Here is a 56,759-nt window from a genome sequence, read left to right on the forward strand (position 1 = left end):
AGTCATGTTCATCCATCCAAAGACAGTATATAGCTATTTTCATCCTACAAAGCAAAGTTGAGTAGTTTCAACAGAGAAGAGAGGGCCTAGGGGCTGGGGTTATGGCTCAGCGGTAGAGTACTCCCTCACACTTGTGAGACCCTGGGTTCGATCCTCAGCACCACATAAAAATAAATAAAATAAAGATATTGTGCCCATTTAAAAAAAAAGGAGAGGGCCTATAAAGCTTAAGAAAATGTTTACTAGGGGTCTGGGGCAGTAGCTCAGTGGCAGAGCGCTTGCCTAGCATGTGCAAAGCACTGGGTTTGACTCTCAGCACTACATATAAATTATTAAATAAATAAAGGTTCATCAACAACCAAAAAAATTTTTAAATGTTTATTATCTGGATATTTAGGGATAAAGTCTCCAACTTCTTGTTATGACTAATGAAATGTTCTGTGTATATATTCATGACAATACTTTTCTCAGGAAGCTATAATGGAAATATCACTAATAATTAAAAGAGATCATTTTCCTCAGTGACAATTCTTTTTTTTTAAATTTTTTTTAGTTGTTGATAGACCTTTATTTATTTATACGTGGTGCTGAGAATCAAACCCAGTGCCTCACACATGCCAGGCAAATGCTCTATTGCTGAGCCCCAGCCCCAGCCCATCAATGACAATTCTTACAGGGATGGCTAGGAAGGGAAGAGATTTTTGCCTGTTGTAATTATTGCTGTATTCCCAAATCAGACTAGGAGATAAATATTTTTGAATGAATGAACATACACATGGATTGTTGTTTACTATCTGTAATGATTAATCAGATATAAGAAATCTATACTAAATTCTTATTTCCTGTGGATGTGTATATTTTATGACTATTATAGGAAGAGTACATATATTAATATTTTATACAACTATATTAATATTTTATACACAAATCTTTGAAATGTCACTTATTAAAGTGTAGTTTATTTAAAGTGAAGAACAAAAAAATACATGTACATAAAAGAATGAAGGTATGTGAATAGCTAACTCAATTCTGAAAAAAGGTAGATTTTTTACTTTATGTTTCAGGATCAAAAAGGCAGATGTTGGGACTTGGGTTATAGCTCAGTGGTAGATCACTTGCCTTGCTCCGAAACTCAGCACCACATAAAAATAAATAAATAAAGATATTGTGACCATCTACAACTAAAAAAAATATTTTTTAAAAAAGGCAGATGTTAGGAAAAGTAGAGGGAAATAAGCTGATTCCTACCTCACATAATATACAAACAACTCCAGGTCAGTTAAAGACCTTAATGTAAGCCAAGGATGGTGGCACATGCCTGTAGTCCCAGTGGCTCAGGAGATTGAGATAAGAAGATCAAGAGTTCAAAGCCAGCTTCAGCAAAGCAAGGGACAAAGCAACTCAGTGAGACCCTGTATCTAAATAAAATACAAAAACAGGGACATGGGATGTGGCTCAGTGGTTAACCATCCCTGAGTTCAATCTCAGGTATCCTCCCTCTCCCCAAAAATATACCCTTCATATAAAAGGACAAAAATACAAATCAATAGACTAAAATATACTATGTAATCTAAGAATGGGGAAGAAGTTCTCAGACAAAACTTTTTTTTCTTGGTAGTTAACCACTGAGACACATCCCCACAATGTTTTCTTTTTTCTTTTTTTTTTTTTTTTTTTGAGATAGGGTCTCAGTAAATTGCTAAGACTGGCTTTGAACTTAGAATTCTCCTGCCTTAGCCTCTGGGGCCTCTGGGATTACAGGCATGTGTCACCATGCCTGGCTCAAACAAAACTTTAAAAGCAGCAATCACAAAAAGAATGTCCGTGACAAGCCAGGTATGGTGGCACATGCCTGTAATCCCAGTGGTTCAGGAGGCTGAGGCAGGAGGATCCTGAGTTCAAAGCCAGCCTCAGCAATGGTGACGTGCTAAGCAGTGAGGCCCTGTCTCTAAATAAAATACAAAATAGGGATGGGGATGTGGCTCAGTGGTTGAGTGCCCCTGAATTCAATTCCTGGTGCCAAAAAAAAAAAAAAAAAAAAAAAAGAATGTGGGTGACAATGCATCAAAATTTATGATTTCTGGGCTGGGAACATTGATAGAGTGCTTACTTACCTAGCATACAGGAGGATCCTCTGTTCAATTAATTGCCAATATTGCAAAAAAATTATGATTTCTGTTTTTTGTTCCTATTATGCACCTAAAAACAAACAAAAAATTATGACTTCTGTTTAACGAAAAGATCTCATACAGTAAGTTCACAGACATACCAAGCTGAAAAATGACATGTGCTTATGTCTGAAATGACAAGAGGTTAAAAAAACAGATCATAAAAGCTTTGTACTTTCAGAAATCAATAAGAAAAATATGGGAACCCTTTTGTATATGTTAGTTAAATTTTATTTTCCTGCAACCAAAATTTCTCCCATTTCCTTTCAGAGGGAACATAACCACCTTTCTTTCTTTTGTACAGGAGATTGAACCCAGGGGCACTTAACCACTAAACCATATCCCCATCCCCTTTTTTTAAGTGTCCCTGAGTGCAATCCTTGGTACCAAAAAAAAAAAAAAAAAAGAAAGAAAAGAAAAAAAATATCTTTCATTAGAAGCATGATGAAATAAAAAGGGAAGTCCTTAATTCTAAGGTCAAAGAAGATCTTTTCCCATGAAACTAGACTCTTTACCATTAAGTATTTTCTTGTTGTTTGTGGTACTGGGGATGGAACCCAGGGTACTCTACCAGTCCTTTTTATTTTTTTCTTTTGAGACAAAGCCTCACTAATGTGCCCAGGGCTGGCAATTTTGTAATCCTCCCACTTCAGCCTCCAGAGTCACTGGAATTACCGATGTGGGCCACCCCACTGGGCTCATGTTTTGAAAGTGTAGTCAGAACTTTTAGATTTGTTACCTATGTGTATGTTTATATTTATATGTATCACTAACTACATTTGCAATTATGTTAATAAATTCTCTACTGGGGCAGAGCTCTTGCTTGGGATGTACAAATCTCTGGTTCAATTCCCAGCACTGAAAAAAATAATCTCTATTAAAAGTTATTATGATAAATAATGTAAATAATTGTACAATGGAGTAAAGTTAGAATTTGGATTTTTTTAAAGTATATATTTTTTTAGTTGTCAATGGATTTTTAAAAATTTATTTATATGTGCTGCTGAGAATTGAACCCAGTGCTAGACACATGCTAGGTAAGCACTCTACCTACCATTGAGCCACAACCCCAGCCCAGAAATACATAATTTTAATATGTTAAAACATTAATGGATACAAAATTTCTGCAAAAAAAAATGGAGAGCTATAACATATCATGGATTATTTACATGTTATAAAATTCATTCCAACTAAAACATTTTTAAGGAGCTGATATACTTTTGAAAAAAATACACCACATATCAGTGAAAGGTTAATAGCTTTGTGGGGGGGGGGCGGGGGCTGGGGATCAAACCCAGAGCCTTGTGCATACAAGGCAAGCATTCTACCAACTGAGCTATATCCCAAGTCCTAGTAATGGCTTTTTTAGTAGACAAAGCTGAGAAAAATGGCTCATTATATGATAAAAAATAAAACTTGGTCTCACATACAAAGGTACATATCGAATAGTTTAAAGGTGATGTTCAATCTTTACCAACCAGTAGAGCCTGGCATTAACCAGTGAGAACCAGCACTTGACCACTCAGAACAGTGGCCAGCCAGTATACCAGAGTGTCCTAGCTGAACCAGGCTGAACTCAGCGGCCTCAATGTGAAAGGAAAAGAAATGAGCTAAAAGAAAATGAAAATATCTTAACTAATTTTATTTATTTATTTATTTATTTATTTTTGTGGTACTGGGGATTGAACCCAGGGTCTCATGCCTGCAAGACAAGCACTCTACCAACTGAGCTACTACTCCAGCCCCTTAAGTATTTTATTTTTTAATGTTTATTTTTAGTTATAGGTGAACACAATATCTTTATTTTATTTTTATGTGCTGCTGAGGATTGAACCCAGAGCCTCACGCATGGTAGGCGAGTGCTCTACCTCTGAGCCATAACCCCAGCCCCTTAAGTATTTTAAATAAATCAAAAAGCAGCAAACTTCATAACATAATAATTTATTTACCTTAAATTAAGAATGTCTGTTTGGTGAAGGATCTCCTAGATTCAAAAAGTGCCATTCCGAGATATTTACAATTGCCCAGAAATATATAAGGGACTCCTCAAAACAAACAAACACAACACACAAAAAGAAAGCCCTGTGGGAAAAGGAGCAATTCATAGAGCAACCAGCAAGGCCGACAGACATACGACAAAATCCCCCAAATTATTGGTGATCAAATGGGAATACATTAAACACAAATGCCCCTTGGACAGACTGGCAAAAATCAGAAAGTTGGGCAGTACCAAGTGCTGGTAAGGATGAAGAGGAAGGAAGCCTCAAGTGGGAGAGTCACTCTCCATTCTAAAGAAAAATCTGGAAAGCCAGAGAAATTAACCTGTGTGACCCGCAATCCCATCCTGGGTATGTATGCTAGAGAACTGTTCACACAAGCACAGAAGGGACACTGAAAAGGATGTATATTGTGGCCTGGAATGTGGTGCCGAGGAGTTGGGGACACCCAGGTGTCCACCACTTATGGCAACGTGTGAGAAAATGCAGTCTATGCCACTATGGGGTACCATGTGGCAGCTTAGAGCAACGACAGATCTAGAATGAGCAGAGGGCTACAGCTTCACATATATTGAGTGAAATCTATCGCACAACAATCTCACACATAAAGTAAAAGCATATTCTCTCCTAAAACACTGTATCTTATAAGGACACACTGATATTCAAAGATATACAATAAACAAACAGGGTGCCAATGGGACAGGATGGTGTGAAGAAAGGCAAAAACGCCACAAAACCAGAGAATCTTGCATGGGACCATAATCCCAACATCCCAAACAAAATGGCTGTGTTCAGTTATGCCTGCAATGTGTGCACCAGGAAGTATGTACCAGAAAGGTGGCTCTAAAGGGTCCTGGGGAGAGGTGATGCCATGGATGGGACTCTAGTACCTTCATTCTTCGAGAGTGTTCCCCTTGTGTGCCAAGGCTTAAGCTGCAGCCCAGATGCACTTGCTCATTTAGTTCCCTTCCCACCACAGAGCCATTCCAGAGAATGTGCCTCCAGCAAACTGCATTCCCAGCACCCAAATGAGGATAAGGCCACTGTTGGTCCTTGATGTGATGTAAAGCCTCATGTCCCAGGCCTGGAAACCTATAAGCCAACCCTCATTTATTTCAACTCACTTTTGAATATGAGCAAGAGTTCACAGGACATTTTGAGTAAGAGACAGGCGATGAAAGTGAGAGGGTGAGAATGGGGAGACACCTTCTCCATGTCCTGGGGGGCTGCAAAATTCAGCAGGACCTATCATTGAGCCACAGGCCACCCAGGGTAGCAACAACCTCTACACAACTAACCAAGCAGCTAATAGCTGGAGACCAGGGTCAACAGGAGATGGAGTCAAAACTCTTTGGTTTTGCCTCATTTGGTTTTTCCTCAGCTTAAAAATAAGTTTTACCTCAGCTTCTGCTAACCCTGATGGGCAAAAAAGCAGGAAATGTTGTCCCCAAGTCTTGGCTAGGCATCCAAACAGGGTTTCAACCCCAGACCTCAATGAGGTCCCCAGATTCCATGCCCAAATCAGCTGGCAGCTCCTTGCCTGAAAGCTTTGTCCCATCAAAGAAGACAGCTTGTGTCCAGAGAGTCCCATGGCCTCCTCATAGTGTAACATGAGGGTCTTGAGAGGAGAATCTTGAGACAAGGAGATCCCCAGCATCTGGTGTTTCTCTTTCCTCTGCACCCTGAGACAGAGCTGTTGGGATGTCTCTGTGGCCTCTGAAGAACTTGCTAGCACCACACAGCCATTCTGATATGCAAATCTGATCAGGTCAGCCCGGCACCAGATTTTTTAAAAATATTTTTTATTTTGTTTATCTATCTTTATGTGGTGCTGAGGATTGAACACAGTGCCTCACAGGTGTGAGGCAAGCACTCTGCCACTGATCCACAACCCCAGCCCCCCACCCCCGACCAGATTTTGAATGGGAAGAGCCAGGGGCTCTCTGGAAGCACAGGCCCCTCCACTATGACCACCTCATCATCTTGGCTCTGGTGGCCTTGGCCCTGGTGCTGCTTGGGGCTCAGAGAGGATGAGAGACCTTGGAGGTGCTTGTTCACTTCCTCAAACACCTTTTTCTGCCGCAGTCTGGCTGGGCACAAAATAACTGAGCTGCCACATAGCCTTGTAGGTTCAAAACAGGAACTCCTTTATTCTCCGCACTCCCGCGAACCCCACGCATGCGGCCTTCTGGGGGGGGGGGACACCACACACACCGGAAATCCCTCCCCCGGGCTGCGAGCGCACTCACTCTCGGAACCCGGGGAGAACTCAACCGGAACTCCAAAGTAGCGGGCAACCGAAGCAGCAAGAGCCATCCTAATACCGGACAGTAAAGATCTAATATACAATTGAATCAATCCAGCATCATCTTAATGGCTCGCCTCTCAACCATTACTTCTGGCAAAATGCCATGCGTCATTCCGACTTGGCTATGGCTCTCAGCATTTTTCTTCTCTTCTTTCTCATCCTTACTCCTCAGCTTCTTCTTCCAGGCAGAGCCTGGATGTGGGGGATCCTCAGGGTGGGGACTGCTAGCATCTGCTACATCTGCCTCTTCCTCAGCCCCTGAAGGGCAAAGTTTCAGGAGGGACACATGATCTGGGATGAGGTGGAGGCTGCTTTGCAAGCCTTTTACTGGGCAAACTTACTAGTCCTGGATATTTTTACTACAAAATAAATTGTTATCTTCCCGGATGAGTATTGTTCTCCCTTCCCCACTTTTTTCCCCCTTCTTCTTTGTTTTTTGGTGCTGAGGATGGAACCCAGGGTCTTTCATATATTAGGCAAGTGCTAAGCACTTTACCACTGAGAGGCAAAATCAGCTTCATAACTATATCTTAAAGATTATGAACTTTTTTAAAAGAGTATCTTTTTTTTTAGTTATAGTGGGGCATAATACCTATATTTATTTATTTTTATGTGGTGTTGAAGATCAAACCCAGGGCCTTGCACATGCCAGGCGAGTGCTCCTCTGCTGAGCCCAGCCAGATTATGAACCTTTTTAAATTTTTTTAATTGACTTTTTAAATAAATGACAGCAGAATGTATTACATTTCTTATTACACATATAGAGCACAATTTTTCATATCTCTAGTTGTATATAAAGTATGTTCACACCAATTCGTGTCTTCATACATGTATAGACATTTTTTTGTGTGTGTGTGTGTGCGGTGCTGGGTATTGAACCCAGGACTTTGTGCATGCGAGGCAAGCACTCTACCAACTGAACTATATCCTCAGCCCCCAGAGCATGAACTTTTAAATTTAATTTAATTAATTAATTTATTTTTGGGTACCAAGGATTGAAGTCACTGAGCCATATACCCAGCCCTATTTTGTATTTCATTTATATACAGGGTCTCACTGAGTTGCTTAGCACCTCACTTTTGCTGAGGCTGGCTTTGAATTCATGATCTTCCTGCCTCAGCCTCCAGAGCCCTAGGATTACAGGCATGTGCCACTAACCCACCCAGCCTGATTATGATCTTTTTGTGTTTAAAACAAGCATAGCTTGGTGTGGTGGCTCAGGCCTGTAAGCTCAGCAGCTCAGAGGCTGAGGCAGGATGTTCACAAGTTAAACACAGTCTCAACAATTTGGTGAGGCTTTAAGCAACTTAGTGAGACCCTGTCTCTAAATAAAAAATAAAAAGCCTAAGGATGTGGCTCAGTGGTTAAGTGCCCCTGAGTTCAATCCCCAGAACCAAAAAATAAAATAAAGAAGCATAATCATAGTACAATACCACAAACATTGCTAGAAGGACTGTCTGCAAAAATATTTGTTTCCAGCATTCCAGAAACCTGTTTGTTTTAAGTTTAAATAAGTATTAGGACAATGGACTAAATCATAAGGGCATCATTTGAGATTTATTGCTTAGTTTTTCATTATACCCTGTATCCAAGGCATAGCGTATGAATTATTGTTGGATTCCCTTCACACATCATTCCACATTGCACCAATGCTCTGACCACCCCCTCCCCCATCAGAATTACCTGAACAAAGAGAGCACTGTGATTGCTTACCTGTGTTAGGAAGCTTTCCACTGCTTAACAGAACTGCCAGAGGCTCCTTCAGCTATCCCTATTTGAATTGTGTGATAGGTAGTGCCTATTAAAAAAAAAACTAATATGATCCATCAGTTCCACCACTGAGTGTTGTCAAGGTGATGTTAGACCAGGATGCAAGAAAAGACCACTGACTCCAATTAAAATCAAATTAAAGCAAGCTTTTTATTTCGACCGGCCGGGCTGCCTCTTCCCCCCAAAACCACGGGAACAAGACAGCAGCAGCAGCTTTCCTGCAGCCCAGCTTTATAGCCCAGAAAGTTACACAAAGGGGGTTTACAGATAACAGAACTCTGACAAGCATCACACTAATGGTAGTTTACATTTTTTTGCTGGCCCCAACATCAGAATTTATGAGAACCATTAGAGCCTCAGAGAGGGTCGTTGTCTGGCCAGGGAAGGCCAAGATTTGTGAGGTGTCACTAAAGTTTCAGACAGGGCTGCTATCTGGTCAGAGAGCCAGGCATGGGTGAGTTCAAGGCACGGGCTGGCATTCCAAGCAGATTCAGAATTTGCAGTAATTTATAGTAAAGCCGAAATTAGCTTTTCATGGCTTTGTGGCAAGATGGCTCCCAATTTTGAGAGAAAATCAGGTTGGGTCTATCAGTGATAGGAAATGTCCCCTCTGCTCTTTAAAGGTTCTCTGAAATAAACAGACAAAAATCAAATAGGAGAAAAGGGCATGCAGATTTATTAATGTGCAAAAAGAGAAAAATCACAGCGTGGGGAAAATCACAAGAGTAATTACATGATGAGTCAAAATTATTCAGACCTATATAGCTCTTTTTCTATAGGGGAGGGAGGAATAGGGAATGTCAGGGGAACTGTAAATGATTTTTAGGGTACTTCAATAGGTTTTCAGAACATACAATGGCCAGGGACAAAGTCTGTTTGGCCCACAGAAGGGACAATAGTTTGTAAATGATTCTCTATAAGATCAAAATGATTCTTTATAGGATCCAAATCAAGGACAATGGCGTGTGACAAAAGACTATACTGGTGTATTGACAGATTTTAGTCTCTTTTCCTGTGAAATGAGTTCAGTGAATGAAAACTCAGGCAAGGGACTAGAGCTAATTGTTTTCTTCCTTGGGGGTCCAGACTTTAAACAGACAAGGGAAATTTGCAGGAAGCCCATTTGTTCCCTGGGAGCAGAATTTCCCAATAAAAACCTGGAAAGATCAGAGGGACCCTGATAGGAAGTTGGGTTCTAAAGGCCCCAGCAGTTCAAGCACCAGTTTGGGGGGTATTTTTCTGAGTTCCAAGAGTAAATACCCCAAATAATCAAAAGCAGAGAAATTATATATGTGTGTGTGTGTGTATATATATATATATATATATATATATATATATTTATTTATTTATTTATTTATATTTATATAAATATATAAATACATACTATTTACTTATTTAATGGCCAGGGATAGAACCCAGGCAGGACCTAGTGCACATTAAGCAAGCCCTCTACCACTGAGCTACATCCCCAGCCTCCATAAAGAGATATTTGTATGCCCCTTTTATAGCATCATGATTCACAAAAGCCAAAAGGTAGAGGAATCTTTGTCCAGTGAAGTATGAGCAAATAAGCAAAATGTGTTATATTCACACAATGGGATATTACTTGGCCTTAAAAGGAAGGAAAATCTCACATATGCTACAACACGACAAGCCTTGAAGACATTAAGCTAAATGAAAATAAGACAGTGACAAAAACACAAATCCTGGGTGATTCCACTTAAAATGAGGTCTTTAGTGTAGTTAAATTCACAGAGACAAAGTAGAGTGGTGCTTCCTGGGGTTGGGGGAGGAAGGTATGGGGAGTTGTTTAATGGGTATGGAGGATTTTGTTTTGCAAAATAAAAGAGTTCTGAGAAGCTGTGGGTGCAGCTCAGTGGCAAAGCTCCTGCATAGCATGCACCAGGCCCTGGGCTCCACCCCCAGCACCACAACAAACAAATTAACAAAGAGTTCTGGAGATGGATGGTGGTATAGATTGCCTAACAATATAAATGTTCTTAATGCTGCTGAACCGCTATACTTAAAATTGTGATTTTTTTCCAAAATTTGTATTTGGTCTTTGTCCCATTGCTTGACATACAACTCCTAAAATCCCTGGAATATTCAAAATGATAGTTATCCTTTTATATGTTAATGACGGACTGCTGGCCTGCCACCCCTAAGTAGCTTCAGAATGGGGGCTGGTGACAGGAAACACCAAGGCAGGATTAGAGGATTGGGAGTTTTAGCCCTACCCCCAACCTCCAGGAAGGGGATGGGGGATGAAGGTTAACTTAGTCATCAGTGGCTAACAATTTAATAAATCAATGTCTTATAATGAAACCTCCATAAAAACCTAAAATAACTGGATGCAGAAATCTCTGGATAGCAAACAGAGGAGGTTTCTAGAGAGAAACGCTTCTGGAGAGGGCATGGAAACTGAGATGCTCTATGGTGGGCCCCATGTTCTTTTTATTGCTGTTGTTCTTTTTAAATTTATTTTTTACTTGTAGATGGACACAATATCTTTATTTATTTTTATGTGGTGCTGAGGATCGAACCTAGTGCCCCACATGTGTGAGGCAAGCGCTCTACCACTTAGCTATAGCCCCAGTCCCTGTTGTTCTTTTTAAAAAAAGTTGCTGATGGACCTTTATTTTGTTTTTTATTTATATGTGGTGCTGAGAATCAAACCCAGTGCCTCACACATGCGAGGCAAGTGTTCTGCCACTGAGCTACAACCTCAGCCCTCACCTGTTCTTTTTTGAAAATTCTTTTTTAGTTGTATGAACATAATACCTTTATTTTATTTATTTATTTTTATGTGGTACTGAGGATTGAACCCAGGGCCTCACAGGGGCTAGGCAAGTGCTCTACCACTGAGCCACACTCCAGCCCTCTTCATCTGTTCTTAATCAGTGTCCTTTGTAATATTTTTTTATAATAAAAGGGTAAGCCTAAGTAAAGTATTTCTTTGAGTTCTGTGAGTTGCTCTAGCCTATTAATTGAACCAAAGGAGGAGGACCTAGGAACCCTGATTTATAGGGCCAGTAGCCCTAGGTCAATGGTAAAATGCTTGCCAGGCATGTACAAGGTCCTAGGTTCCACTCTCCCCGCTCCAAACAAAAACAAAAACAGGAAGCTCAGGTAAAACAACCCAGACCTTGTGATTTTGGCATAGGAAGTGGGAAGCAGTCTTGGGGAGCTGAGCTCACAACCAGCAGGATCCTGATCCTATCTCCAGGGAGACTGTGTGAGAATGGAATTGAATTTAGAGAACACCCACTTGGACTCTTGGCAGAATTGCTTGCGTGTTTGGTGTGTATGGAAAATCTCACATATATTTGTCCACAAGTCTTCCGTGAGAGTATAGGAGAAACTAAGTTTGTTTTTTATTCTGTGTCCTCAGAATGTTTTCAATAGTAACTTTTATGGTATGTATATTTTACAATATTTTTAAATAAACAATTTTTTGTGGTGCTGGAGATTGAACCCAGGGTCTTGTACATGCAAGGCAAGAACTCTGCTAACTGAGCTATATGCCCAGCCCAAACAATTTAAAAAAATAATAATAATGATAAAGTAAAACTAAAAATTGCTGGGCATGGTGGTTCACTCTTGTAATCTCAGCCATTTGGTAGGCTGAGGAAGGAGGATCACAAGTTCCAGGCCAGCCTAAGCAACGTAGTACCACCCTGTCTCAAAAAAAGTAGAAAGGGGAATTGGGGTTATAGCTCAGTGGTAAAGCACTTCCCTTGCATGCATGAGGCACTGGGTTTGATCCTCAGCACCACATAAAAATAAATAAATAAAGATACTGTGTCCATTTACAACTAAAATTTTTTAATTTTATATATATATATATATATATATATATTTTTTTTTTTTTTTTTTTTAAGGGCTAGCGATGGAGCTCAGTGGTAGAGCACTCCTGGGTTTAATCCTTAGCACCAATCAGTCAACCAATAAAAAATAAATAAAATAAAATAAATTTCTCAGAAACCTGCAAATTTCCAGCCAGGTGCAGTGGTATAAGCTTCTAATCCCAGTGGCTCAGGAGGATCCAGGAGGATCGGGAGTTTAAAGCCAGCCTCAGCAATTTAGCAAGGGCCTAAGCAATTCAGTGAGACCCTGTCTCTAAATGAAATACAAAAAAAAGGGCTGGGGATGTGGCTCAGTTGATGAGTGCCCCTGGCTTCAATCCCTTGGAAAGAAAGGGAAAGAAAAGAAGAAAGAAAAAGCAAGCTAGCTGCAAACTTCCAGAGACAAAGAGTGTTGCTCTTAGCCTGGATGACAATAAGATTTAACCCTTCCAGAGACCTCCCTTGCTACTCTGTTAAAACTGACCCCCCACCATGGGTTTTGGAATTTCCCTTTGAATTCTAGCTTCTACAGTATTACAACCCAATTCGACTTAACACTTACCTGGAGATTCATATGATGTTTCCAAAATCCTCCCAGGTTTCAAGTTGCATTTCTAAAATACCCCACATAAACACACCCTGCATAATCAAAGGGAAAAGAATCTGCTCTTGAATCAAAATAGAAAAGACTTTATGAACAAGTCTTAAACTAAGGATACTTAGAAATTCTCCAGAAGCTGATAACTGCAGAGATGGGCAGATTCTGCCCAAAACAACAGAAAAAGATTGATGTTCTGGTTCTTCAGCCCCTTTTTAATCCATTATGAATTAGTATATCCTGACACCCTCTAGTAACCAACTGAACCCCCTAGTAACCAACTGAACTATCTCGGTTTTCACCCTATTACTTTTTTTTGGGGGGGTACTGGGGATTGAACTCAGGGGCACTCTACCACTGAGCTACATCCTCAGCCTTTTTTTTGGGGGGGGGATTTCAAGTTTTATAAGTGTGGGAAAACTATTATGGATAAAGGCAAAGATCCTCCAGTAAAGTTAACAGGATTTTTTGTATACTGGAAATTGACTAAGACAGGATATTTAAGGTGTTCTTAACCATTAAAACAACAACAATGAACTATGTGAGAGGATGAATATATAAATTTGTTTGGCTATAATAATCAATACACTTATATTTATGTCTATCAACACTAATGTTATATACCTTAAATATGTACAACTAAAAACAAAAAAGACAAAATTCCTTTATAGCCCCCAGATTAGAAAAATGCTTCCTAGGCTTGGGGGAGAGAAAGTTGCAGGGAGGCCCTGAAAAATAGGGATTGGCAGTAGGTGGGAGAGGGTTCTCCCTCTGCCTTGCCCAGTGTATCTTTTGGGAGGCAAATACTGACCAGATGGGTCAGCAATTCTGAAGGCAGAGGACCTGATTTCAGGGTCATTAATTTCTTTTTCTTTCTTTTTTATTTATTGTAGTTGGAAACACTATCTTTATTTCATTTATTTATTTATTTATTTGTGTAGTGCTGAGGATCGAACCCAGGGTTTTGCACGTGTGAGGCAAGCGCTCTACCGCTGAGCTACAACCCCAGCCCAAGGGTCATTAATTTCTATACTTATCTTCATTGTTTCCTTTATTTGGCTTGCTTTGGGTCTGTCTTGTTTTTTTGTTTTTTTGTTTTTCTAGTTTCTTAAAGTAACAATTTCAATTACCAATTAGGGAACTTTCTTCCTTTCTAATGTAAGAATTTAGCCTTTTTAGGTACTGTTTTAGGTATTTCCTACAAATTTTGAAATGCTGCATTTTCATTTAAAAATATTTTCAAATTTCTCTCTTACCTATAAACTTAGGAATGTTTACAAGTAAATGTGTGCAGATTTTTCTGTTATTGTTCTATATTTGATTTTTAATCAAAGTGCATTATTGTCAGAAAATATTTGTATGCGTTTGATGCTTTTATAATTGTTAAAGTGAATTTTATGTTCCCAGATATGATTTTATTTTGGTGAATATTTCACATGCACTGAAAAAGAATGTGTGCTCTGCTTCTCTTTTGGGGTGACTGTTCTGTAAATGTTCAGTTCTTCTCTATCTAAAAATATCAATCAATAAACCTATCCTGATGCTTTTTTGTCTTTTAATAAGTATATTTATACTATTTACAATTAATATCTGTTGATGTATTTGTATGGGGGTTATTAGTTTTATTTATTAGTAGATTTATTTTTTAGAGCTGATTTCTATTAATTCTAAGAATGAGAGAAGTGTGTTAAAAGTCTTTATATTTGTGAATTTATCTACTTTGGTTTTAGTTCTGTTTTCATCCTCAGCCTTTTTAATTTTTTTCTTTTGTGGTGCTGGGGATCGAACCCAAGACCTTATGCATACAAGGCAAGCACTCCACCAACTGAGCTATATCCCCAGCCCTAATTTTTTTTTTAATTTTTTTGAGACAGGGTCTCTCAATAAATTGCTGAGGCTGGCCTGGATCTAGCGATCCTCCTGCCTCAGGCTCCTGAGTTGCAGGCACCCTATTACTATGTGTCACTTAAGGGGGAAAAACTTTCTTGAGTGTTTTCTCTTACCATGACTGCATACTATGGCTGCTCTGAATTTGATTAGTGAATCTCTCTCTCTCTCACACACACACACACACACACACACACACACCTGAAAGTGACAAAAATATAATAGCTGTTCTTTTAAATACCTCAGATGTTGAGCATAATGATCTGTGCCTGTAGTACCAGCTACTCCAGAGGCTGGGGCAGAAGGACCACTTGAGGTCAGCAGTTCTAGGCCACCCTGGGCAACATAGTGAGGCTTTATCTCAAAACTTAATATAGAGGGGCTGGGGTTTTGGCTTAGTGGTGGAGTGCTTGCCTAGCATGTGTGAGGCACTGGGTTTGATCATCAGTACCATATAAAAATACATAAATGAAATAACCATCTACAACTAAATTTGTTTTTAAATTTAATATAGAAATAAAATAAATTCCTTAGTAACCTTTTTCCCATAAATCCTTTCTGGCACTTCCATTTCCCTCAAAAACTTATTGCTACCAAACCTTGATCTTCTGAAAACTGGACCTTGGCCTGCTTCTTTTAGATCTTTGCAACCCCATCAACAGTACCTTACCTATTAGGAATAGGCTGCAATGTTGTGGTGCTTTGTTATTTTCAGAGACCTTCCAGCCTGTTTTGCTGCTATTGTTTGTCCCGTCCGGCAGGACACATCAACGTGGGCAGCGAACCTAGATGGGGAGGAATGAAGGGACAAGAGACACGAAAGGATGACAGCAAGACAGGTGTCTGATCAAGCTGCAAACTTTTATTGTTCACACAGGGGTATTTATATGCTGGGGATGGGGAAGCTCTCTAATCAACAATTGCTGGATGTGGGTGGTAAAACTGCCAGGTGCAAGATGTCTGATGATCCTGATAACTGCAGGATGTTCCAGGGAGATAGGTGGCTGCAGGATGCCTCCCAGGCAGGATGTCTCCCAGGGGGCTGTCAGGCTAATCTTTGAAGGAGAATTTCCTTCTAGTCCCTGACAATTGTTTATTTCCACTTAAGACATCTGCCCTCCATGAGGGATACAGATTCGCTTTTTCATGATGTAATAAATGATACACATGTTTTTTTTTTGGGGGGGAGTGTTGTTGTTGGTGGTGCTGGAGATGGAAACCAGGGCCTCACACATACTAGGCAGGTGCTCTACATCAAGCTACATCCCAGCCCCAAGACATATACTGTTAACCCAGACTATGCCACACTAGGATAATTGTTGCTACTTACTTAGACATTGGGCTTATACTCCTAATTTATCCTGTCTATTCAGGGTACTCATTAGAGACAAAACTGGGACCCTCTGGCTGGGGGCCTAGTGAAAGTTAAGTCATTGGGGCATGCCCTTGAAGTGGACACTGGGACCCTAGCACCTTCCTGTCTCTGTTTCCTGGTCACCAATGATCAGTTTCCTCTTCCCTGTGTTCCCACCATGATGCATTGTTTTGCCATAGGTCCAAAACAGCAGGACCAAGTGACCATGAATTGAGCTCTCCAAAACCATGAGACAACCCAGGTGTAGTGTTACACATCTACAGATTACAATCCCAGCAACTCAGGAGGCTGAGGCAGGAGGATTGCAAGTTTGAGGCCAGTTTGGGAAGCTTAGCAAGACCCTGTCTCAAAATTAAAAATAAAAAGAACATGGAGTGTAGCTCAGTAATAGAAGACCCCTAGGATCAATCCTCAGTACTGAAAAAAAAAATGAAACTAAAAAAAAAATCACAAGACAAAATAAACCCTCTTGCTTTTATTTTATTTTTGCAGTGTTAGGGATCACCCATGTTGTCACAAATTGTAAGGTTTCCTTCTTTTTCTTCCTTTTTTTCTGCAGTGTTGGTGACAGAACCCAGGGCCTTGCAAATGTCAGGAAAGTGACCCATCACAGTGCCGGATTTCATTCCTTTTAAAGGTTGAATGGTATGGAAAGGTTGGAATCCTTATGTGTGTCCACATTTTCTTTATTCATGCATCTTTTGATGGCCATCAGAGTTTCTCCCCCCCATATATAGATTATTATAAATAATGATGCAATGAACATGAAAATGCAGGGAACACTTTAAGATCCTACAAAATAGGGCTGAGGCTGTAGCTCAGTGTAGAAGACTTGACTAGGATGTATGAGACCCTGGGTTCAATTTCCCATATCACAAAAAACAAAAGTCCATTTAAAAGTCCTATGAGGGCTGGAGTTGTGGCTCAGTAGTAAAGCATTTGCCTGGCATGTGCGAGGCCCTGGGTTCAATCCTCAGCACCACATATAAACAAAATAAAAGATCCATTTACAACTAAGAAGTATTTTTTTAAAAAGTCCTATGAGCTGGGCGTGGTGGCACACACCTGTAATTCCAGCAGCTTGGGAGGCTGAGGCAGGAGGAGCGCAAGTTCAAAACCAGCCTCAGCAATGGTGAGGTGCTTAGCAACTCAGTGAGACCCTGTCTCTAAATAAAATACAAAATAGGGCTGGGGATGTGGCTCAGTGGTCCAGTGTCCCTGAAGTCAATACCTGGTACCAAAAAAAGTCCTACAAAATCAACATTAAAAAATCACTTGCATTTCTATGCCTTAAGAACAACTTTAAGAAATTTAAAACAAAATTAAGAAATTAATGATATCTATAATAGCATCAGAAAGGATAAAATACTTAGGAATAAACTGAACTAAGGAAATGAAAAATCTGTATGCCAAAATCTACAAAACATTAATGACCCAATATTATCTATAACTATAATGCACCAATAAAAAATGTGGGGGGAGAAAACAATAGTGAAAGAAATTAAAGAGCCAGGCACGATGGCTCACACCTATAATCCTAGCAACTCAGGAGCCTGAGGGTGGGGGAATCACAAGTTCAAGGCCAGCCTGGGCAACTTATTGAGATTCTATCTCAAAATAAAATTAAAAAGGGCTGGGGATATAGCTCAGGAGTAAAGTGTCCTTCTGTTCAATCTCAGTACCACAAAAAAAAAAAAAAGGAAGAAAGAAAGAAGACAAATAAATAGAGTTATCCTGAGCTTATGGATTGAAAGACTTAATCCTTTTTTAAAATATTTTTTTAGTTGTAATTGGACACAATACCTTTATTTTATTTATTTTTATGTGGTGCTGAGGATCGAACCCAGCATCTCACACATGCTAGGCAAGCGCTCTACCGCTGAGTCACAATCCCAGCCTGAAAGACATAAACTTTAATGTTAAAATGTCCATACCATTCAAAGGGATCTGTAGCGTCAATGCTTCAATGCTATAGCCATCAAAATCCTGAGCTGGGAATCAAACCCAGGACCTCACATACTGACAAGTGCTTTACCACTAAGCTGCACCACTGGCGCCCCCCAATGTTATTTTTATAGAAGTAGAGAAAACAGTCCTAGAATTCATGTGAAGCCACAATAGACACAGAATAGCCAAAGCAATCTTTTCTTTAAAAAAAATATTTTTTAGTTGTAAATGGACACAATACTTTTATTTTATTTATTTTTTAATGTGGTGCTGAGGATCGAACCCAGTGCCTCACATGTGCTAGGCAAATGCTCTATCACTGAGCCACAACCCCAGCCCTAGCCATAGCAATCTTGACAACAAAGTTGTGGGGTCAGAGCTAATGCTGAGAGTCCCCACTAGGCCTAGTGAAGTTGTTGACAGTGGTGTTACCCTGAGACCCCAAAACTGAAGTCATCAGTGTGCAATGCTGGCCTTGGAGAGTAGAAGGTTCAAGACTCCAACCCAAGCCTGTGGATAATAAACAAAAAATGAAGATTCCCAACCAAAACATACTACTGGGCCCAGAAAGGTCATCAGAGTGGTGCTATTATCACGGGAGTGAGTTTATTATAAAAGGAGACCTTTGTGGGAGGGTACTGGGGATTGAACCCAGGGATGCTTAACCACTAAACCACATCCCTAGCCCTTTAAATTTTTTTTAAATAATTTGAGACAAGGTCTTACTAAGTTGCTTAGAGTCTCACTAAATTGCTGAGGCTGGCTTTGAGCTTGTGATACTCCTGCCTCAGCCTTCCAAGCTACTGGGATTATAGGTGCACACCACCACAATGAGCTAAAAGGAGATTTTTTTTATTTTATTAAAAAAAATTATATATATATATATATATATATATATATATATATATATATATTCATGCTGAGGATCGAACCCAGTGCCTCACGCATGCCAGGCAAGCGCTCAACCACGGAGCTACAACCCCAGCCCCATAAGAGGAGAATTTTGAGCCAGGTTCAGTGGTACACACCTGTGATCTCAGCAGCTGGGGAGGCTGAGGCAGGAGGGTAGCAATTTTGAGGCCAACCTCAGCAACTTAGTGAGGCCCTAAGCAACTCTGAGGGTCTGTCTCTGTCTAAAAATAGAAAAACAATAGCAGGACTTGGAATGTAGCTCAGTGGTAAAAGTGCCTCTGGGTTCAATCTCCACTACCAGAAAGGGGCAGGGGAGAGAGAAAATGAACTTTGGCACCATTTTTACTGTCTTCCCACTATGATATGATGCAACAAGAAGGCCTTCATCAGATAAATTACCCACTTTGTGGTATTTTGTTACAGCAGCACAAAACAGACTAAATCATACAGTCAATTGACCAATGAGGGCACCAAGAATAAGATAATAAGAAAAAGATGGTCTTCAACAAATGGTGCTGGGAAAATTGGGTATTTTCATGCAAAAGGATAAAATTGGACCTCCATTTTACACTAACCAATAGCAACTCAAAATGGATAAAAGACTTAAATTTAAGACCTAAAACTATAAAACTCCTAGAAGAAAACATAGGGGAAAAACTTCTCAACAGTGGTCTTGGCAATGGTTTCTTGGATATGACACCAAAAGCAATAATTTACAAGTGGGTTGAGTGCAGTGGCACATGCCTTTAATCCCAGCAGCTTGGGATGCTGAGACAGGAGAATCACGAGTTCAAAGCCAGCCTCAGCAACAGCGAGGCACTAAGCAACTCAGTGAGACCCTGTTTCTAAATAAAATACAAAATAGGGCTGGGGATGTGGCTCAGTGGCCAAGTGCCCTGGAGTTCAATCCCTGGTACCAAAAACCTAATAATAATAATAATAATAATAAGCAAACAGGACAAAATTAAACCAAAAAGCTTCTTCTATGCAGCAAAGGAAATCAACAGCAACTTACAAATCGGGAGAAAAATGTTGAAAACCATTTGTTTGATAAGTGGTTAAAATCCAAACTACAGGGCAGGGATTGTGGCTTAGCTGTAGAGTGCTCGCCTAGCATGTGTGAGGCCCTGGGTTCGATCCTCAGCACCACATAAAAATAAATAAATAAATAAAATAAAGATATTGTGTCCAACTACAACTAAAAAATAAATATTAAAAAAATCCAAAATACAACCAGGTCTGGTGGTTTACACCTATAGTCCCAGCTACTTGGGAGACTGAGGCAGAAGATGATTTGAGACCACCCTTGACAACATGGTGAGAACCTATCTCCAAAAATAAAACCCCACCAAATTACATAAGTAACTCCAACTCAATAGCAATTAACAAAACAAAATGGATCCCCATCCAAAAAAAAATTAATAATCTGATTAAAAAATGGACAGGGATGGAAATGTAGCTCAGTGTTGGAGTGCTTGCCTACAATGTGTGAGGCTCTGGGTTCCATACCCAGCACCATAAAAAAATGAAGAGCAAATGGCTCAAGAGGCTGAGGCAGGGATCACAAGTTCAAAGCCAGCTTCAACAACTTAGTAAGGCCCTAAGCAACTTAGCAAAACCCTGTCTCTAAAAAAATATATATAAAAAAGGGCTGGGGATGTGGCTCAGTGGCATCCCTGGATTCAATCCCCAGTACAAAAAAAAAAAAAAAAGAACAGAAACTTAAGTAGATATCTCTCCAAAGAGGACATACAAATGCCCAACAGGTATATGAAAAGGTGATCAATATCCATAATTGCCAAGGAAATGTAAGTCAAAAAACCACAATAAAGTATCATCTCACACCTGTTAGGATGGCTAGTATCAAAATACTGAGATGACAAGTGTTAATGAGCAAAGAGGAGAAATTGGAACCCTTGTTCAGTCTGCCTTCCAAATCTGTAGGTTCCTCATCTGTGGATTCAATCAAACATGGCTTGAAAATATTGGGAAAAATCTGTGTCTAAGCCGAGTCCTGTGGCGCATGCCTGTAATCCCAGTGGCTCAGGAGGCTGAGGCAGGAGCATCACAAGTTCAAAGCCAGCCTCAGCAAAAAGCACGGTGCTAAACAACTCAACGAGATCCTGTCTCTAGTAAAAATATAAAATAGGGCTGGGGGTGTGGCTCAGTGGTTGAGTGCCCCTGAGTTCAATCCTGGTACCAAAAAAAAAAAAAAAAAAAATCTGTGTCTATATCAAACATATGTACATCTTTTCTTGTTATCATTCCCTATTATTCCTTATACAATATAGCATAACAATTATTTACACAGCATTTCCAATATATTAGATTTTCCAAGTAATCTACATATGATTTGAAGTGTATAGGATGCATATAGGTTACAAGAAAAGTGAGGTGACCAAAAATAAGACTGAATACAAAATACAAATATGAATGCTTTCCTTTGGAGAATCTAAATTTAGAAGATGTAATTTAAAAGGATACTGTCATTCATGGTAACCATACCCATCAACTTATTGTGAAACTGAACAAACAAAAAAATAAGTATGGGCTCTAAAAATTTTTATAGAAGAAAAGCTGACCTAGATCAATGGGGAGACATAGTATGTTCCAGGCATGAAGAATCAATATTGGATCAATGTGTCTCCTAATTAATCTATAAATTCAATTTAATACCAGTGGTAAATTTGTAGTAGAGAATAATAAGGAACACCTGTGGACCCTCTTCCCATTACATCTTAACATTTTTCACTTGCCTCAAGTTTTTTGTAGTTGTTATCCTTATTTAAGAAACAAAGTATTTAAGAAACAAAATAGACTCCTAGCTGAAACCTACCTCCCTTATCCAATTCCATCCTCCTCCCTCTCTTTTCTGAGGTAAGTGTAATCTTGGGGTTTTGTTGATCATTCCTTTCCATGTTTTTATTCGTTTTCTATGTAATTAGGGATCTATAAACTGTATATATTGTTCGTATTATTTTTAGCTTATTTATTTATGGGGTACTGGGGATTAAACCCAGGGTACTGGACCACGGAGCCAGCCCTATTTTGTATTTCATTTAGAGACAGGGTCTCACTGAGTTGCTTTAGCACCTTCCTTTTGCTGAGGCTGGCTTTGAACTCAAGATCCTCCTGCCTCAGCCTCCTGAACCAGTAGGATTACAGGTGTGCACCACTGTGCCCCATTTTTTTTAATGTAAAGGAATCATATACTATATAACAGTCTTAAACTTTCCTTCTCTTTCAAGTTGGCAGGTTTGATAATTATCCATGTTGTTATATATATTTCTAGTTTACATTTAACTTTTCAGTGAGGTTTAATATACATAATATGTACAATCTATGAACACAAAATGAACATACACGTAACAAGCCAACTGGCTCTCCTATACTTTTTTCTTTTAGTTCTTTCTTCTCTCCCTCCCTTTCTTTCCTGGAATTGAACACAAGACCGCTTTACCACTGAGTTACACCCCTAACACTTTATTTTTTCGAGACGGGATTTTCCTAAGTTTTCAGGATGACCTTGAACTTGCCATTCTCCTGCCTTAGCTCCCTCCCCTTGGTAGCCAGTATTACAGGTGTGTAATGCATTGGTGCCTGGCTTCTTGTGCCTCTTTCATCATTCCCCCACCAACTTCCAATGTAACTAAGTGTAACCCACTTCTTAATTTGTAACAGTCATGGCTTAATTTAGCCTGGTTTTTATTTTATTTACTTATCTGCAGTGTTGGGGATCTAACCCAGGCCCAAGCCTTGCTACACAAGCTCCTTTTTAAAAAAATATTTATTTTTTAGTTGTGGTTGGACACAATACTTTTATTTTATTTATTTTTATGTGGAGCTGAGGATCAAACCCAGGGCCTCACACGTGCTGGGTGAGCACATTACCGCAGAGCCACAACCCCAGCCACAACACAAGCTCTTTACTATTGAGTTATACCCCCAGCCCAAGCCCACTTTTTAAAATTTGTATAATAATAATAATGTTGGGCTAGGGTTGTGGCTCAGTTGGTAGAGGGCTTGCCTAGCACATGTGAGGCATTGGGTTTGATCCTCACCACCACATAAAGTGAAAGTATTGTGTCTATCTACTATAAAATATTTTTTAAAAAGAATCATAATGTTATGTATTCTTTTGTATCTTGCAGTTTCTTTTGCCCAACACTGTTGATGAGATTCATCCCATCTTATGCACAAGAAATTAGAGTTTGTTCATTTTCTTTTTTTTTTTTCAAGAGTGAAAAGAGTAGGATTTATTCAAGTGTGAAGAATAGAAACTGAACTCTTGTTGGTGCAAAAGGGGACCCGGATAGGGGTTGCAAAGTTTATTTTCATTGTAAGTCAAAACCGTGAAAGATCTGAGATTCTACCCTAATTGGAAACTGACAAGTTATCCTGCCATTTTTTTTCTAAACTAATTATTTTTGCATTGCTCAGGATTGAACCCAGGTCCTCACACATGCTAGACAAGCACTCTACCACTGAACTATATATCCGTAATCCATGATACATTTAGGCACATGTGTGCATGCACACACATACATAAAATCACAAGACCACTGGATATGGTGGTGTGCACCTGTCATTCCAACAATTCAGGAAGCTGAGGAAGGAGGATCACAAGTTCTAGGCCAGCCTCAGCAGCTTAGTAAGGCCCGAAGCAACTTATGTTGGCCCTGTCTCAAAAAATAAAAACTCCTGGTGATGTGGTTCAGTGATAAAGTGGCTCTGGGTTCAATCTCCAGTATAAAAACAAAAATAAAAACACAAAACCCGTGATCAGAAAAACAGACCATTTATTACTTATTATACCCCAAACCAGCAACCAGAGGAACTAACATTGTGCGTTGATATTTCATGCCCCAATTTGTACAGGGCTGGATGTTTCCTCTGGGTGCCTGATGGCAGCATGGGAGAAGAACCTAAAATGAGGAGACTTGAAGATGTTCAGAAGCTATTGACATACTTGCCTGAGCTCCTCTCCATCAGATTCCTCATTATCATGGAATGTCAGCAATCTCTTAGTTGGAGGTGAGGGTAGCATTTCTAGGTTACCCTGAACTGTCTCAATCTTTCTGGAGTTATATATTCTTTAATTTACTGTTCAAACATGCCCTTGGCTCAGGCCAGGACTACACATAAACCTGAGCAATCCATGAAGACCCTCCCCCAACAATATGAATATGCCACACTTTATCATCCACTCTTGGGGGTGGATGTGCTTTTGATTGGTTTCCAGCTTGGGGTGATTATGAATAAAGCTGTTTATAATATAAGCATTCTGTTCTATCTTTGGTTAACATTGGTACATGTTCTTTTTCTTAAAAATTTTTTTTGGTGGTAGAAAGAAGCAATACATTTATTTATTCATTTATTTTTTTTTATATTTATTTATTTAGTTAGTTATTGGCAGACACAACATCTTTGTTTGTATGTGGTGCTGAGGATCGAACCCGGGCCGCACGCATGACAGGCGAGCGCACTACCGCTTGAGCCACATCCCCAGCCCTTATTCATTTATTTTTATGTGATGCTGAGGATCAACCCAATGCCTCACATGTGCTAGGCAAATGCTCTACCACTGAGCCACGACCTGAGCCTATTTTTTTTTTTTTATTGGAGATTGAACCCATGGCACTCTTTCTTACCATCTCCATCTTGTCACACTTTCTCTGCCCATCTGTTTTCATTTTTGTTTTCAACTTTTGTCTCAACTATCTCCATCTCCTTTCTATTAATCTTTTTCCTTTTTTTGCTTGTTGTACCACTTCTTATGTCTCCGGGTATCACTCTGTATCTGTCTCTCCTTTGATTTCTCTGTAACCTCTGGTGCCCCTATGTTCCCCAGGCTGGCCTTGAACTCCTGGGTTCAAGAGATCCTCCTCCCTTACCTTCCCAGTATCTAGGATTACAGGCACATACCATGGTGTTCACCATTGCACCCACCTTTTTTTCTGTTGGTATCTTTCTCCCTATTCTTCTGATTCTTCCTGTGTGTCTCTCTATTACCTGTCTTTAATTTCCCATGTCTGTCTTTCTCCCTAGCCTCTCAGGATCACTTCCTTTTTATTTTATTTTTTAAATTTATTCTAATTAGTTGTACATGACTCAGGATCTCTTCTTGATCAAGTGGATAGGGTGACCCTACTGTCAGGGTTTAGACCCTCTTCCTCTTCCTTGATTAAGCCCATCTCTTTAGAACACCTTGCCCACCCAGTATTTTCCCTTTTCCCCATGCACATATGTGGATGGCAATTCCAGGGGCTATAGGGAGTGTGAGAACCATCAGCCAGGGAGATCAAAGCAGAAGAATGGGGTAGAAGAGCTGAGTGACAAATCAAGATAGATGGAGACAAAGATGGGAGTGAGGCAGGGAGGAAATGTGGAAGAGACTGGAAAAACCTGAAGGAGGGCCACTGAAATCCTTGGTGGATGTAGATGTTAGTAAATAGGAATAAATCAGAGATGAAGGGCTGGGGGTGTAGCCTAGTGGTAGAGCCAGCAATTAGCCTGAGAGGGCCTATGGGTTCCATTCCCAGCACAGTAGGGGCGTATTTGAGAAAGAGAATGCAGGTGAAGCACTTGTGTGTTTCCTTAAGGACCCCAGTTAGAAGGTAAAGGGCCAGAGGCCTGAGGCAGGCTGGCCTGACCATTCGCTGTGGGTCCAGACTCTCAGTACAGTAGGTACCTCCATACTGCCACCATGGGAACCACTCACACCTTGCTTGCTCTCCTGCATTTGGCGCTGCATATACTGTCTCCTCCCTGCTGCATTTCTGACCCTTACAGAGATTCCTGTTACTCCTCTACTCCTCTGTCTTTATTCTTTCTCCTTTTTTTTTGTGCCAGATATTGAACTCAGGGACATTCAACCACTGAGCCACATCCCCAGCCCTATGTTTTTTTTTTTTTTTTAATATTTTTTAGTTGTTGATGGACCTTTATTTTATTTATTTATTTATTTATGTGGTGCTGAAAATCTAACCCAGTGTCTCACACATGCTAGATATGCACACTACCACTGAGCCATGACCCCAGCACCCCCCCCCCCAGCCCTATTTTGTATTTTATTTAGAGACAGGGTCTCACTGAGTTGCTTAGGGCCTTGCTAAGTTGTGGAGGCTGGTTTTGAACTCATGATCCTCCTACCTCAGTCTCCCAAGCTGCTAGGATTAAAGGCATGTGTCACCATGCCCTGCTCTCTCCCTCTTTTTTTCATTTATCTCTTGCATGTCTCTTTCTGCCTCCACCTCTGTATCTCCCTATGTGCATCTCTTTGTTTCTACTTCTCATCTCTCAACTCTGTTGTCTCTTTTACCTTCTCTCCATCTCAGTCCCTCCCTGAATCTGACCCTATATTTCTCTTAGGAAGCTGACACATGCACCATAATCTGAAGCTGCCCTACAACTCTTTCTTTCCCTCCTTCTCATTTCAAGTTTATTAAAACTTTAGCAGTACAAATTACCCAGGGTGCAGATTCTTTATTTTCTAAGCCTCACTTTCTAACCCCTCTCCTTCATATTTTAAATCTGGCATCAGCCTACCCTATCCCAACTAGAGGCTGGAGGAACTACTGTAGGAAGGGGCCCTGAATGTTACTTGGTGAGCAGGCGAGCCACCTACAGGGGCCCAGACTGCATTGGTCCAGTTGCCCCCCAGTGGTGAACTTGAATGGATTCCCAGGCACGAGAGGAGGGCTGAGTGCCATAGCATTTGGAAGTGCCTTAAGGGATGGGACCTTAAAGTTGGATGAGGTAGAATTTAGAGGCTACAGAGGATGGGGAACCTGCAGATAGTAAGGGGTTTGTAGGGCCAGGGCCCATTTAAAGGGGACCAGGGAGATAGTGTAGGATTGTGTAGAGGTGGTAGGTTCTGCATTTGCCTTAGAGGGCAGCATGGAAAGATGGGCAAGGAGTAAGGCCGGTGGACTCATGGAAAAGAAAGGCCTGGAAGAGGTAGTAAGCAAGGTGAGGGCTGGAAGTAACCAGCAGACTAGACCAAAAAGGCCACTGGAATAATCCTGAGTGGGATGAGGCCTAGGAGTGCAGAAGGGGTCCAGAAGGCACTGCTGCTCTAAGTGCCTGTGGCACCAATGGTTAGGGGTCATACCCCAAGGCTCCAGCCATGTTCCTGGTGCACACTAACCCCACCTTGCCCTGCTTTTCTCAGGCCCTTGGTGGGGTGGTCATGCACTACCTGGCACTATCATTCATGCAGGAGGCATAGTGGCTCAGTCACCTTTGCATCCCTATGAACCAATACTGTACCAGGGAAAGGGCATTTCCATCAAGTAGCAATGGCTTGCAGATAGGAACAGGTTTTGTCTCCCATGAGGTCATGTGTACTGGAGCTGTTTGTGTAAAGGAAACCCTTGATTTCTCAGGAAGCTTTTGTGCCTCCCTGTGGCATTTGCACCCCAATGGAGAGTGTCTGCCTCAGCCACATAGGATTTACATATAAGTGACATCACGTGGGTGTGATGTCCATCCAAAAAAATATCTTCCCCATTCATTTCCTATCCTGAAATGAAAATTAATTTCTAGTTCTTTTATGGTTGGCCTGAACAAACAAACAACTAAGCCAATCATGGTGAGGCACACCTGTAATCCTAGCTACTCTGGAGGCTAAGGTGGGCTAAGACAGTGATCCAAACAACTGACAACACTGCATGATCTACTCTGTAGAAAAGTATCCCTGTGATAGAACGGGAGACTGACACAGGAGACCTTTTTTTGAAGAAACCATATCTCCCTGACACCAACTTCCATTCTAGGGCCACAGTGAGACCACATTGGATGGGGATAATTTTTGAAAATGGGGTGACTGGTATCTAGAAAAAAAGGGCTTCCTGTAAGGTCAATTTCCCAGCCTTGGCCATGGGAGCTTATGGAGGAGGGGTCAGGATAGCAGTATGTGTATGTGTACAGTGTCAGGGGTACAACATGCACAAACATGTGCACCCCCAACAATCCCTGTGTTCGTTCGTGCACTTCTTTTCAAACATGTTCCTGTCTGCTCATTCATTGTTTGGCTCCTGCACACCCTTATGCATGTACCCAATTCTTATCTTCATGCACTTCTCCCTTCCTGCTCATTCATCCCATAAATGTTTATTATAGCCCATTCATGGTGGGACTCTAAGTCCTAGGGCTTCTGAGTCATGAAAAGGGCTCTGCCCTTGTCCTGAGAGGGAGGTCCTGGGAGTGCATAAACAGGCATTTCAAAACTGGCTTTAAAAAACTCATCATGGTGCAACACGAAGAAGCTGGGATGAGAACTTATTACATGTGAATGTGGGACTAGGGTGCCCTGAGAGAGAAAAAGGGAATCCGTCTGTCAAGGCCACTGGGATGCCCCACCCCCAACCTGGGACAAGGGAGCAGAATAAAGGCCCTCTCTGGAGAGTCCAGGGCTAACTGAAAGTCAGCCCTCCCTTAGAGGTGAGAGAACCGAGGAGCAGCTCCCATAGTGGTGGTGTCAGGTGGCGGCTTCCTCAATGATATTGCTGACAGCTGGGAAAGTCTGTGTCTGGGGTATCCTCCTTAGGGGAGAGCTGGCTGGGGTCCTCTAGCAATGGGGGTACTAGAGAAGGGAGAATGATGTTAGGACGATTGGAGGAGTACAGGTAGAGCATTTTCTGCCTCTTTCCCTGACAATCGTCATTAGGTACTCACCATTGCGGAACTGTCGGGAGGTAAATCGAGTGAGGAGGATGCTAACACCCTCAACGAGGGCTAATAGAATGCCCCCCATCATCGCTGAGCCCACCATTGCCAATGGTCCACCTGAGGGGTGAAGAAAGAAAAAAGTGAGGGCAGGCAGAACAGTGTGGGAGGCTCAAGGGTCAGGGATGAGGGGGCACTCACTGCGGGCAGCCAGCACAGCCCCAGTCACTGCACCACTAGTGATGGAGTTCCAGGGATCCTCCCTGCCTCGCAGCTGCACCAGGCCATAGTCCACGGTTGAGAACAGGAACCCCCACACTGCAAAGCTACCTGTATGGGGACAGAAGCTTAATTAGTGTATCTGGGAAATCCCAAAAAACATATCTTGAGGTTTGGGGAGTTCTAAGGCTTGAATTCTCTGGTCAAAATTGGGAAAAAAGAGTCTAGGGGTGTAGCTCAGTTGTATAGTGCTTGCTTAGCATGAGTGAGGCCTGGGTTCTAACTTCTGCACTACAAAAAAAGAATGGGAGAAAACCTGATATAAAGGAAGGAGAGCAAACTCCCCTGAAATATTATGTCTGTTCACATCCTTTGTAACTTCCACTTCAAGCCATCTTTAATTGTCATTGATGAAAGAAAAGTGGCACAGGATTGATCACACACACCTGGGATAAGACGCTGGTTTATCGTCAGGAGCCTGACAAGGCTGCTCTGCACAAAGACAGGGACAGCAGCAGCAAGCTAGGGAGAGCAGCACAACAACCCCTTGAATGTTACCTTTTATAGGCTAGAATCATGGCCTCGTGCTAGGGGCAGGTTTAGTCTGGACTGACATAGTAAGTATCCCCTCATCTTGTGGAAGGCGAGTTTGTTTCTTGGGAACAGAGACAGGCAGTATTCCTATCTCTCAGAGGGCAAACAGGGAAACCGGCATGTCCCTTTATCTTCTCAAGGAGAGAACAGGGAAACCAGTACGTCCCCATCTCAGGGGCCTGTAAGTTGTCTCCTATCTCTCAATGAGAGAAGAGGGAGAGACCAGCAGGTCTCCAGGCTAACAGGTTTTATCTTGGGCTACTTTGTATTCTTGGGAATAAGAACAGTATTCATAAAGTGGGGGTGGGGAAAAGGAAGATGGCTGCAATTATGCTAACAATTGATATTCCCTTCACCTTTATAAGGAGGTGACAAACGTTACAAGCATATTCATCTTTTATATGGCTTTTAATAGGCAACTTCAATTTTATTTTGGCACCAGGGAGCCACATCCCCAGCCCTTTTTATTTTTTAAGACAGGGTCTTGCTAAGATGCTTAGGGCCTTGCTAAATTGCTGAGGCTAGCCTTGAATGTGTGATCCTCCTGCCTCAGCCTCCCAAGTTATTGGAATTACTGCACCACTGGCATACATCACCATGCCCAGCACAACTTTGATCATTTAATCACTACAGACAGCTGGATTTCAGGCCTTGATTTCAGGGAGAAAGAAACAGGTCAGGAAAGTCAGTTAATAACATAATATACACCTGGGTATGGTGGTGCACACCTGTAATCTCGGCAACTTGGGAGGTGGAGGCAGGAGGATCACCAGTTAAAAGGTCAGCTTGGGCAATTTAGCAAGACTTTATCTGAAAATAAATAAATAAATATATATATATATATATATATATATATATATATATATATATATTTATTTATTTTTCAGTTTTCGGTGGACACAACATCTTTATTTTATTTTTATGTGATGCTGAGGATCGAACCCAGCGCCCCGTGCATGCCAGGCGAGCGCGTTACCGCTTGAGTCACATCCCCAGCCCCTGAAAATAAAATTTTTAAAAACTAGCTAGAACTCATTAGATTTCAGTGGTGGAGAGCTTAAACAGCGTGCATGAGGCCCTGGATTCAATTTCCAGCACTATCACCAGGGAAGAAAAGTATATATAGGTTAAACATCTCTAATCCAGAAATATAAAATGCTCCCAATCCAAAGCTTTTTGAGTATGGACATAACACCACGAGTGGAAAATTCCACATTTGCCATCACATGATGGGTCACAATCAAAATGCAGATGAACTAAAACTACTACAAAAATTAGCAGGGTGTGGTGGTAAGCACCTGTAGTCCTAGGTACTCAGGAGGATAGGGCAGGTGTATTACTTGAGCTCAAGAATTTGAGACCAGGGGAGCTGGGGTTGTGGTTTAGTGGTAGAGCGCTTGCCTCGAACGTTCGAGACCCTGGGTTTGATCCTCAGCACCACATACAAAAATAAACAAGTGAAATAAAGGTGTTATGTCAACTAAAAAATAAATATTAAAAAAAAAAAAAGAATTTGAGACCAGGGCTAGGGTTGTGGCTTGGTGGTGGACTGATTGCCTAGCATATGTGAGGCACTGGGTTCGATTCTCAGCACCACAAAAAAATTAATGAAGTAAAGGTCCATCAACAACTAAAAAAATAAATAAGTTTGAGACCAGCCTGGACAACACAGTGAGACTCCACCTTTTAGGGTGTGGGTGTGTGTGTTGCTGAGAATCAAACCCAGGGCCCTGTATGTGCTTGGCAAGCACTGTACCACTGAAGTAGATTCCCCAGTTCCAAGACCTCATCTCTTAAAAAGTAAGTCTATAGGACTGGGGATGTAGCTCAGTGGTAGAGTACTTGCCTAGAATGACCTAGGCCTTGGTTTGATCCTTAGCACTGCACAAAAAAGAAAAAAAAAAAAAAAAAAATATATATATATATATATATATATATATATATATATATATATACACACATATATATATAGTTATATGTGTAAAGTTACTTTTGGCCTATCTATATAAGGTAATATATAAAGCACAAATTGAATTCCTATTTATATTTGGGTCCATTCTTAAGATATCTCATTAGGCATATGCAAATATTCTAAAATCTGAAAAAACTCTGAAATCCAAAATACTTCTAGTCTCAAGCATTTTGGATACTTGTAGTTAATATGTTTGAGGGATTATTGTGTTTCAGGACCTATATGAGATACTGTTAGTTGACATTGTTAATTTTAAATTAGTTAATATTATTTAAGGGTTTGTTTAGCATAGCAACCAGCACTTAGTACCAAGTAAATCAGTAAATTACAAAACTACTGATAAGGTGGTTAATGTAATCATCATCACCCTATTATAGATGAGGTTCAGAAAGGCATGCTACTAGCCCAAGGCCACAAAACAGGGAAGACATGGGGGCTATATTTAAACTCTGGAATCTACATTCTTGCTCTTCCATGTTTAATTGTTTGGAAATGTCACCTCCATTGGAAGAACTCAGGCAGAGTCTGAGCTAAAATCTGGACCTCCCACTTGCATCTGTCCCTAAAGGATCGACTTCCCTCAACACTACCATCATATTTCCTATGGCATTACAAGACTCTCACCTCCAATCTGGGGTGCATGGATCCTCACAGTGTTGATACTACTCCTTAACCGATGTTGAATTCCCTGGGAAAAGTAACAAAATGAGTAAGGGCAGAGTTGAGGCCACTGGCAGGATTTCTAGCCTTTAAGAGAGGAAAGAGGGGGCTGGGGATGTGGCTCAAGCGGTAGCACACTTGCCTGGCATGTGCAGGGTGCTGGGTTCGATCCTCAGCACCACATAAAAATAAAATAAAGATGTGTCCACCAAAAACTAAAAAAAAAAACCAAATATTAAAAAAAACAGAGAGGAGGGCTGGGGATATGGCTCAAGCGGTAGCGAGCTCGCCTGGTATGCGTGCGTCCCAGGTTCGATCCTCAGCACCACATACAAAGTTGTTGTATCTGCCGAATACTAAAAAAAATAAATAAATAAAAATATTTTTAAAAAAAGAGAGAGGAAAGAGGTGGGCTTGGGATGTAGCTCAGTGGCAGAGCATTACCTAGCATTTCTGAGCCCCTGGGTTCAATCCTGAGCACCACACATACCAAAAAAAAGAAAAATAGGGAAGGACACAGGTGACCTAATAGATGTGGAAAAGCAACCAAGAACTAGGGGTCTTGAGGGCACTCTAGCATAGGTGTTGCCAAAGTTGGGTTGATAAGTTCTAATTAATTCCTTTGTACACTCATTCACTCAATAAATGGCTAATGAGCACCTACTAGGTACCAGGCACCACACTGCAGGGATACAGCAGTGAACAAGGTAGATTTGGTCCCTCTCCTCTCAGAGCTCATATTGTAGTGGGACAACAGATACTGAGCAAATAAATGAGACAGTTTCAGACAGTAACACAAACTCTAGAAAAAATAGGATGAAGAGATCTGATAGTGACTGACGAGTCAGGAAAGGCCTCATTAAGGTGGGAGCACATGTGGGGCACTGGGAATGTAGCTCAGTGGTAGAGCATGTGCTTAGCATGCCTTCAGGAGGTCCTGGGTTCCATGCCCAGCACCCCCAAAAAATAAATAAATAAATAAATAAGGAAGGGAGCAGTATGTGCTAAGATCCTCAGAATGAGAAATGTGAGCAAAGATCCAGGAAAGAGCATTCCCAGAGTTGAGGGGAGGGACAGAACTAGAGGTAAAAATTGTAGAGATCTTTGAATGACATTTGATGAGATATTCTGAGCAGGTAAGAGAGCAAGAGACAAAAATGTTTATGTTAAACCAGGTGCATGCCAGTAATCCCAGTGGCTCAGGAAGATCGTGAGTTCAAAGTCAGCCTTAGCAATGGTGAGGTGCTAAGCAACTCAGTGAGACCCTGTCTCTAAATAAAATACAAAATAGGGCTGGGGGTGTGGCTCAGTGGTCAAGTGCCCCTAAATTCAATTCCCAGTACCAAAAATAAATACATAAATGTTTTTATAAATCAAAAGGGTTTTCTTTTCGCAGAGTCTTTAGAGGACTGAGGCAGGAGGATTCAAAGTTGGAGGCTAGCTCTGGCAGTTTAGCAAGATGCTGTCTCAAAAGAAAAAAAATAACAAAGGCTGGGGATGCAGCTCAGTGGTACAATGTCCCTGGGTTCAATCTCTAGTAGTGGGGGAAAAAAAGGATTTTCTCAATTGTAAGACTTTATTCTCTCTGCCAACTAAACTCCTGTCACTTCCCTATATCTAGGTTTCTAACCCAGAATCTGTCTTTAGGTAAAATCTGTCTGACTTTGCATACACATTTAGGATTTGGAGACTTTTTTTTTTTCTTTGCAGTGCTGGGGATCAAACCTGGACTCAGGCATGCTAGTAGGTGCTTTACTACTGAGCCATACCCCAAACCCTAACTACTGTTTTGAAAGTATACTATTTTCACAGAGCAGCTCTAGATGGGTGGAAGGAAGACAGGGGTCTGTGTGTAGTTCCTCCAAAATCCCAGGTCCAGAAGCCAGGCCTAGCATACAGTAGGCGAGCAGGTACCAGAATGAATAAGTGCACATGGAATGGCTGCTCCCAGCAGTTTTCAGAGCAGCATTCTGTATAAGAATGTCTTCTGACCCCCAACACCAGTGAAAGCCAGGACTCACAACAGGGGCATTGTGGAAGCCCTTGATAGCCTGGAAGACTCCACCTCCAAATGACACCCATAGTGAAGGCTCCACCACAGTCATCCACAATTCGCCATGGGCTGCAAGCAGGAAGGGAAAGATGGAGTTAATGCAAGCTGGTCACCCCAGGCCCCAGCACCTGGACTCTTTCAAACTGGGAGAAACCATGTCACCAGAATGGGAAGTTCATGCAGCAGAAAAAAACACTTCAGATAGTAACAAGATAGCCAGGTTTGATGGCACATGCCTATAATCCAAGTCACTTGGGAGGCTAAGGAGGACCCCAAATTCAAGGCCAGTCTGGGCAATTTAGTAAGACCCTACTCAAAATTTTAAAAAGTAAGTCTGGTATGGTGGGTGCATGCCTATAATCCCAGCAACTCAAAGTCTGAAGCAGGAGGATCACAAGTTCAAGGCCAGCCTCAACAAATCAGTGAGACCCAGTCTCAAAAAAAAAAGGGCTGAAGATGTAGCTCAATAGTAAAATACCCCTGGATTCAATCCCAACACCCTCCCCCCAAAAGCAACAAGATTGTCTTATCACCTTCCCCCCCACACACAAGAGAAACGGGTCAAAAGGGCGAAATTATTACTCTATTCCAACAAAGGAATCAGCCAACTGTTTAACCCCTATTAAAATTTGAGTTGGCACATTTCAATTAGGGATATAGAAGTGTTAACTAGCTGGGCACGGTGGTGCATGCCTGTAATTCCAGACATTCTGGAGGAGGCTGGGGCAGAAGGGTTGCAAAATCGAGGTCAGCCAGGACAATTTAGGGTGACCCTGTTTCAAAAAAATAAGGACTGGAGAAATGGCTCAGGGCAAGAACGCCCCTGAGTGCAATCTACATTACCACAAAAAAAAAAAAAAAAAAAAAGAGAGAGAGAGAAAGAGAGAGAGAGAGAGAGAGAGAGAGAGAGAGAGAGAGAGAGATTTAATTAGTTAGTACTGTTACTAAAGCAGGGCCTGGTGACACGCCCTTCTCAGACGATCAGCCCTGTACATCCAAGGCCCACTCCTTTTACACCTAACACCAGGAAAAATCCAAAAAGACCACAAGGAGGATCCCAGCGCCCCCGCCTTGCCCACAAATAGGCTCATCCACGCCCTGCCCCTATTTACAAAAGCGACGTGGGAAAAACCATGTTTTATAACCCTGGGGGTTTCCACTCAACACCGTAGCCCCCCTCCGCTGAAGTGGATTTGACCAGCGGTATCATTTTGATAACAAAGAGGGACTATGAGATACGAAGTCAGGGGAAATGTTTGGTAGTCCGTACTGCACCGCACCTACTCAAGCACACAACTGTGGATTCTCTTAACAGAGCCTGAGTGGGAGGAGCCAGGTGAGGGGGCGGAAGGAGTTAAGTTTCTGAGAGTCTCCCGAGTTCGGTACGTGACACTGTGTGGCCTGTGTGTCTCCCGTCCACCTCCCATGGCTGGCCTGGGCGCCACAACCGCAGTCCCAGTGCGTGTGACTGTTGTCATACCAAGGCTCCTCCATGGCGCCAGCGTCTGGCGGCGCAGTCTGGCGGGACCCTAACCAGGCCATGCCCCCAGTGTCAACGCATATAGGCGCGCGAGCTTTTCACCTTGTCCAGGGAAACGATTGGGTCGCTTCGCTACTCGTCAAGCCAAAGGAGCACTCTTATTGGTCAGCTATGTTTGCGTCATCAGTCCACTGCAGCCCTTGCGTCGCCCAGTTACCTCAAGGCTTGGGGAAGAGGACCTCATTCTGTGCTTCGAGGGGGAAAAATATAGATTCGTGTGGTACTGGTGATAATAGTGGCGACGAGGGTGTGTCGGCCGGTCTAACAGCTTTTCCACTACCCGCACGATTGTTTTGGTAATCCTGGGGTGGGCACATATGTTTAGATCTGGAGGAGGTGTTGCATCCAGCTCCCCCATCCCAACGCCTTAGTTCCTCCCACCCAGCAGTCTTTGAGGGACAGTGGGTGAGCCCACTTCTGGGGTGCAGCACATGGCACACTCAGCAGTGGGTGGAGCCTGTGCCTGGAAGAGGAACTGGGTCCTGCAGCATCCGGTCTCGAGAGCAGGGTTGGTGAGAATTTTGGTGATACTGCCACCTATCTCTTCCATCTCTTAGCACGTAGATTGTTAGTCTAGCTATTGGTGCAGTTAGGTAGGTGGAGGTCGTAAGAGTAGTACAGGCTTCAGGGAGATTCTTGGTTATTAGATCTAGATTAGATTCTTCATTTGAACTGATTTTCAGTCTTGTCTTTCCGTCCCTAGGTCTGTCACCTACCGCTATGCCGCTGCCGGTTGCACTGCAGACCCGCTTGGCCAAGAGAGGGATCCTGAAACATCTGGAGCCTGGTGAGAAAGCTAAGAGTAGATGGGCCTACGATTTGCCAGTCTTGACAGGCACTTTGTTTTTATGTCGGCACTTGGTAACCAGCAAGGGCCTAGTGTGTCCCAACCAGTGACATGGCAGGCATCTCATTGCTAACAATATTATTTACTGACATCCATTCCTACTGTGTGCTAAGCACTGTATGTAGGAAGGGTTGGAGGTTAGATATTTCATCCTTATCAATACCCATATCAGATGCCATGTTCAATCCATGAATCAAGGTGGTGCAATGACGTGCACCTACAGACCAAGATATTCAGGAGCCTGAGGCAAGGTGGGGGGAATTTCTTGAGCTCAGGAGTTCTAGGCCAGTCTGGACAACAATCATGAAACACAATTTCAAAAATAATTAAAATAAATCTGTGAATCAATCTGTAGGGTTTAACTACATGGTATCTAATAGGAAGGATAGTTGACAAATCCTGCAGTCTCTTGTTGTCAAGTATAGTGGTGGGGTGATGTTTTGTTGTCTACTATAGATAGCATGTGTCTCACAGGTCCTCTGGTGATTGACACAACAGTGGTGACGTATACTTTATTGTTCACCATATCAACAGCTGACATGTATTTGGGACCTAAGAACATGGCATACTTATTATGCCTAATAGTCTAAAATGATGGTTAGGATCTATCACTTAGGCCTACTGTGTTTCTGGCTGCTAATTATATCTTATGGTCAATAATATTAAAACATGGTATATATTTTAGGCTATGGTGTGCCAGGCACTAAAAAATGTATCATACTATTTCCTTGTTGATATCTATTACAAGACCACTGTGTGCCAGGCATAGAACTTGTGGTTAATAGTATTAAGAGTATTGGTTTTTGGTGGTGCTAAGGATTGAACCCAGGTTTCTGAGTATGCTAGGCAAGTGCTCTACCACCGAGCTACACCCCCAATTCCATATCATTGACATTTCTTTTAAGCCTATTAAGTACTAGGTGCACTGCTGATGTAGAAATACATCTTATTAGCAATATTGATGATTATATCTAATATCTATTTCAGGCCTACTGTGTGACAGTCATTATACCATTACTGGCATCTACATTTCATTGTTAATTATAAGCACAGCTAAAGTCTGCTATAGGATCTACTGATAGCCAGCACTGAGCTGATAGTAGACAATTTTTATTCTATTGATATTAACTGACATCTGTTGCAGGCTTACTAAGACCTCAGAAACTTAATGGATTCAGAGCAATGTTTGGATAAGTCCCTTTTGCTACCCAAACTCTTGCTACTCAATATAGAGGAATCAGGAACCCTGTACTCACCAAACTTGGAAGCTGAATAGATTGGACATTATTTTTAGATAACCCCCTTGCTGATCAAACTCACTTCATCTACATAGGTTGGGATAACGTGAACTCAGGAACTGAATGGATATGGATAAATTTTTTCTTGGGAATACTGGGCCTTGTGCATGCTGGACAAGTGCTCTACCACTGAGCCATACCCCCGGCATGACATGGATAATTTTTTTTTTTATGAATTCCTATCAACTCTGAAACCAGATAGGTTTGGATAACACTATAAACTCATCGTCTGGACCCAGAACCAAAAGATTTAGGTAAATTTTCTGGCAAATTCCCTGAAACAGATGTGCTTGAAATGCAAGAAGTACTTCATTTGCTTCATGGCACACACATACACCCAAGTGTCTTCCACATGTGATTTGTGTGGATATGAGTGTGCCTCTCCGGGCCCTGACTGTAGGATGAGAACTCCCCTGTTCCTTAACTGCTCTCCTCCTCCTCCTCCTCCCTCCTCCCCCCTCCTCCTCTTCCCTCCTCCTCCTCCTCCTCGTTCTGCTAGAACCGGAGGAAGAGATCATTGCTGAGGACTATGATGATGATCCTGTGGACTATGAGGCCACCCGGTTGGAGGGCCTGCCACCCAGCTGGTACAAGGTGTTCGACCCTTCCTGGTGAGCCTGGGGACCTGGGGGGGAAGGGCAACTGACTTTTGAGTTTGCCCTTCCTTGTTGTCCCTGACTGTGGGGCATATAGGGTACACGGGAAGAGATCTGGGGTCCTGACATGGGGCAGATATAGGCAGAGATTGGGGAGACAAAGAGTTCTTACAAGTAGAAGACATCTGTGCTGACACTCCTTCCCTCCCACTGCCCCCCAGCGGGCTCCCTTACTACTGGAATGTGGACACAGACCTCGTGTCCTGGCTCTCCCCACATGACCCCAACTCCGTGGTTACCAAATCTGCCAAGAAGCTCAGGAGCAGTAATGCAGGTGAGTTGGCAGATCCAGTGGTGCCTCGACACTTGCAGTTCTGAGAGGGGCCAAGTAAATTTTAGTGGATCAAGGAGGGGCAGATGAGACCAAGCAGGCCCAGCCCCAGGCTAGTGAGGATGTTAAAGGTGGAGACTGCTGGCTCCTGGAATGGGAGAAAGTCACTTCAGGACTTTCATGTTTTCCCTAGATGCTGAGGAGAAGTCGGACCGGAGCCATGAGAAGTCAGACAGGGGCCATGAGAAGTCGGACAGGGGCCATGAAAAGCTGGACCGGGGCCATGACAAGTCGGATCGGAACCATGACAAGTCTGACAGAGATCGAGAACGTAGCTATGACAAAGTAGACAGAGAGAGAGAACGGGACAGGGAACGGGATCGGGACCGTGGGTATGACAAGGCAGACCGGGAAGAGGGCAAAGAACGGCGCCACCATCGCAGGGAGGAACTGGCTCCCTACCCCAAGAGCAAGAAGGGTAAGCAAAGCAGGCTGGGACTTGGGTGAGGTACTCAGCTTGTCAGGGCATACAATATGAAGAAGCCCTCTCTCAGGCGCCTGAACCTGGTATCCTGGAGAAGGGTGCTGTGGTCCATTGCAGCTACAGGCTTCATTTTTTTTCCTGGGATGGGGGGCTATGTGATGAGGGACTCCTTTTGCCTCAGTTGAAGAACTTCCCCTGCCATTTACTTCCCTAGTGGCAAGCCGAAAGGATGACGAGTTAGACCCCATGGACCCCAGCTCATACTCTGATGCACCCCGGTAAGTGACAACCCCTTGTGAGCCCTTCTCTTTCTTCATGACTCTCACTGCACCTGTGAATACCATCCTCCTCACCATCTCCTTTCTCCTTCCTCAGTCTTGACTGGTTGGGGGATGATCACTATACCCCTTTCCCACCCCCTTGACCCTCTATTACCTCCAGGGGCACATGGTCAACAGGACTCCCCAAGCGGAATGAGGCTAAAACGGGTGCTGACACGACAGCAGCGGGGCCCCTCTTCCAGCAGCGTCCATACCCATCCCCAGGGGCTGTGCTCCGGGCCAATGCTGAGGCTTCCCGAACCAAGCAGCAGGACTGAACCTTTGTTCTCTGGAGCCCTGGCAGTTTTCTTTTTTCTTTTTGTGATACTGGATATCGAACCCAGGGCCTTGTACATGCTAGGCAAGCATTCTACCACTGAGCTATTCCCCCAGCCCCCCTGGTGTTTTTAATAAAAGCTTTACTGTGGATCATGTTCATGAGGCTTAAGTGCTTCCTCCCTCTCACTCTTCAGGCTCCCCAACCCAAGCTGGCAAGATCCAAAACACATTTTATTTGCAAAACTCACCTAAGAAATAATACTGGGGTGGCAAGGGCTGAGGGCTGAGGTGGGACATTAACAAAGAAAGCTTAGTCACGTCTGCCCCGCATGGGAGCAGGGGCAGTGTGGATAGGGAGTTCGGTGTCTGCCTCACCCTACCCCTAATACTGATCAGAGTTTGGTCCCAGCTGGGCCAGGGCAAGAAGGGAGAACGACGCCAGGCCAACGTCTTCAATCCCGGCGGCTACGAACCTTTCACCTTGGTGAGCAACCTGTGGTGGGAATGGGGAGGAAAGAGAAACACAGAAAGCTGGGGTGGGCTAGCAGTCGGGTTTCCTAGGCAAGCGAGGGTGGTGGCAGTAAGGCTGGTAGTCCTGGGGTTAGTAACAGTGCTTATGCGGAGAGGGCCCACTGGGTCAGAAAGCTACACATGGACTAAATAAATACAACATCTTTATTTGGCATTGGGTATCCTGACATTTGTTCATTACAGTTCCTTAGAAAACAAACCAAAAAATCAGACAAATTAATAAAATAAAGATCCAGTGGCCCTATTTACATATAGCAAAGACAGCCCAGGCATCTCCCATGAGCACATGTGTGCGTGCACACATGTATACACACACACACACACACACATACATACACACACACATCCACACACATCCCCTGGGATACAGTTAAGGGGTTAATAAGCTTTGGGGAGTGCAGGGAGCAGGTTTCACGGCTCATCAATTCTGAGACACCCCACCTTGAAGTAAGGGTACCTCATAATACAGCCAACGGGGTAGCAAAAGTGAGATTGGCAGCTTTAATTTTCTTCTCAGAAAATAACCCTGCATCTGGCAATTGTCAGTGTCTTAAGTTCAATGAGATTTAGCCACTTCAAGGACCTCCCTTCCCCACTTCCCACACTCTGGATCATTAATGATCTGATTATACCACAAATCCCCAAATGACTAAAAAACAAATGGCCCCTACTGCACCCTCCCCCAGATGCAAACTCTCAGCTTGGGCCTCTTTCTTGCCCTGGGTGTTTGCAGCAGGCCCATCTTTAAGGGTCTCAGTGCCAGGGAAGCTGCCCCAAGGCCACAAAAGAGACCAAGCCAACAGGACCCAGGGTGATGGTAAGGGAGGAGAGAAGGCCTCAAAGGATGGGAAACAGAACCCCACAGGTAGGCATTAGTCATTACTAAAGAGCTTTTGTCCAGTCTGTCTTTACAAAATTGGAGGGATGACTGGAAGGGACTGTCCCAGACATGAGAGACAAGACACCTCCAGCTAACAGGGGTGGGTAGACAAGACAAAATGCCTTGAATGACCATTTTCCCAACCCTCTGCCTAAAGAGGTTAGACTGGGGCAGAGGAAGCAGCTCTAAAAACCCCCTCATGGGGAATGTCAATCTACCAGGAGGGGTTCATGTTGACACCCAGCCCTAGCCCCGCCCCCCGCCCCCCAGAAGTCTCAGTGTCCTGGGAGAAAAGACCATCTTCCAACCCCAGAGGAGCCAGGCCCTGGCGATGACTTGGTTCCTACAGATGCCTGACATCCTTCACCCCATCCCCCCTCCCTGTCCCCCCCACCCCCCCGCCACCAGCCCTCACTTCACCAGCACTGACTTTGGCAGAAAGGGCTCCGTGATGAGGTCTCCTCGGTGGGAGGACAGCTGCGGTGGTGGTGGTTGCCCTGGAGGCTGCTGGTGAATGCAGGGCCCAGAGGCAGAGGCAGAAGTAGAAGCTATGGCTTTGACTGCACCTCGGGGAAGGCTGTAGAGGTAGACTGCACCAATGACGAGGCCAGCGCCAAGGGCAAACAATGGGTCCAAGTGGAAGCCAAAGAGGCGGATGGAGGCAACAGTGGACAGCACAATGGACAGGGAGGTGGCAAAGCCCTTGAGGATGTTGTCAGCGTACTTGACAACAACAGCCACCAGCAACCCGCCAAAGGCTTGGTTAAGTACTACGCCCCAGACGGCAGGCGTGTACCCAAAGAAGAAGCCACGGCGGGCCACAGCAGTACCCTCAGCCCACCAGAGCCCTACTAGGCCCAATGCTGTGCCAAAGAGGCCCAGTTGCAGGTTGCGAAGCCATACGGACCCTGAGCTGCCTTTGAGGATCTTCTCAAAGTAGACACCTGCAAAGCCGGAGGAGAGGCAGGAGGCCACAACAGCTGCTAGGCCAGCCCCTGGGTTCTGATCCAGTGGCCGTGAGCCACCCCCACCTGCTTGCTGTGCCTGGACAATGGCGACACCAGTGAAGAGGAGCAGCAGGGAGGCCCACTGTAGCCGGGAGAGGCTGCGATTGAGCATGAGCACGGAGAACAGTGCTGTGGTCAGGATCTTCAGTTGGTACGTCACCTGTGAGTGACATGTGGAAGATATTGAGGGCTCATCCTGAGTCCCAGTAGGTGCGTGTAGGGGGACAGCACCCACTGTGGCACAATGGAGGGACACTGGATGTCAATGGGTGAAAATAAAAATAGCAAAAAGAGCCAGTCACTAGCCATTGGTTGAGTTGTGGTTCAAGGGTCCAAGGACCCTCCCAGAGAGTACACAAAGGGTGGTGGTGCCAGGAAGTCCCAAGCTACACCCAAGTTCACATCCCAATCGCATTTTTTGGCTGTGTGATCAGGGACAAAGCATTTGCCCTGTCTGAGCCCTGGCAATCTCATCTGTAAAATAAGGCTAAAGTATATAAACCATCTTACAGCAGGTAGGTTTTGTGATGAGGGAAATCTGGATACAAATGAGTCAACCACAACAACAATAAAACCAGCAAATATTTACATAGTGCATTGTAGGTGCTGGTGTGGATCTAAACACTATGTAAATAAGTTCACTTAATCCTCATGAAACCACCATAGGAAGGTGGGCATCATTGTAACCTCCAATTCAAAGATACATAAACTAAGAAACTCAGGCATAAAGACATTAGGTGACTTGCCCCAAAATTACACAGCTGTAAAGTAGCAGAATTGAGATTTGAACCCAGGCAATTCAGCCCTAGAATCCTGGCTCTCTATTTAACAAGGTTGCCCATGAATATCTAACCTAGGATTCTTTCCAGGTATTTCTTTCAGTCATCCCAGCATCCCCATGAGCATCCCCTATTCCCAGTTCTCACAGATGAGGACACTGTGATTGAGGGAGTTCCAGATGACAGGGAGTCCCAAATGACACAGCCCCTGCTTTCTGCTGCTCATTCCCCATCCTACCCTCTATCCCCCAACCCAGCCAGTTCCCTTGGGGACATACTGGGCTCAGGGCTCACCTGGAAAGTGGCAGCTGGTAAATTGGAGATGGCAACATACTGAAGGTTATTTTGCAAGGTGTAGATGAGAGAGGGCACTGCAAGCTTTAGTGTGTCCACATACTGCACCAAGACAGCCTCGTGGAGGAAAAGAACCAGGTGCTTCACGTTACCTAGGTGGGAGAAGGAGAGTCCCTTTTAACAAAGACTGTCAAAGATAGGGATCCCCTAAAGTTTGAGACCAGGCCTGGCTCCTGCCCTCCCCCACCTACCCAATACCCTAGGGGTTAGAATGAGGTCTGGGGCTCAAGTTTTTTTTTTTTTTTTTTCAGTGCTAGAGATTGAATCCAGGACCTTGTGCATGTTAACTATGTATTCTACTACTGAGCTACATCTCCAGCATTTGTGTTCAGTTTCTCCCTATGGTACAAATGTATCTCTAGGAAGCCTTTCTGATACTAAGTTTATTCACTGCAAAAGCAGTTGGGGGTAGTTCAGTAGCAAGGCACCTGTCTAGCAGGCAGAGTCCCAAGTTTCTATACCCAGCACTGCCAAAAAAGAAAAAGAAAATAAAATGTCCCCAGAAGAATCATTCAAACAGGGTGTGCTGTCACATGCTTCTATTCCCAGCTACTTAAAAGGCTTTGGCAGGAGGATCCCAAGTTCAAGGATAGCCCTGACAACTTGGCAAGACCCTGTCTCAAAATAAAATAGGAAAAAGGGCTGAGGATGTAGGTAGGGTGCTTGCCTAGTATGTACAAGACTCTGGGTCCAATCCCCAGCACCACACACACACAAATTATCCATCACACTGTGTCTGATAATCATAGAGCACACTTCATTCACCTGAGAGCCCACCACCCTGGCATAGAACCCCATTCAAAGTAAGCACTTAATACATGTTTGTACAATGAAAAAATCATCATTATCCAGGAACTTATGAAGTAGAAGCCCTGGAGTTCGGGTGGAAAGTCATATTCCAAACAGGGGAAGTTTCAGACTAGTTGTTTTATGTTTTGGTACTAGAGATGGAACCTAGGATCTCATGCATGCTACTACTGAGATAAACTCCATCTCAAGGCTAGATTTTTAGACTTATACTATTTTAGCTCCTTAGTGGCCCATAAGCCACATGTGAGCAGGAGCCAGCCCTAGACACACCAATCAGTTTCCCCTGACCCATGGATTAATGCAGTCTTGATTATTAAGCAGAAGTCTGGCCAGAACCTGTTCCAGTGACCAACTGAGAATCATCAACACAGCCTATGCAAAGCTCACCTCAATTTTTTTCTTTCTTTCCTTTTTCTTTTGGTGCTGGAGATTAAACCCAAGGCCTCACACGTGCTAGAGAAGTATTTGACCACTGATCTATACACCAGCCCCGCTTTTTTGTGTACTGGGGAAAACCTACATCCACAGCCCCTTTTTTAAACTTTTTGGTACTGGGGATTGAACCCAGGGGCACTTAACCAGTCCTTTTTATTTTTTGAGACAGGGTCTCACTAAGTTACTTGGGGCCTTGCTAAGTTGTCGAGGCTGGCCTCAAAATTGCAAACCTCCTGCCTAAGCCTCCTGAGTTGCTGGGATTATAGATGGACACTATCATGATGGTGTCAGTCCCTTAAAAAAATCTTTGAGAGAGGGTATTGTTAAATTATCAAGGTTGGTCTCCAACTTGCTATCCTCCTGCCTCAGCTTCCCAAGTCACTGGATTACAGGTGTGCATCACTGTACCCAGCCCCCAGACCTTTCTTTTTTGCTTTATTTTTAAACAAAGTCTCACTAAGTTGTCCAGGCTGGCCTAGGATTTGTGATTCTTCTGCCCAAACCTCCCAAGCAACTGGGATTCCAGGCATACAATTCCCAGTACTCCAAATAAATAAGGTAACAAGATTGTATGCCATAAACAAGCATAAATGTGCATATTCATATTACTGTGGTGAATTGTGAATATTCACACCAAATGGGAAAATAAAAAACAGTCTACCAAGAGGTCCACATTAGGTCAGGCTACTTTTTCCTTTTCTTTCTTTTTTCTTTTTTTTTTTTTTTTTTTTGTGCAGTGCTGGAATGGAACCCAAGCCTCACCTACTCAGGAGGCTAAGGCAAGAGGATGGCTTGAACCTACAAGTTTGAGTAGATCAGGCTTTGAAACATACCATGGAGACTGTTTCAAATAAAAGAAAAACAAATTAAAATTGTAGGTAAGAGCTAAAAGCCTGGCTGGGGATGCTGGGGATATAGCTCAGTTGGTAGAGTGCTTGCCTCCCATGCACAAGGCCCTAGATTCCATCCCCAGCACTACAAAAAAAAAAAAAAAAAGGCCTGGCTGGGCATAGTCATGCATGCCTGTAATCCCAGCCACTCAAGAGGCTGAAGCAGGAAGATCCAAAGTTTGAGTTGCCTGGGCAACTTATCAGGACCCTGCCTCAACATAATTTTTTTTAAAAGGGCTGGGAGAAACATACCCCTACCCCTGGGTTAAATGCCCAGCACTGGGGGAAAAAAGCTGAAGGCCTGTGATGCAGTCTTTAGCTATCTCTCACTTCCCATCTCAAATGTTATCCTATGAGGACAAGCCTTTGAACTAACATTCACCTGCCTCAGTTTCCCAAGCTGCTGGGATTACAGTCATGTACCACCATGCCTGGCATTTTAAAAACTTTTATGACACTTAAGAAATCATCATAAATTTGAATTCAGATTGAATATTTAAATATTAATTTCTGATTTTTTTTTTTTTTTGGTACAAGGAATTGAACCCAAGGGTGCTTAACCACTGAACCACATCATTAGCCCTTATTATTTTTTATTTTAAGACAGGTTCTCACTAAGTTGGTTAGGGCCTCGCTAAATTTCTGAGACTGGTTTTGAACTTGCAATCCTCCTACCTCAGCCTCCCAAGTTGCTGGAATTATGGGTGTGTGTCACTGCACCTGACTCTGAATTCCTGAACTCAAAAAATACTCCTGCCTCAACCTTCTGAGTAGCTGGTACTATAGGTGTGTGCCACCACACCTCACTGGTATTATCCTTAAAAAATATGTATCAAATAACTTATCCATGACAATAAGGGGGATTTAGAACATAGCTCAGTGGTATAGCACTTGCCTAGAATGTGAAAAGCCCAGGGTTCAATCCAGAGTACCGCAAAAACAACAACAGCATAAAGATAATAAGGACAAATTAAAACAAATAAAAAAATAAATTAAGGAAGGATTTACTTTGAAATAATATGAGGAGAACTACATAGACAGACATATTGGCTAGCACTGACTGGATAACCATTGATGCTGTTTCAGAGCAAAGTGGCCATGAGTTGATAATTGTAAATCTGGGGGATGGATACATGGATATTTTACTATTTTATCATTCTCTAATTTTGTCTAAGTTTGGAATTCTCCATTATACAAAGTTAAAGGTAAATCAATCAATCACTATGTGAGTTCCCTGCTACCTCATGGGTGTACGATCTCATTCCTACATCCCCAACTTATTAGGGGTATAAAAGTGTAGATGCTGTGGAAGGCAAAGAAGCTTAGGTGCACTTACATAATCCCCAGGCAGGTTCACAGACATGGGGATACTCACACAGCAAACCCTCCATGTGAACACATACAGGTATGTGGGGAGTCCTTCCCAACAACCCCTCCCTGGCTCATACCCCTCTTCTGTGCGAAGAGCAGCAGGAGGCAGGTGAGACCTTTGAGCACTTCGGCCATGACCACAGCAGTTGTGGCAAAGAAGCGATCCCCAGGCAGCGTGCGGGCGTAGCGGATGCTGAGGATGAGGGAGGCATTCTGGACCACCAGCACAGCTAGGGATATGTACTTGAGGCGCCGGTGAGCTGTGGGGAATGGAAGGGACGGGGGATAGGAGGGGGTCAGAAGCTACTGGGGCATAGCCAAACCACCACCCAACCCCTCTCCCTTTTCAACCAGGATTATCTGAGCCACTGCAACTTCCTCCATCGCCTGTCCACCCTGACCCAATGAGGGATTGACCCCTACCTGCTTCCATTCCTTCAACCACAGGCAGGAGAGCTAAAAACGGACAAGTAGGTCCATTCTGTCCAGCTCATATCTTGAATCCTTGCTGAGATGTCAGGAAATGGCTAGGGCAGGCCCTAGACATCCACCCCATCTCCCCTCCCTATCTCTCTAACAGAATACCAACAACTACATTCTCAACATTTATTGATAGTGCTCACTGGGTGCCTATCGCCAGGTAAAGGAATCTTACAGATTTCCTCAATAGACTCTTACATCACCCTGATTCTTAAGAAACTATGAAGATTCCCATTTTATGGATGAACAAATTGGGAATTTATATGAAATGATGGTCTTGTTTAATGAGGGTCATGTAAAGAAAAATACCCCAAATACAAGGAATGAGACTATTGTTTAAGGTATGTCCAACCCCAAAGAAATGGTATTTCTCTCATCTCCCCCATTGTCCCAAGGACTGAACCTCATATAATGAACAGTAACCCCACTAAGAATGGTCTGGTTCCCTCAACCATATAAGGAAATACTTCCCTATATTACACGTTCTGTCCTCCTAACGTTGCACGCCCTCCTTCCCCAGCCAAAGAATAATTCCTTGTTCTACCCACACTCACAATGAACTCACTCTGCTATAAGGAAGGACCTGGCACTCTCAATGTTCTTTCTGTGACCTATAAGGAAGGACCCTCCCACTTCAACATACAATAAATTCTACCTCCATTAGGAAGGGATCGCCACAGAAAGGTCTTTTCCACGTATAATGAAGGACAAACATCGTCCTCAAAATGGACCCTATAGTCATAAGGAAGGGCCTGCCCCACCCTAGCTGACAATTTATAAGGTCCCTTTATAAGGAAGGAACAACCACCCTCAGAACAGTTTCTTCCTTCTTCAAGGAAGAACTCCCACACCGTCAGAATGATCTCTCCCTTCCATTGGAAAAGACCTACTGCACTCAGAATGAAAGGTCTCCATGGTCTTATCCTCTCCAAAAGGAAATTTCTTCCATATTCAGAGTGGTCTTCACCCTCCAATGCGGACTCTCCCCACAACCACCCTCAGAATGGTATCTTCCCCACCCCAACACACTCGCAATGCTCGGTTCCGTTCTCCCTTCCCTTTTACACGCGCGCACACACGCACACACACACACACACACACTCCCGCTGCAAAAGTGATGCTCCCTATCACTTTAGTGAGGAATCTTTCCGACCCTTAGCGATCCCGACCTCTGCCCCGCCGCCGACTGCTCGGCCACTGTGCGTCTCACCCGCACTCGTGGTCCCAGGCTCCAAAGTCCCCGCGGAGACCGCCCCTGGCCCGGCCGCCGCGGTGGAACCACCAACACCAACCGCTGCCATGTTGGCATCTGCCCGGCCCGTCCCCTCGGCAACAGCAGGCCACTTCCGTGTCAATCACTTCCGCTTCCGGGCCTCTGAGGCGAGGGCGGAGCCGAGTGCCTGCCTGGCCAAAGGGGTGGTTTTCCTCCGCCCTTCGTAAAGGCTGGCTGAAGTACTGACCCGGGAAATTTCCAAGTTCTTTGAGAAAGGGAGAACCAGGACATGGGCGACTCTAAGCCCATCGTTACAGATCCGCGCTGGCCCACACCTCTTACTAGATCCGCCCCAGTGTCCCCTCAATCAGATCCTAATGCCGCTTTCCATACTACCCGCCCATCCTTTCTCTTCATCTCATTGGTTCAACCACATCTCGACCTCGGCTCTTTATTGGGACATTCTTCTGATGGTACGGCCCTTTCCGCATCAGAAATTCTTGAGGTCCTTTCTGGTTGGGCCGAAGTTCCTCCCCCCGAACCTTCCCACGGAGGGCCCGCCCCCAAACTTCTGGGAGGGAGGTTTTGAGGGCGGCGCCGGAGAGCGTCCAGTGACTTGTATAGGGTTAGCAAGCCAAGACACAGGAGAGTTGATGGAATTAAGGGCCAACGTGCCACCTTAGGAAATGAGGGAATTGGTGAGGTTCACAGGTTAGTTGCTTTTGATGGGAAGTAGGCCAAGGTATAGCTGAGGTCAAAAGGAAACCAGGATAGAACAAGGAAAGAAATTAAGACCAGTTGAAAATGTCATCACACCCTGGATATTAAAATGCCAAGGACGAAGTAGTTAATATTCCAGTTAGCACTCAAACCTGATCACACTACAAGTACTCTGAAAAGGATTTTTTTCAAGGAAAGGGTACAGGTCTTCTTGCTTTTGAGCTGGCATCTTTGGTGATGTGTCCTAAATGTTTACTGCATTTCTAAGAATCCTTTTGTACACACTGGGAAACACAAATACTGAGGAGGAGGGCTGGAGTTGTGGCTCAGTGGTAGAGCGCTTGCCTAGCATGTGTGAGCACCACATATAAACAAACAAATAAAGGTCCATCAATAGCTAATCAAAAATATTTTAAAAATGAGGGGAAACATTTTTGTGGTTCAGCTGAAATAAACCCATAAAAGGGCTCTATGACACAGAAGACCGAGGTTCACGGAGGTCATCTCCTTCTCAGCTTAGCCTACAGTAGATGCATGGCCAGTCAATTCTGATTCTATTACTTTTATTAAATAGTGGGTTTCCACACATGGCTTTTTAAATAATCCAGGCAAGGGAGAAGGGACAGGAGGGCACACTTTGTAGCTCCACTCCCTCCAATACACAAGTATTTACATTGTAGCAATTGGACAATCCTGGCTCAGGCGGAGGCAGCAAGAATCGCAAAAGTTGGAGAGGGGAGTCCCCAGGAGAACAAACAGCAAGACTTATTTCCCCCAGCCCATCCCCCAGAAACCATCCATCCCATCCTAATCTCTGGTGGTGTCCGGTGGTGTCCATCTCCCATTCCTTCCCCAAGCTGTGGAAGTAAGGTTCTTCTCACCAGAATAAGAGCACTTGGGATAACAGAGTAGGGTCCCCTCACCGAAAAAGAAAAAAAAAATGAAGAAAAAAAAAGAGCCCTGGGATAACAATAGGGCATTACCTTTCCCAGAATAAGCCATTCTGGGTTAAGGTTGGCAAGCAGCTTGATGAATCTGGGACCCTAGGCTAGGGGAAAGGGAAAGGGTCCTTTTACTAAAATAAGAGCTGCTGGGGTATTTTAAGGAAAGCACCCTTGCCCCAAGTGAGAGCATTTTAACTAAGTTTGTGTGGTGGTAGTAGGAGGTGCCAGTGTAGGAATTACAACTCGTCAGAACAAAGAGTCCTGGGGCTCAAAGGGGAAATAACTTCAACCAAATAACCATCCTTAGCGAAACAAGATACAAGGAATTCCCTCCTCCGGAATAAGGGACCACAGGCTCTAGGAGGAAGGCTCCTTCACAAAATTGGAATGGGGAGTGGGCAGACTTGGCTTGTCTTCTACGCCCTAATCCCCAATCACAGACCTTAGTAATACTGGATTTTAACAACCTGTAAAACCAGGTCAACAGATGTCCATCTATCCCTGTGGCATAGCCATGGGATTCCAACCAGTGGGAGCCTGGCTAAGCCTAGGGAAGCGCAGACCAGGCCGAGGGGGCAGGGCTTCCTTTGGGGGGGCTGAGGGGTGCTTCCTCTGCTGGTATTTGCATCCAAGGGTCCAGCAGGATCTCCTCCAGTGAGGGTCGGGAAGAGGGTTTTGGGTCCAGGCACCGGCGGATTAGGGCACAGCAGTCTGTGGGCCAAGAAGCACAGGGGATTTTTGCAATTAGTAGGAGTAACAGTACCTTGGAAGGATGAAATCTGCTGGGCTGGGATCTGTGAGGGCCTCACCTGGCGAGACGTGGGCAGGAAAATGGAGCTCAGCCTCCAGAATCTCCTGGTCTCTCTCAAAGGGTATGTCCCCACACACCATGTCATAGAGAAGGATACCCAATGACCAGACAGTGGCTGGGAGGGCATGGTACTGATGTCGAGAGATCCACTCTGGAGGGCTATACACCCTTGTCCCTGCACAAAAAGCAAGAGTCAAGTCATTCTAATGCTGCCCTCTTCTAGCCCAGTATCTCTTTAATAGAACAGTATCTCTGTAAATATAACATCATAGTCCCATCACCAAAAAAAAGAGCAGTTAAATAGGAGAGCCTCCTTGACAGAATAAAATCACTTAAAAAGTAACAATACAGCATGGCATATTAGTGTAAGTCTGTAATCCCAGATACTTAAGGAGACTGAGGCAGGAGGATAGCAAGGCCAACCGCAGCAACTTAGTGAGATATTGGCTCAATATATAAACAGAAAGGGCTGGGGATGCAGCTCAAGTGAAGAGCACCACTGCAAAAGTAACAGTAGAATCCCCTTACCAAAAATAAAATAACTCATAATAACAAGATCCCCTCATTAGATTAAAAGCCCAGGATGATTTTGGATCAATAATAAGATAGACTTTTTATGAGATGGCCAAGGATGAGACTCCTCAGTATTAGAAATCAAGAACCTTATAAAGGTACAATATAGGTCAAGTATTACAAGAAAACCCACCACTGGAGCTCAAGGTGAGAAAGTCAGAAGCACAAAGGTTTAGGAAAAAAAAATCCATGAGATTTAGGGAAGTCTTACCATCAAAATCAGTGTAGGGTTCATCATGAAGCAGGGCACCAGAGCCAAAATCAATGAGTTTGGCACAGCCCCGGCGGAGGTCTATCAGGATGTTCTCATCCTTAATGTCACGATGGACAACTCCACGGGTATGGCAGTGTTGGACAGCTGCCACTACCTGGCCAAAAAAGCAGCGACTTCGGCTTTCACCAAGTGGGCCCTTCTCTGTGATGTAGTCAAAGAGATCCTGGGCAGGCAGAGGCCTCTCAAGGACCAGCATGAAGCCCTCTGGTGTCTCAAACCAGTCAAGTAGGCGGATCACACCAGGGTGCCCACTGCCTTCACCCACCTTCCATAGCAGTGCCACTTCCAGGGGGCATGTGACCGAGTCTGACTGGAGGTGAAAAGGAGAGAAAATATGTGTTGAACAGGGGAAAGCAGTTGGTAGAAGGGAATGTAGCAGAAAATGGGCTTCCATAAATATGAAGTATTTTGCCTAAATATCTAAAATTCGAACTGACATAGGGGTGTCCAATATTTATTTCAGATAGTTTATTTATTTTTTTTTTTTTAGAGAGAGAGAGAGAGAATTTTTTAATATTAAATTTTTAGTTTTTGGCGGACACAACATCTTTGTTTGTATGTGGTGCTGAGGATCGAACCCGGGCCGCACGCATGCCAGGCGAGCGCGCTACCGCTTGAGCCACATCCCCAGCCCCTTCAGATAGTTTATGATGATTAACTGCAAGGGACCTGCCAAAGAATAAATACTCAATGTTATTGCGATAACTTAACTGTAACCAAGTACCTACAACTGCTCAATAACCCTCCTAAGCCCTGTCAGGCAGTGACTGTCAGAAAGAGCCTTCCTGCCTGAGTGGGGCCCTCTACCGGCCATGCCAATGACTTGCACAGCTGCAGACGTTTTCTCACGGAGATGCACATTCCTGCTACTGCGCAGGTGCATCCTCTCCTTGTGGGTCTCACGGCATGCGCAGGCGCAGTCTCCTAAAAGCCCGCCAGAGGGCGCTTTCGCTTCTACAGCTTGCACAGACCCGCCCTTATGTCCGTTAGAGCGGCAGGAGAGAAGCAGCCAGCATCACCATGGCAACCAGTGACCTCTGCCCTTCTTTCCCCTCCAGCATGCCCTGTGGGTAGCCCCCACAGCAGCTTTTAAAAGGAGGTTGAGAAAAAGAGTTGGAGGGGAGAATCTAGAGCTCTGGGGAAATTGAGGTGAATCAGAATTGTATGTCACTTCAAGGTAGTAAACATGGTCTGGTGGAGCATTCTCACGGTTACAGGGCCCAGGGACTATACATCCTTTAGAAAAAGTGGGGGGGGGGATTTCATCGTTAGTGAAGGAGTCAATAGGTGAAGCACACCAAGGATACTTACCAAGGAAGACCAGCCCAACACACGATTCCGAGGAATCACTTTGATGGCCACCTGGAGAAGTGGGCTGAGGTAAGGGGGCCAGCAGGTGACCCCCAAATCCCTCCCGGTCCAGAGACTTGAAAACCTCCAATAACTCTCCCAGCACCCCAGTATTTCTGGTCCCCGGCCACACCACAGGCCACAATGAGCCAGGACTAATACCCTGCCCCACAAGACTCCCCCCCCCCAACCAAGTTCACCTCTCCCACCATCCCTAGCCTAGGGATCTCTTAGGCATCGGGACCCCTCAGCTTCCAGGGATTTGGTTGTACATTTTCTTCATATTTTATATTTGTTTTTCCGCATTGAAGATTGAACCTAATCATGCTGGGCAAACACTCTACCAATAAGGTATAGCCCAAGCCCTGAGGTGGAAATTTCGTGATGCCTCAAGCCCTCAAATTTCCTTCCTATCTCCAGGACACCAACTCTGCACCAGGATTCTGGTCCTCAGGACTTCACGTCTATCTCCAAGATCCCCCAGATCTCGTGTCTAGGCCCCCACCTTCCCGTACATGCACACATTCTCTAGGTCCTGGGGTCTAGTGTCCTCAAGTGCACACTCTCCAGTCAAACTCCTTGGACCTCCTGATTCTCCCCCCTGAAATCTGGCCCCCCATACCCACCTGGACCGCGACAGACGCGCACGCGCGCTCACACCCCCAGCAACCCGAATCCTGGTCTTCATGACCCTACTAGACACATTGCAGGCTCTCTCTGGGTCATCTAACATCCTATAGTCCCAGGATCCCCGCCCCCGCCAAATACACCTGACCCTCCCAAGACCCTCAAGGTAGATACCTGGAGTCGATCTGTGATGCGGTGTCCCGCGAAGACGGTGCCAAATCCCCCCTTCCCCAGAAGGGGGCCGAGTCGATACTCGGCCTCGAACGCTTCCCGATCCTTGCCTCCTACGCAGGCGGAGGCGAGGGAGTCAGGGTGGCTGCGTGCTAAGCTCACCCGTGATTCCCTCCCCCACGCATTGCCACCCACCATTCCAGCCCACCCCATATGGACGCAGTAGGGGAGGTTGCGCTCACCTGGCGGCTGCGTGGGGGTCACAGGGGGCGCAGGAAGCCCCTGCAGAGGTTTGTTCAACATGGAGGAGGTGCTGCGCAGATTGAGCCCGCTGAATCCGCTAAGCCCGCAGGGCGTAGAAGCCCGGGGCAGCGGGGCCGGGGAGCCAGGGCTGGGGGGCGCCAGGGTGGAAGGCAGGGAAACTGGTGGCCCGGAAGCGTCCGCAGACAGCGCAGCGTTAAGATTCGCCGCGCGCGCCAGCCCCAACGCTACTGAGCTGGGGCACGCGCCTCCCGGGAGAGTCGCCCTGCGCGACAGCTCCGCCCACCTGGCTTTGATCAATCCGGACGCGGCACCTGCTGTATCCCAGCCAATCGGAGCCAACCCTTATTTGCATACCACCCTCAATGTTTCAAGTGCCCCCTTATGCAAATACAAGCCTGGTTCTTCCGTGGAGGCGGGGCTTGCATGCAAATGATGGGGGCGCACACGAAGAGGAAACCGGTTCTGGGAATCCCTTTGCAGCAACCGCGTTTGTTTTGGTTGTTGCGCGAGGTTGTTGTTGGTGGGGGGGTGTGTATGTGTGTACACTTATAACTGCGCAGCCTCCTTTCCCAGGAAGCTGCTTTGCCGCCGCCGCAGCGTCGAGATTAGCGCAGAGATAACGCCAGTCTTTTAAGAATCCGAGCCTGGGGCTAACTAGGATCCTGTCTAGAAGGGTGCTTCTCACCCAGGACCATTCTTCCAGGCGACCATTGGCCCTGGCCTCAAAACTGAAATCAGGCCCCTAGAATAACCTGTCCAGTTTCCAGAGAGGGATAACACTTGACTACTGTTATGGACCGCACACCCCTCAAAGGCCAGAGTTCAGGTGCCCAGACTACAAGGTTTTTGCAGCCTAGAACCTAATCAGACCTGAAACAGCCCTGGACCCAGTCCGGAAGCCTGCAATCTAGAACAGCAGGGGGTGATTATTGGGGGGATTGTGCTTCCCAGTGAGAGAGAGGGAGGGGCTAAAAGACCCGGAAAAATGCTGGTGTAGAGAAGCAGTTAGACAGCTTTTGGCACAAATTTGTGAAAATGGTTAGAGAAGGCCTCACACGCCCCGGGAAGACAGACATGCACTCCAAAGACACAAAGAATCATCATGAGACATCAACACATTCATGTAAATTTGTCATAGGCACACATACAGACACATGTCAATAAATGATGTCCAGAAATGAGTTACCAAAAGAGGCACTCCAGGAGACCTCCAATGCTATGTAACGACACAAATGTCCTGCCAGACACTGACAAAATTTGTCATATATTGGTACCTGGCATCATCAGATACCAAAGACTTGTACAGTCCCAGAAATAAGGGACTCAGAGTCTGTCACAAGAAGATACACACATGCTCTAGACACACACATATTGTTCAAAGGGAGGCATGTGATCTGAGAGCCATATAAGCAGTGTCACAAAAGTGGACATAGACTTGGTCACAGACACATGGCATCAGACACACAGCCTTGTCACTGAAACAAATTGTCCAGAAATAGCTACCTAGAATCTGTCACAGGAATAAAAACGGACATCCACCCCAGACAGAAAGCACAGATGCACTGTCACAGACCCACACAGACATGCACTCGTCTCTGATACAGACACAAACTGTCAAGAGTCCTACACAGTCACCATCTGACACACCTGGAAACAAGCCCTCATCACAACACACGACTGGAAATACTGAGATACGTGTGAAGACTTGGGACTCACCACAGTCACACAGACAACACTCAAAAAGCAAACACATCAGGGCTGGGATGTAGTTCAGTGGTAAATCGCTTGCTTCACATTTGCAAAACCTTAAGCTTGATCCCCAGTTCAAAAAAAAAAGCAAATGCATGTGCGCTCCCTTGTTGATCCAACAATACTAGGTTCTAGGGGTCCACTATAAGCCTACCAGGCTTTGATGGGGATGTGTATCTTAATAAACACATACAAGTCAAGCATCACAGTGCCTGCCCAGGAAGTTTATTTCTAGTACAGCTATTGGGGATATTTGTAGAGAGAAGTGAGAATGTGAATGGGGGTCATTCAGGGCACCTCAGAAGGTGACCCTTTGTCTTTAAAGACAAGTTGATACCTGCAGGCAGAAGTCAAGGAAACTGGACAGAGTGGCAAGAAGTAGACAGAGGTCAAATGGTGCTGGAACTTCCACAATGGGATAATTAATATGCACTAACATTGGTGCTCTCAGAATGTGCCAGGAACTGTGTGCAGTAGTGAATCATGTTGACCATACACATTCTCTGTTGATGCTCACAATCAGCATGAGGTAGTAGATGCTAGTAGCCCTTATGGAGCAGATGGGACAGGTGAAACTCTAGAGAGCCCAAAGCGATACAGCTAGAAAACTGAGGTAGGTTTCCAATCAACCCTCTTAACATACTCATGCTTGACCATTGTATTCCAGACACCCCACACAGCCACTCAGCCAGCTATGCCCTCACCTGCAGGGCCAGACACAAACAGGGACCCCATTATTCAGGCACAGCAGAAAAGATGCCGTTTTGAGAAAACCTGGGGGACTGGGGGCCAGTCAGCCTTTTCCACCTTGGCTTTACCTCTAGTAGGGGCAGGGACAGAGGTGTCAAGAAGATTGC

At 44.0% G+C, this 56,759-nt stretch overlaps 4 protein-coding genes and 1 pseudogene across 9 annotated transcripts; 1 reads left to right on the forward strand and 4 right to left on the reverse strand.

The window, feature by feature from the left end:
* Window positions 1-5,643: 5,643 nt before the first annotated feature.
* On the reverse strand, window positions 5,644-8,070 carry LOC124091503 (NFATC2-interacting protein-like; annotated as a pseudogene).
* A 15,486-nt stretch (window positions 8,071-23,556) lies between these two features.
* Window positions 23,557-35,562, reverse strand: Timm17b (translocase of inner mitochondrial membrane 17B). Of its 2 annotated transcripts, XM_046442504.2 has the most exons (6): window positions 35,455-35,562; window positions 33,943-34,043; window positions 31,886-31,949; window positions 28,678-28,806; window positions 28,486-28,596; window positions 23,558-28,393 (listed from the first exon to the last, which is right to left on the reverse strand). In XM_046442504.2, the coding sequence occupies exons 2-6, from the start codon at window positions 34,024-34,026 to the stop codon at window positions 28,305-28,307; spliced, it is 477 nt and encodes a 158-aa protein (XP_046298460.1). In that variant the 5' UTR covers window positions 34,027-34,043; window positions 35,455-35,562; the 3' UTR covers window positions 23,558-28,304. The 2 variants fall into 2 exon arrangements, with proteins under 2 accessions (XP_058434674.1, XP_046298460.1); XM_058578691.1 differs by having other exon boundaries at window positions 23,557-28,596.
* Pqbp1 (polyglutamine binding protein 1) lies at window positions 35,445-39,826 on the forward strand. 4 transcript variants are annotated; one of them, XM_046442500.2, is made up of 7 exons: window positions 35,445-35,618; window positions 36,218-36,301; window positions 38,159-38,270; window positions 38,477-38,589; window positions 38,780-39,064; window positions 39,285-39,348; window positions 39,512-39,826. In XM_046442500.2, exons 2-7 carry the CDS (start codon window positions 36,235-36,237, stop codon window positions 39,666-39,668), a joined length of 798 nt encoding a protein of 265 aa, XP_046298456.1. In that variant the 5' UTR covers window positions 35,445-35,618; window positions 36,218-36,234; the 3' UTR covers window positions 39,669-39,826. The 4 variants fall into 4 exon arrangements, with proteins under 4 accessions (XP_046298456.1, XP_046298454.1, XP_046298457.1 ...); XM_046442498.2 differs by lacking the exon at window positions 35,445-35,618 and adding an exon at window positions 35,652-35,810; XM_046442501.2 differs by lacking the exon at window positions 35,445-35,618 and adding an exon at window positions 35,914-36,022.
* A 56-nt stretch (window positions 39,827-39,882) lies between these two features.
* On the reverse strand, window positions 39,883-48,675 carry Slc35a2 (solute carrier family 35 member A2). Its single transcript, XM_046442497.2, has 5 exons — window positions 48,417-48,675; window positions 46,804-46,986; window positions 43,161-43,312; window positions 41,511-42,247; window positions 39,883-40,162 (listed from the first exon to the last, which is right to left on the reverse strand). The coding sequence occupies exons 1-5, from the start codon at window positions 48,505-48,507 to the stop codon at window positions 40,135-40,137; spliced, it is 1,191 nt and encodes a 396-aa protein (XP_046298453.1). The 5' UTR covers window positions 48,508-48,675; the 3' UTR covers window positions 39,883-40,134.
* A 1,010-nt stretch (window positions 48,676-49,685) lies between these two features.
* Window positions 49,686-54,399, reverse strand: Pim2 (Pim-2 proto-oncogene, serine/threonine kinase). 2 transcript variants are annotated; one of them, XM_046442503.2, is made up of 6 exons: window positions 54,132-54,399; window positions 53,893-54,002; window positions 53,053-53,103; window positions 51,679-52,051; window positions 50,893-51,069; window positions 49,686-50,794 (listed from the first exon to the last, which is right to left on the reverse strand). In XM_046442503.2, exons 1-6 carry the CDS (start codon window positions 54,190-54,192, stop codon window positions 50,631-50,633), a joined length of 936 nt encoding a protein of 311 aa, XP_046298459.1. In that variant the 5' UTR covers window positions 54,193-54,399; the 3' UTR covers window positions 49,686-50,630. The 2 variants fall into 2 exon arrangements, with proteins under 2 accessions (XP_046298459.1, XP_058434673.1); XM_058578690.1 differs by lacking the exon at window positions 53,053-53,103 and having other exon boundaries at window positions 54,132-54,327.
* Window positions 54,400-56,759: the final 2,360 nt, after the last annotated feature.

The sequence above is a fragment of the Marmota monax genome, unplaced genomic scaffold (genome assembly GCF_021218885.2).
Source record: "Marmota monax isolate L192 unplaced genomic scaffold, Marmota_monax_Labrador192_F-V1.1 WCK01_AAM20220418_F8-fsc00170, whole genome shotgun sequence".
In the NCBI taxonomy this organism is placed as follows: domain Eukaryota; kingdom Metazoa; phylum Chordata; class Mammalia; order Rodentia; family Sciuridae; genus Marmota; species Marmota monax.

Bases quoted from the DNA above. Each gene is read 5' to 3' on its own strand.
- Timm17b (XM_058578691.1), bottom strand. From the start codon at position 34,026: ATGACTGTGGTGGAGCCTTCACTATGGGTGTCATTTGGAGGTGGAGTC. The intron at 31,950-33,942 runs GTGAGTCCTGGC...TACTTTTCCCAG, and splicing joins GCTTCCACAATGCCCCTGTT to GGAATTCAACATCGGTTAAG. The intron at 28,597-28,677 runs GTGAGTGCCCCC...TTCACCCCTCAG, and splicing joins GGCTGTGCTGGCTGCCCGCA to GTGGACCATTGGCAATGGTG.
- Pqbp1 (XM_046442500.2), top strand. From the start codon at position 36,235: ATGCCGCTGCCGGTTGCACTGCAGACCCGCTTGGCCAAGAGAGGGATC. The intron at 38,271-38,476 runs GTGAGCCTGGGG...ACTGCCCCCCAG, and splicing joins AAGGTGTTCGACCCTTCCTG to CGGGCTCCCTTACTACTGGA. The intron at 39,065-39,284 runs GTAAGCAAAGCA...TTACTTCCCTAG, and splicing joins CTACCCCAAGAGCAAGAAGG to TGGCAAGCCGAAAGGATGAC.
- Slc35a2 (XM_046442497.2), bottom strand. From the start codon at position 48,507: ATGGCAGCGGTTGGTGTTGGTGGTTCCACCGCGGCGGCCGGGCCAGGG. The intron at 46,987-48,416 runs GTGAGACGCACA...CATTCCCCACAG, and splicing joins GCCTGGGACCACGAGTGCGG to CTCACCGGCGCCTCAAGTAC. The intron at 43,313-46,803 runs GTATGAGCCAGG...TCTCCCACCTAG, and splicing joins GCTCTTCGCACAGAAGAGGG to GTAACGTGAAGCACCTGGTT.
- Pim2 (XM_046442503.2), bottom strand. From the start codon at position 54,192: ATGTTGAACAAACCTCTGCAGGGGCTTCCTGCGCCCCCTGTGACCCCC. The intron at 53,104-53,892 runs GTATCTACCTTG...CCACTTCTCCAG, and splicing joins GCATCACAGATCGACTCCAG to GTGGCCATCAAAGTGATTCC. The intron at 52,052-53,052 runs GTAAGTATCCTT...TTTCACCTCCAG, and splicing joins TGTTGGGCTGGTCTTCCTTG to TCAGACTCGGTCACATGCCC.